Source organism: Gymnoscopelus braueri (genome assembly GCF_963280865.1).
Source record: "Gymnoscopelus braueri genome assembly, contig: SCAFFOLD_60, whole genome shotgun sequence".
Lineage (NCBI taxonomy): Eukaryota > Metazoa > Chordata > Actinopteri > Myctophiformes > Myctophidae > Gymnoscopelus > Gymnoscopelus braueri.
Genome location: NW_027660796.1, coordinates 174,005 through 246,093, shown reverse-complemented (window position 1 = coordinate 246,093; position 72,089 = coordinate 174,005). Strand labels below are relative to the sequence as shown.

The 72,089-nt window shown below is 42.8% G+C and overlaps 2 protein-coding genes across 2 annotated transcripts; both read right to left on the bottom strand.

Moving 5' to 3' along the window:
* Positions 1 to 10,743: 10,743 nt before the first annotated feature.
* On the bottom strand, positions 10,744 to 11,595 carry LOC308081181 (post-GPI attachment to proteins factor 2-like; the record flags this gene model as incomplete). Its single annotated transcript, XM_080457572.1, has 1 exon — positions 10,744 to 11,595. One exon carries the CDS (start codon positions 11,593 to 11,595, stop codon positions 10,744 to 10,746), a length of 852 nt encoding a protein of 283 aa, XP_080313698.1.
* Positions 11,596 to 36,592: 24,997 nt separating this feature from the next.
* LOC308081178 (neoverrucotoxin subunit beta-like) lies at positions 36,593 to 49,117 on the bottom strand. The gene is made up of 3 exons (XM_080457570.1): positions 49,062 to 49,117; positions 46,450 to 46,499; positions 36,593 to 37,234 (listed from the first exon to the last, which is right to left on the bottom strand). Exons 1-3 carry the CDS (start codon positions 49,100 to 49,102, stop codon positions 36,675 to 36,677), a joined length of 651 nt encoding a protein of 216 aa, XP_080313696.1. The 5' UTR covers positions 49,103 to 49,117; the 3' UTR covers positions 36,593 to 36,674.
* Positions 49,118 to 72,089: the final 22,972 nt, after the last annotated feature.

The following is a 72,089-nucleotide window of genomic DNA, read 5'->3' as shown; positions in this document are numbered from 1 at the left end:
GCCTAGGCGTCTACAACAGGGTATCCAAATGCATAGGTAAGAGAGGAATGTATTCCACTCAAGTTTTATTACATTCAACCATAGTTCTTTACAAATGTTTACTTATTTTCCAAATTACTTTGACATTCCCCCGTTTTAACATTTGAAGAACCTTCCACAAAATCACACTCACTGCACACATCGTAGGGATAGGCGAAAAACCCATATTAAATTTTACAGGAAAATTCCCATCCAGCCCACCAAACAGGTACGGCCACCTTTCCGGCCAACGAGATGTAGAAGTCTTAATAACACAAATACAGGTACAAAATACAGTTACAGACCATAAAATAAAATAAAAGGCACTCAATGGCTGCGTCAGATGCATTCATGTGGTTTTCCAAAACAGTAGACAAAGCTTCAATCTCATTCTGGTTGTTATAGGTGCCATAATTGGGTATGATGACACTTAACACCTTTTGCCACCAGGAGAGAGTTCTCTTTTTACAAGTAGCCCTCCCCACGTGTTGAGAATAGGTTGCCCTTACCTCTGTGATGTTCACTCTCCTGATCATTGGAACAACGTGAGCTAGAAAACACATACCCTGGCTACTAGCCGGGAGGCGCGTATAAGCCTTTCCCCCACATACAGCATAGAGCTTTTCAGGGAGAGGAGAAGGATGGCTAAGATTGGTTTGCATTAAAGTTACTTTTTCACAAGAACTTTCACCTATATTAACTTTGTTCCCAGTCTGGTGTCCAGCAAAGCATAAAGGAACATCGGTTGACTGCACAACAGGCATAGTATTACACACGGATGAGGCTCGGAAGGTTACTTTAGGTTGAATGTGTTCTTGACAGTTATAAAGCTTACAAGTCAAACGTCCTATTTTAAACTCAATGGTGACAGGGTAATATACAATTTCCGAATAGCAATTAAGGCTGGCACTAGACTTTATTCGCATACATGTAGCCGGGTCAGGATTATCATTTTGCAGATGAGGCATGGTACAATTAGTTTGAACATGAATCGATTCCACCTTGAACAAAAACTCACCAGTTGTATTGTTCCTCTGTAACAAAGTACTAGGCTGCAAAACCCCCACCCGGTGAACCACAGTTTTATTGAAACCAAGGGGCAATCGCTCATTATTGACCCCTGCTGCAATAAAATCCAAAACCTCTTGGTACCGGCTCCATGGGTTAATTGTGATGAAGTCACCCAAAGCTCTGTACCGGCTACCAGGAGGGTCAAAAGTCAGGTTCCTTATTTCATGACACTCCGAATCCCAGAGCACATTGTCTTCACCCAGTCCTTGCCAATTGTAACTGCGCCATTCTTCTGCTGTCAAAGGAATTGGCAACCACATGGGTGCGGTGGTGCTGCCAGGCAGATGTTGACAGATCCAACAATTTGAATAATTCATTTGGAGCGCAAAACTTGTGATCATTGACTAAGCCAGGTTTGGATGGTGAATGTCACGACGTGCTCTCTCAGCATGTGTCATCGTCGACTCCACACCATAGTTATGGCTTGGTAGCATCAACAGAAGCAGTAGAAGTAGACGGCACAGCAGCCGCACCAGCACAGCTCCCCGGTCCTCCATCATCCCGTGGCATTGGTGCTTTCTTGCAATGGGAAGCGTGAATCCACGTCGTCCTCTCCTTCACTTTCACTGCTGTAGGGGTGGTGAGTAGAATTTCGAATGGACCTCTCCACCTCGGGGAATGCCAATTCCTTCGTCGGAAATCCATCACGAATATCCAGCCTCCAGGCAGGAATGGATGCGTTGTTTCACCTTTACCCAGCGGAGTAGGGAGAGCAGCTTTCACCTGAGAGGAAAAAGAAGAAACAATTCGGTTCAGTTGCTTACAATAAGCTACTATGGCTTCATCAACAGAGATTATATCAGTAGGCTAGCCACTATACAGATTCTGACCAATAGACATAACTCTGCCTGTCAAAACTTCATGTGGGGAAAGACCTATGGTAGAATGTTGTCTACCTCTCATATACATCAATGCTAAAGGCAGACAAGACACCCAATCTAATTCTGTTTCCTCCATCATTTTCTCCAATTTGTTCTTGAGGACGGCATTTGCTCTCTTCACAGATCCAGCGCTTTCCGGATGATAAGCACAATGATATCTTAAATCAATTCCTGTTTTCTCTGCCATGTATGAAATTGTTTTATTTACAAAATGAGAAGCATTATCAGATGATATCTTCTCCGGAATCCCATGTCTAGAAATAACATCTTGTAACAAATGTTTTGCAGTTGTTTTAGCATCCGCATGCCTACACGGAAAGGCCTCTACCCACCGGGAAAAGAGATCCACTACAATAAGACAATATTTGTACCCTCTGGCAGGAGTAAGCTCAATAAAATCCATCATGATATGTTGAAATGGACTATTTGGTATGGGGAATGCAGATTGTGTAGTTTTGTGTGACTTACCCACGTTATGTTGCGCACACACCAGACATCTCTTACAGTAGTTATCTGCCACCGTGGTGAATCCAATCGAATCCCAGGTCTGAGCTATAAAATTTATCATACCTTGCTTAGAAACGTGATCCAATCCATGAGCCAACTTCGCCATGTACGGAAAGAGTCGCCATGTGGCCCTCTCCACACTCCATCCGTACCATACTTACCATGCTTCCTCCAAGTAGCCTTCTCACTTGAAGGTGCCAAGGATTGAATATCCTTCAAAGACATATGTGGATCAAAAGACGCTGCCTGCTCTCCAGCAGTATCTAGGAGCATCTCAAGTACAATTGAACGAGAAGACTCAGTTGCTTTCTTAGCTGCAAAATCTGCAAAATAATTTCCCTTTGACACAGCATCCACAACCTTGACATGGGCTGGGCACCTGCAGACAGACACTTGGGATGGAAGCAGAACAGCTTCAAGTAGGTTGTTAACAAGGAGATGATGCTGAATCTTTGTACCTTGTGAAGTAAGAAATCCCCTGTTTTTCCATAAGGTCCCATAATCATGAATCACCCCAAAGGCATATCTGGAATCTGTAAAAATGTTCACAGACTTCCCACGTGCCAAAATGCAAGCCCTCGTAAGAGCAAAAAGTTCTGCTGCTTGTGCAGAAAGATGAGATGGGAGCCTTGCAGATTCCACAATCTCAAGATCACTGACTACTGCATAACCAACAGCCCCCTCCCCATTCACCCTTTTAGCTGACCATCTACATAATAAATCAGATCCGGGTTAAGAAGGGGGGTGGAAGACAAGTCCGGCCTTGGAGTCACTGACTGCTGAATCTTTGTACATTGGGAAGTAAGAAATCCCCTTTTTTTCCATAAGGTCCCATAATCATGAATCACCCCAAAGGCATATCTGGAATCTGTAAAAATGTTCACAGACTTCCCACGTGCCAAAATGCAAGCCCTCGTAAGAGCAAAAAGTTCTGCTGCTTGTGCAGAAAGATGAGATGGGAGCCTTGCAGATTCCACAATCTCAAGATCACTGACTACTGCATAACCAACAGCCCCCTCCCCATTCACCCTTTTAGCTGACCATCTACATAATAAATCAGATCCGGGTTAAGAAGGGGGGTGGAAGACAAGTCCGGCCTTGGAGTCACTGACTCAGAAATCACTGCTAAACAGTCATGAGGTTCTCCGTCCAGCTCAGTTGGAAGAAAAGTAGCAGGATTTAGCACATTACACCCTTTCAAAATGACATTTGGCAAATTCAAAATGTTATAATAATGCAAAGTAGATGCTGGAGTCAGTGGAGCTGTCTTCGCTTGCAAAATAATTGCAGCCACAGCATGAGGTACCAAAACAGTCAATGGCCTGTAAGCCACTAGGGATGAAGAGGCTGTCACTGCAGCAGCAGTAGCAACCACTGCACGAGCACACAGATTTAGGCCTCTTACCACAGCTGAAAGTTGTTTTGAATAGTATGCCACTGGTTTTAGTCTATCGCCATGTTGTTGGAACAACACGCCACTATAAAACCCATTTTTCACATCAACTGCCAAAGTAAACTCCTGTGTCAAGTCTGGTATCCCTAATGCAGGTGCAGAAGCCAAAGCCTCTTTTAACTTTCCAAAGGAATCAATAGCCTCAGGGCTCCAAGTCAAAAAGTCATTCATAGTCAGTCCTGTCGCATGCGCAATGTCAGACAATGGTTGGGCTAATTTTGCATACTCACAAATCCATTGCCTACAAAATCCAGTCTCTTAGTGACAGGCTGAGGAATTGATAGTACAGCCTGTATTCTATCCATTCCTATTGCTCTGTTATTTTGCGAGATCTCTTGTCCTAGATAGTGCACTTTTTGTTTCACCAGCTAGAGTTTTTTTTAGCGAAACCTTATGTCCCTGTGATGCCAAATATTTCAACAAGGCATTGGTATCTGAGACACAAACCTCCTCAGATGGGGAACACACTAATAGAGAGATTCTGTATAACCCTGGGGACATCTTGTCCACTTATACTTTTTCCCCTTAAAAGTAAAGGTAAACCAAAATTGTGAATCAGGATCAACTGGGACAGAGAAGAAAGCATTTGCGAGATCGACAACACTAAACCACAATGAATCACTTGGAATGGTAGACCAAATTGTGGCCGGGTTAGGTACTACAGGTGCACGAGCAAATAAAGCTTCATTTACTGCTCGCAAATCATGAACAGGTCTCCAAGAAGCGCCATCGGCCTTCTTTACTGGTAGCAACGGAGTATTACATGGAGATGTTGGAGCTAGAACAATGATTCCATCTTTTAGGAGCTGCTTAATTATAGAACACATGCCTTCCTCTGCATCAGGCCTCAGTGGGTACTGCCGCTTGTTGGGCCTATAATCTGACTTAGGAACAACAACAAGGGGAGTAGCATCCTTCATTAAACCAACATCGTACTTATGAGTCGCCCACAATCCATCTGGAACCCCTTTTAAGGCTGGGTGATTCTTGCCATCCAGTGTGTTCAAAACAAAACTGTGTGTCACAGTTGATGGCCAAAAAGGGTCTGAATCTAATTGAACAAATCTGTGGGCATTTAACAAGCAGTGGAAAGGATGTATGACAGCTCCCTCACACCCTCCGGCCTCTGCAACAGCATATCGATATCCTGAATTGAAATTGCCGGTGATTTAGCCAGAACAATGTGAGGGACGCCTAGCCTCCCATACACCCTCCCCTGCTTCTCAGACAACTTAATCAACAAGACCACAAAATCCGGAGTCACCATTATGCCCCTACCATACAGTTCCTCATACCCAGTGTGATCACTCCATTCAGAATCAAAGTGATCATCCATGCTGTCCTGTGCCTCATGAGCCACACACCTATAGGTGTGGGGATCATGTTTCACAAGGCTCTCACTACTGTGATCTTTCACAAAATCATGCAATCTGTGAGACACTGGAAATGAATCAACCTTCCAACAATAGGTATACACAGGGGGACATTGGAGAATGTAACACTATAGAAGCTGACAAGTCACCAACTGGATCAGATTTTTTCAAAACTAACCCTTTCTCAGTACAGACAATGGTTAAGCCAAGAGCGCATAACAAATCTCTTCCCGCCAGATTCACAGGGCACTCAGGAACAAAGACAAATGAATGCTGCAATCCTGAAATACCAAAATCTTCACATTGTACAGGGCGTGGCTTAGTCACTTTGCATGTGATCGGTGTACCTGTGACACCTATACAAGTTTTTGTCCTTTCTGACATCTGAAAATCATCTGATATTGTCCTTAATGACAAATCTGTGGCCCCTGTGTCAGCCAACATGTCATATACAACTCCATGGATTGTAATTTGGAAAATTGGCAAATCATTGGACTTGTATTGCAAATAGCGTGGGGACAAATAAAATGTTTCGCCATCATCAGAACAAGTTGTTCCAATGTTTTTACTCTGTTCCTGATGGCTGATGTCAATGAGTTACCCATGCTTAGTCAATCTGATTGACTAAGCATGGGGCTCTGCCCCCCAAAAGGTTTGTTCACAGACACTTGTGAAGCTGGTGGGCGTGATTGGTTTCTTGTATTGTCCCAAGATTCCTCAGAGGTGTCAACAGTACAATCCCTTGAGAAGTGTCCTGGAAGATTGCAAGTCCAACATAACCTCTCGCTACTAGAATAATTCCTCCCTCTACCACGCCCCCTACCGCGTCCGCGGCCATTGAATTTGGCTCTTCCAGCAGTTCTACCCCTATTGCTCGGTGCACAGTATTCTAATTGGGCCATTTGTAGCCTGTCAGTAGTGTCTTTTGATTTTTTAAGTTGAACAACTTTCTCTTCCTGTACTATTGTATCAGCATGTAGACAGTACTTTTTCACCTCGTCCAACCTGGCACTTTGCCATGCAACACATTGCCTCACAAAAATGTATCGAACCTCAGGGAGAAGGCCATCAACTAGAGTCTGAATGAACTGTCTCTCCCATGAAGAATCAACTGCTATATCAGCAGGTTGTGAGTTACCACTGTAATCATCAAATGTCTCATTTGGCTTTTTACACATGCGTTAACCATAGTCATATTTATAACCGGCTTAAATGTTGTCTCAAACGCAGTAACCAGGGCAGCCAGCTGTGTCTGGTAAGCAGACTGGTGGTCAGCTGACCAAGCTGTGTTTGAATCCCAGTTCGCAGGTTTTACGTCGCTCCACAGTAAGCCCATTTTAGTAACACAAACGTGTTCCAATTCTCCAGCCGTAGGGCTACACTGAACAACCATTTTTTGAAAGGCAGTTGCAAATATTTTTCCATTATTTCTTGGGTCTGGCAATGAGCCGACGATGGCCTGAAGCTCGGTCACCTTCCAAGGCCTATATATTCTCTGCACCCCCCCCCTGTCCATCGGGACACTGTAACATGGGTGTGAACAGCGAAGGGTCAATATCATTGACCCACAAAGCACTGCTCAAAGCATTAGGTGGCTGATATGACAGACCAGACCTGGTCATGCTTTGATCCTGAGAAGTAACAGGACTTGAAAAGACAGGGCCTCTTCTTAGCATACTGGGTTTGCGCTTGGCCTGAGGTGTGGCGTGAAGACCCCCTAGGGCCTGGCCCATTAAATCGCTATATAAAGGCGGCGCCAACAGCTGAGACCCAGCCCCAGAGCTTGCAGCGGCTGCAGGTGTCGGCAGCAGCCTCTCCGGGGACGGGGGTGGAGTGGCGCAGGGACAATGAGTGGCGCCTGCTGTGCGCCTTGAATTTGAGGGGGAGTAACCCTCACTAAACCATCCAGCAGGTCGTCAACTTTGTGCATTGACACCATAGTAGCTTTAGGGCGGGATCTACCGACTCCATATGTATGACCCACTTTACGGCTAATCGCATCCCACACACAAAAACACAAAAACACCCCGGGATGTACGAATAATCCCATTCAGGTAAACCTGACGGATGTGGAGGATTAATCAATTCTCTCAGCAATGCTATATCAGGCCTCTCAAATGATCCATTCTGTGGCAAAATGGAGTGGTGAAGTAACGTGTCCCTGTTATCTCTTCTACAAGAACCTTGGGTGTGACCATGGAGATCTTATCATGTGCCTCGTCCACGGTCAAAGAGACAAAGGGCTTTGATACTAGCATTCATTGTCTCCAGACGCTTCCGAGAGTCTGCCTCTCCCTCCCATAATTTCATTTTTTTTAGATTTTTAGCCCATTTATCATTTATTTTGGCACAAGCCGATATTTTTCCTTTCTCAATTCTGCCCTCAAACTCTTTTGCCATCTGCTTCCGCAGAGTTTGAATCACAGTATGACTGAAGCTTCCATTTTTAGGAAAACCATAATTTGTATGCCATTTTGGCAGAAATGCAACCCCTTTAACTCCAAATTTGTCATGCACAATCCTTGCAGGGCCCTGACATTCCTTCTTATATGCAAGTAAAGCCCCCATGTTAACTTTAAGGCTCTCAATACACAACTAGTATTATTACTACTATTGTTATCTAATATCTAATATTATTATTTAAACTTTAACCTATATAATTATATAAAGTCTTACTCAAGTAATGCTTTTCAATATACTAATAACTCTGCCAAAATATATGTATATATATATATGCCAAGGAAATCTCTAATGCAGACATCAAAGGGACTATCTTCTTGCAGGTTTTTTTCATAAATGGGAGACCATTAAAACATTCCTCCTCTAACAGACATAAACAAAGCTTCAAGAAAAATAAAAAAACACTGTGTTGCTGAAAAGAACTTCCAAAATATCACAACAAAGTATAAAGACAAATGTACTCTTGACTCACAAACAAACAAACTCATTCACTCTTATGCACTTTTCATTGCTTTGTTAGCCAAAGGGACCCTATAAGGCAAGGATATATTCCTCCCTTTTCTTTTCAGTAGCTACTTGTAGGCAAGACTTTATAGTCTCCCTTTTAGACCATTCAACACTTAAAGATTCAGCTAAATCAATAAATAATTCACTAACCAATAAGTTGACCTGTAGCAGGCACAAAACCTCACTGTCAATATGAAGCAATTCTTTACAATATCCTCCAGTACGTGAATGTCTATTTACAGACAACACTTAAACAACACAAACAAAGACACCATCAATAGGGCTGGCAAAGTTCGCTTGGGTGGGGGATTGATTTGGGGGGCGTGGCCAAGATTCACCATGTTGGTTGGGTCACTACCAGTCTACAGACCCATCCAACAGGGTACACTACTATATAGCTAGTACACACAGCGGCACATACAAAGAATTACATCAACAATGTTAAAAGCCAATTGCAAAAACAAACTTTCAAATGTATAAAATGTATAATAATTTGAAAATAGCAGATTTACAAGCTCACAATGCTTATAGATCGGCTATTTTCAAATGGCCGAAATGTATGGGCTGAAGTGGTTACTGTATGTTTTGTAATAATAATCAAAATCTACAAAGTAACCACTGTAAGTCAACGTCACATGAAGGTGTCTTTTATTTGAAAACAAGGTACATTTACAGGTTACTATGTGTATAAAAAAGGAACCTGATTCAGACTCAAAGAGGAGTAAAATGGTCTCTGCCCATCCATATTATAATGTGATCATTAACAGGTGAGGCAACTGGTGACCTGAGCCATCATCATCAGGATTCGGTTATATTTGCATTGAATGAAAGCACTGCATAATGATATAATGGCCTATGCATTTTAGCCATGTGAAAGAATGCGGTTCTATTTGCATATAATCATTTTATGTAGAAAGACTATGTATTTTATTTGAAAATATGTACAGGTTACTATGTACATAAAAAGGGAACAGATAATGTATCTACAGAGCATAACCTCATGTCTGCTTTTACCATGCAGAAGGGTACTATTAAAAATAGTTTCAGAACCACACTGGTGCACAAGTTAGTCAGATCACAGCACGATCAGGCAACTTTGTCAAGGATTGTCATGTCCTGCCCACTCCTGGTTTATGCTAGCCTGAATATCAGCCTGTTTGGAACCAGGCTAGGTGTATGCATCAGAGTGATGGGTACCCTACCATTTAATATATGGTACTTGTTGCGTATAGTGCCTTTAACTCTCTCTACAAGGATCCTCAAGGTGTACTATCTTGCATGTTTCTTCCACGTCTTTATCTGTCATCTGGGCTGTCAGACAACCAAGCCATGCATCGTCTCTTTGTTACGTAGGGAGACCTGGCTGGCTTCCATTTGGGAATGCGGTGAAAAGTTAGTCCGTTGTCCATTTTAGCCCCTTTATTCTCAACTCGTCGATGGTGAGAAGCCGTGGAACAGTTTATATACAACAATTCATTCCCATTTTGGCGAAACACTGCTGAAAGAGCACCAACTAGCAGGATACTATTAGCGAACCTCCGAGTGAAGGGAGATGTCGACCCAACCGACCGGGGGCGGGGCTAGCCGCAGCCGCGGGGTGACACCAGCCTTGCCAGCCCTATTCTTAAAAAACTACTGAATCGTATTTGCCACATACAACGTACCCAAAACAGATTTCACCATGAAATACTCACTCTGTGGTTGGCTGAAACAGCTAAGAGGCTGCCAGGTTCCCCAAAACTAAGGAGATTATCCTCGATTTAATTCAAAATCGCCTGGCTAAGGGGCACCCTCCTCCGATATCAGCCAAGCACAGCAGAACCTGTCCAACAGTCTCGAGGCGGGACTTCCAAATGTTGTGGAGAAATCTGGATGGGGACTGAGTCAAAAGTTCGAGACAAATAAGGCAGAGACAATTCAAAGTTTTAAGAAGAATGAGTGTTATAATTTGATATCAAATGGAGTTACAAACTTACAATCACAGCATTACAGCACAGATCTCGGAATGACCAGTCAGCTTAGAACTCAGAGAACACACTGACTGCCTTTGACTTAAATACCTCCACTCATCAAAGGAAACCCCCCTGTTACAGACAAACCTAGCCACCACCTTTTCTCCTGCAACCCAACCATAAACAAGCATAGTAACAAAATAAATGTAAATGGTCAGGAGCCTAGGCGTCTACAACAGGGTATCCAAATGCATAGGTAAGAGAGGAATGTATTCCACTCAAGTTTGATTACATTCAACCATAGTTCTTTACAAATGTTTACTTATTTTCCAAATTACTTTGACACTTCTCCAACACGTTACAATACTTAAGTCCCATGGAGACGACAACAGTTCAAACTATAAACAAACCCAGAATGCAACAGTTTTATAAATATACCCAGAATGCAACAGTTCAAAGTTATAAACATACTCATTACCAAGGTGTTCAAATGTCTTTTACCAATTAAGGCCAGGTTTACTTTAGGTTCCTTCAGGGGGCGTGGCCACCAGTATGTCTTCAGGGGGCGTGGCCACCAGTACGTATTCAGGGGGCGTGGCCACCATTACGTATTCAGGGGGCGTGGCCACCAGTATGTCATGATCTCTGAAGTCCCAGAAGGCCGTCATGTGGAAGGCCATGTTTGAGCCGACCAGCAGGAACTGGAACAGAGCAAACAGGGTGTAGATTCTTGCTTCACAGAACCTCTTGTGTCGCAGGAATAAATATACCGTCGCTACGCAACACGCCACGTTGAACAGGAAGACAGCCAGCTTCCAGCGGTATGACGTCACTTCCTGGTTGAGTCGGGAGTGTTTACTGATGGAGTACCACAGGGTACATGTCAAGGACATGTGGAGCACAGAGCAGACCATAAACAGGATGACGCTGTTCTCATGGACGCTGTAGGTCTCCAAGGAGGAGACGTACGTTAACAGTAACAACGCTGTGTTCTCAGTCAGGCTGCAGACGAGGTTCAGTCCGGCCAGCATTCTACCGGTTAAACTGGGGAAACGGTGAAGGTATAACGAGCAGTAAGCGGCGCTGGTGAGGTAACGAGGAGCAGAATGGAGGCCAATGCACGTCCTCCATATGTAGCGCTCCGGCACCAAGCTGACGGACGCGCTGATGGACGGAAGGTAGTTGGACACCTTTTTGTTGTGCGTTGTGCATTGTGTGCCTGTGCATTGTGTGTATGTGCATAGTGTGTCTGTAGACTGGTCGTAGTGTAACAGCAGAGACAGCAGCAGACAGGACAGGAGTCCACCGAGCGGCAGCACAACGGATCCTACAGTCAGCTGAGTAAAGGGCAGCCTGATCAGAGGACCCTCCATCCTACTCTGTTCTCTCTAGCTGATAGAGCTCAGTGTGTTGCTTCTATCTCTCTGTTCTCTCTATCTGATAGAGCTCTGTGTGTTGATAGAGCTGATAGAGCTCTCTCTAGCTGATAGAGCTCTCTGTGTTGCTTCTATCTCTCTGTTTTCTCTAGCTGATAGAGCTTTGTGTGTTGATAGAGCTGATAGAGCTCTCTCTAGCTGATAGAGCTCAGTGTGTTGCTTATATCTCTGTTCTCTCTCTAGCTGATAGAGCTCTGTGTGTTGCTTATATCTCTGTTCTCTCTCTCTAGCTGATAGAGCTCTGTGTGCTGCTTCTCTCTCTTTTCTCTCTAGCTGATAGAGCTCTGTGTGCTGCTTCTCTATCTCTCTTTTCTCTCTAGCTGATAGAGCTCTGTGTGTTGCGTCTATCTCTCTTTTCTCTCTAGCCGATAGAGCTCTGTGTGCTGCTTCTTTTCTCTCTAGCTGATAGAGCTTTCTGTGTTGCTTCTAACTCTGTTCTCTCTCTTTGGCCGATAGAACTCTCTGTGCTGCTTCTATCTCTCTTCTTCATATTTGATAGAGCTCTGGTTTGTCCGTATTGAGGTGTTCTGCATCGTCTGTATCTCTTTTTCTCTCTGGCTGATCAAGCTCTGTGTTCTCTGTAATGAGGTGTGCTGCATCTATTTCTCTTTTCTCTCTGGCTGATCGAGCTCTGTGTTCTCTGTAATGAGGTGTGCTGCATCTATTTCTCTTTTCTCTCTGGCTGATCAAGCTTTGTGTTCTGGTGAGGTGTGCTGCATCTATTTCTCTTTTCTCTCTGGCTGATCGAGCTGACGTCACGCAAACCTGCTCTCCATATATGGGCATGTGAGGTGAAGATTTGCAGAGACATTGGGCATGACCATATTTGGGCTGATGACATTCACGTCCTATTAGTATATATACATATATATATATATTATTGGTATATTGGTATTAGTATAATAATAAAGTAATCCCTCCGTCCTTGACCAAATCCTGGAGGACCAAATGGACCATTACAGGTCTGTAACTCTTTATTGTACAAATGGAACCAAATGGACCCGTTATGGTGGTCCTTGAAATGTAAAAGTTTGAGGACCACTGGACTTGTAATGGTTTATCAGACGTGAAGTAACCTAACCCTAACCCTAACCCACACACCAGCTCTGACAGTGTGATGGATACGGTTCCAAATGCTAACGCAGCTACAAACACCCTGCAGCTCTTAGCCTGTCTCAAAGTGGGGTCCGGGGGGGTCCTTGGGGGGATTTCAGGGGGTCCCCGGCTAAAGTAGTTAATGTAGCATCATAAACATTTTAACCACTTTATCCATTTATATGTTTGCTATTCAAAAATAGCAGATCTACAAGCTCACAGCGTGCAAACTTGGGCTATTTTTTAACATTTTTGAAGGCCCGCTCTTGTCCCCCGACGGCCTGGACGTGCTCGCCTCTTTCACCGTTTCCACGCTATGATCCCTGCCGAGACAAAGGGAAGATCTCCCACCAACCAGCTGGGTGGAGGGTTTTCTGCGGAAAAGTCCGGAATTCTGTGTGCGATCGCTTTGCTGATGTCCAGAAGTGCTTGTCTCTCATAACTCCTTAGACACCCGACGGTGTAGGAAGAACATTGCGATGCTGAGGAGCGTGTACGGAAGCAGCCTTCCCCCTCCATTGGCGCTCCCATATAATGGGAATTCAATACCCATAATTCTAGCTTCACATGTGTACTTTTTATAGAATGTCATATCAGAAGACAGAGCCTCCCAGCGTAAAGAATAGTTAAACCCTTCCAGTCAGAGCTCCTATGTCTTGAAGGACCCTATGTCTGTCCCGGATAGCGTGAGCACAGAAATGCCTCCCCTGACCGAAAGGAGCCTTGCCTTTAGGGAAGTGTGTTGTTAGGATTCTGTTCTAACATTAATCAAGTATTGATTCCAAGTCCTTGGATTCTATAATCAAATAATAGTTGCCCCTCCCTACCGGCGTCTATAAGGCGTCTATAAATATGTTGCATTCTGACTTTGACTCTTGCCTTGAAGACGACTGTGTCCGCCGGGATATGACTCTTGTCTGGAAGGGTATAACTATTCTCTATGCTGCACGAATCTGTCTTCTGATATGACATTCTATAAAAAGTGCAAATGTGAAGCTAGACTTCTGGTCATTAAATTTGTGCAATAATAATGCTGAAGTCGTAAAGATGGCTAATTTGGGGAGTGGCGATCAAGCTCAGCGTAGCCATTTAGCACAAATACATATTTTGAGTTGATATAACAAATATATTTAATTAATCATGAATAAAAAGTACATGTACTAACTACAATTATTTGAGTAAACGATAATAAATCATAGTTATCGATTTATAGAAGTACAAGTAACTAAAAAGTTCCAGTTCTGAATACATCTGACTTTTCAGTTTGGTAATCTATATATAGAAGTACAATTAACACATTGGGTGCCAGAGGTTTTTTTTACAGGAGTCTATTGCTGGTGCCAGCATTTCTAAGCTTTCTGACTAATCTTTCAAGGACCACAGTATAAGCTGTGCTATCACTATGTAAACACCAAATATCTCAAAAGAAAGATCAAAATCTCTGCTTTAACCAGGAAAAAAAGTGAGTTGATAGCATGTTCCGTTTTTGAGATATTGGCTGTTGAATACAGCTTGATTTCACCAAAAACAGCACTATTTATTTAGAATCAGAGTTATGGCCATTTTAGTACAACTTTTTTTTTTCTTCAAATATTATTTGAAAAATGATTTGACATTTATCTTTGCCTTCAGTGACAGTATTCATCTCAATAGTAGTTGCTTTAGAGAAAAGAAAAAAATGCTTTTCGTTTTCACTCCTATGGGTAATAACAGTAGAATAATGATAGAAAACATAAAGGCTTGTTGTCACTCCAATCTCTTTGAAATGCATCTTTAGTTGAGCTTATTTCAAAGTTATCAAATGATAAATCAAAGTTAGTTCACAGTGTGTGTGTGTGTGTGTGTGTGTGTGTGTGTGTGTGTGTGTGTGTGTGTGTGTGTGTGTGTGTGTGTGTGTGTGTGTGTGTGTGTGTGTGTGTGTGTGTGTGTGTGTGTGTCTCTCTCTCTCTCTCTCTCTCTCTCTCTCTATACATTACACATTACTCCAATGTAGTTGGAGGTTCAAAGTTGTACTTCACAGTATATTCTATACAAGAGGAAAACTTTGGTCTCCTACAGACACAGGCAGCATAGGTAATAACAGTAGTATAATGATAAAAAACATTTCAAAGGTTCAAGGTTGTACTTTATTGTTACATCTTGTGTACAGGTTGGATTCCAACCACACACAACAGCAGCGTAACAACAATAGGCTTGTTTTCACTCCAAGTGCAAAAGTCCAAAATAGAAAAATAGAGGTTCACGGTTGTAATTCACAGTATAAAATAAATACAAACAATAACAGGGTCTTTAACCACATGAACGCTAGCATCCCTATTCTGGGGGCGAAAAGTACAATACAACAATTAGACATAGTTCTCTTTGAGTGGTACACTGTTGTACAGTGACCTACACACAGGGGACCGGACAGGATTTGCAGATGTGCCTAGTCTACTTTCTCATTGTAGTGAGCTTCATATGATTAGTAAAACAAAAATGGCATTAGGCCCAAAACAATAAGATTCATATGAAAACTAAACAAGTAGGCATTAGGCTAAAAAAAACAAAACAGGGTCTGTAACCACATGAACGCTAGCATCCCTATTCTGGGGGGGAACAGGTACAATACAACAATTCAAATTACAAAACAATAAGGAGGGGGGGACCAAACAGGAGTTTCACTCCAATGTCTTTCAAATAATCACCTTTTAGTTATGTAGTCCTTCTTCGAGTGGTACAGTGTTGCCCCGCCCGGTGGCTCAGTTTTATTTCTATGTTCCAGGCCGCTGCGTACTACTGATCCCTAACCCTGCCCAGGAAGGACTCTATTCCTGGGCAAAAATATCTACCTAAACACTCAGCAACATTTCCAAAGCTCCATCTATACATAGTCGTTCTGGGAAAAGTTGCCGAGACTCCCGAGAGAAAATTTCAAAGGAGGGGGCCACGGAGAAGCCCAGATCCTACTGGGCCCGGAGAGGACCTCCAGGGCGCCCGGCCGACCGGCCGTGCCCGACCAGAGGCCTCTCTCTTTACATAGGCCCGATGGGAAGAGGCCTCCGATTGCATGGTTCTCTCCCCCCTATCGGGGAGGGGGGAAAAGGTACCCATGATCTCGGAGGGGACAGGGAGGTACGACGCGGAGATCCAGGACAAGGGACCCCTCGCGGCGCCGACACTGCCCCAGGACCGTGCCCCGGTTCCGGGCATGGTCCATAGCTACCCGCTGACACCAGTGGCCACTTCCCCCCCACGCGACATTTCACGCAGGGGAGAGGCCTTGAGCCCAGAGCTTCTTGGGAGCTCCGGACTTAGAAATATTTTCGTTTTTTTTTTGAGAACCAGGATTTTGGGCGGTCCGTGGCCCATCGCTGCTCCAGGAGGAGGCCTCTTCCTGGGCATGGTCCCTACCTACGAGATGGCACCAGTCGGTCCTTCTCCCTGGCTCAGCCATATAACTTCTTCCTCACTGTGTACCTGCTTTTTTAAATCCATTATTTTAGTTTGTGTGTTTATTAGTCATTCAGCCCCCAGTCGAAGGCTCCAGTTTGGGACATTTAATTCATTTGTGAACACTAGTCCTGGCCTGGTTTATTATTAATTGGAGCATGCTTTTATATGCTGTTAAACTTAATACTTTGTAGCTCTTATTTGTGTGTGCATTGAGTGTTGTAGACAGTAGGCCGTTGTGGGACAGTGTAACTGATGTGAATCATTGTATTGACCCTCAAAGGAGACCCCCTGGGAGAAGAGGAGAAGGACTGATAAACTTTATGGACTATATGGACTGTGCTCTACACCTTAAACAAGGACCATACGGACATTGCTACTAGTAGGACTGTGATCACCTGATACTTAAGTTTTAATCATTTTGTACATTTGGCAATACATCTGTTTCTTGCACCCTTGGTTTGTTGTGGTTCAATTCTGCTCAACCCCTGGTGAATGAACCTGTTTGATGTCTTTGGTTTCTGTGTATTTTACACTGATTTTGGTGGAGTCCTGGGCTCCATAATCCCAGGTGGCGTAGTCGGCTACTATTAGCAAAATATTGTTATTTCAACCTCGCCACATTTGAACGTGTATACTATGCTGTGTGGAATATGGTGTAGTGCAGGTGTGCATGGTGCATGGTGTAGTGCAGGTGTGTGGATGGAAAGCCGAGCCTATAAGAAATAGAACATGGAGCACTGAGGGAAGAGTGCTGGCAGGTCTGTCGTCTCTGTGAGTCTCTCTGAAGAGAGAATGACATGAGCTGAACTTGAAGGCTCTGGAGTGCCCTCCATGAGCCATCAAGCCTGGTTACAGGCCTGCTCACCTAGGAATAAGAAGAGTTAGGAGGCAACCCAACTGACACACACCCACTGTAGCCTAGAGTGGGACATCACACCATAGATATAGAAACCTAGACACCTCATTGGTCTCTGCAGTTCATTGGAGCGACCTGTATCCAATACAAGGCTCTACCGCAGGGGAAGCTGCCACTCAAAGTGACTACTGGCCAATCACAGTGCATTGACTACTGGCCAATCACAGCGCGTCTTTTCCCGGACTTGTCAGAATCTAGTCGTCCCGCCCCCACCTGCCTCTGATTGGCCTACCGAACGCCCCCTTCTGTGATGCATGCGGAAGTTTCCCGCTAGCTGTGCGGAAGCGCGCCCGAGATACAGACGCTTCAGCGCTGGAGGAGGCGTCTACCTTTATATGTCTATGCATCACACCAGCTAAATTAGTGCAGATGCACCGTTAATATAGTGTCACTATCATTTTAACCACTTTATATATATATATATATGTCTCAGGTCATCCCTGTAAATAACCTTTTCATTCACAGCACCCCTGAATAACATCGTTACTGAAACACTTATAATCGGCTGATTGTTTAGAACCGGACTCAAGAGCCACTGTGAAGGCCTAGCTGGGTTGTAAGGCCAGCTAGTCGTCCTGAATATGCCATCCGTGATTAACTGGGTTGTAAGGCCAGCTAATCTCCTGCTACTCTGGAGAGAGTTAAGATGATATTCGAGCGTCGCCGAGGACACTGGATTGTCTGATGAGCTATTCCTGATTGGGTCTATGTTGTTCACTCTGGAAGGGTTAAGACTGGGTCTAATGCCGATGATGAGATTAGTTCAACCCTGACATACGGCTTGTTTTATACCACTGAGGGTGGCTCCTGACATCACGGCGGTGATGTCAGGTGGTGTCAGGCATTCCCACATATGGAGCTGGCTATTTCTGTCATGCCCAAACCGGGGACTACGATGTCAGTCCTGGATGGTTCCGGTTATCTCCGTATATGGGGTTTCTAGAAGGAGTGTTCTGATGTCAGAGCTAGGTATGTTTTAGGAATCTCCTTTTCTAGCTATTCTATACTGTCAGACTTTGTCTCCATTTATGGGGATAGGCGAGTATGGGTGAGTATGCCCTGAATGTTCGTAACAGTTACGTTATAGCACCTTACATTTATGTCAAATTACGCTACGCAAATATGTCAATCTTTCCCCCTAAGATACAGCGTGTCACAGAGAAAACTTGAGAGAATATCAGTTATCTTTAGGATTTAGGACAGATTGACGTTATAGGCCTACTATACGTTTAACCACTTGAACCCCAGTATCCCTATTCTAGGAGGAACATTAGCCAAACATAGCCGATCTACAAGCTCACAAACAGGTCGCAAGGGCGACACGTTGTGAGCTTGTAGATCTGTCATTTTTGGCAACGATTTTTGCTGTGGATCAAAAAAGAACGTAGTGAGGTCCGGTTTACTAAGTCTAAGTGGTTAAACTGAAGTGATATTGATGAATTCCAAATATTATCAAAGCATCCTGCTGTGGCACCCCTGGATTTGTGTCACGGCACCCTAGGGTGCCACGGCCCGTGGTGGAAAAAGTAATCAAATGTTTTTTTGTAAAAGTATCAATACTGCAATGCAGAAGTACTCCGTTACAAGTAAAAGTCCGGAATTCAAAATGTACTTGAGTAAAAGTACAAAAGTATTGGTATCAAAAGGTACTTATAAAGTACCAAAAGTAAAAGTACTAAAATGTTTGAAAATAGCCTATATATAAAATAGGGCTAAAGTGGCTAATGTATGTTTTATAATGTAATAATCTAAAGTGCAAAGTAACTAGTAACTAAAGTTTTCAAATAATTGTAAAAGTACACTATTTTCCTCTGAGATGTAGTGGATTAGAAGTAAAAGTATTGAAATTTGGAAATACTCCAGTAAAGTGAGAATACGTAAGTACAGTACTTGAGTAAATGTACTTAGTTACTTCACACCACTGGCCACGGGGGACCCACTTTGAGAAACCCTGCCCTGGGAGGTAGTTAGTTATTGCTCCACACTCCCTAGGAAGCAGGGAGGGAGGGGCGGGCTTTATAAGTCCTCCAATTGTCAGCCTCGCCCCCCCCCTTACACACACACACACACACGCACACGCACAGACAGACAGACAGACAGACGGACAGACAGAGTTTGTTACAAGCTCTGCTAAATTTGGAAGTAAAAGAGCAAAATAAACAACTCATAATACAACTTTACTCCACATGAACGTTGTGTAGAGTTGTCAGTGTTTGAAAGCTGCTAAAACACGTTTGTGACAAGACATTTTCTCCATCTGACCAAACTGAGGTGAGTTTCTGCAGGTGGCTTAGCTAATTAGCGGCTTAGCATTAAAGGAATTGATGGAATTTGTGTGTTTAATTTCACTTTTATTTTACTTGGTAAAGCAACAACTAGTCAGGATGAAGCATTGTTGTGTGATGTGAAGTGAATATGTTGTATGGTTGAGCTGTGTTTGCAGGCCTAGTCAGTGGTGTAAAGTAACTAAGTACATGTACTCAAGTAGGCTACTGTACAATTTTGAGGCGCTTTTACTTTACTGGAGTATTTTAAATTTTCAATACTTTTACTTCTACTCCACTCCATCCAAGAGACAAATATTTTACTCCACTACAATTATTTGAAAACTTTGGTTACAATTTTTTTTGTAGATTTGGATTATTAATACAAAACATACCACTTCAGCCCTATAGCCTAGTTAGGCTATTTGAAAATAGACGATCTACAAACTCACAACGTGACACATCGTAACGCTTTGTGCATAATGAGTACTTTTACTTTTGGTACTTTATGTATATTTTGATGCCAATACTTTTGTTCTTTTACTGAAGTAAAGTTTGAATACTAGACTTTTACTTCTAATAGAGTATTTGAAAATGGCTGTATTGGTAATTTTACTCAAGTAAAGATTTTGAGTGCTTTTTGCACCACTGGGCACATTCATCAGGATCCTGGATGGCTTGGTTCCAGGCTTAACATCATTTATAAAAAATATTTTCGGAAATATCCATGGGAAACATTAATGGGTTTTCTATCAGTGACAAAATGGCCGCCACTGCTATGCCCTATAAGTGTATACAGGGTATTTGCACATTTATAAAGTTACAATTATGACTTTTAATACTAAATTGGCCAAATGTTACGTGAGAAAAAGAGGCAAACATTGTGAAAATAGCCGATCTACAAGCTCTACGTATACTAGGCTGTGTATGCTGTGACAGGATACAGTATACGTATACTAGGCTGCATGTTGTGACAGGATAAAGTATACGTATACGTGGCTATCGGTTACTTGAATACATTTTTCTTTCTTTCTTTCTTTCTTTCTTTCTTTCATTCAGATACTCAAGGCTGGCAGAGGTGTTGCAGGGGACACCCCCCTCCCCCCTCCTCTTCATTATAAGCCTGAAGACAGGCCATCAGTGGAGGAGGGGAGCAAGAACTGGGCTTCGCTACTACAACTAGGAGGTCTAGATGACTCTCTAATGTAGTCTTTTTTTTAATTATTTTATAAACACACACACAAACACACCCCACACACACACACACACACACACACACACACACACACACACACACACACACACACACACACACACACACACGTACCCACCCATACACCCCCACACACATACGTAAATGCCCAGAAGACTGGGGTTCTCACCTACAGTTTAACCAACCCAGACCATCCACCTCTGATAAAGTACTGGTGAAGCTAACCAGAGAGATGTAAAGTACTGGTGAAGCTAACCAGAGAGATGTAAAGTACTGGTGAAGCTAACCAGAGAGATGTAAAGTACTGGTGAAGCTAACCAGAGAGATGTAAAGTACTGGTGAAGCTAACCAGAGAGATGTAAAGTACTGGTGAAGCTAACCAGAGAGATGTAAAGTACTGGTGAAGCTAACCAGAGAGATGTAAAGTACTGGTGAAGCTAACCAGAGATATGTAAAGTACTGGTAAAGCTAACCAGAGAGATGTAAAGTACTGGTGAAGCTAACCAGAGAGATGTAAAGTACTGGTGAAGCTAACCAGAGAGATGTAAAGTACTGGTGAAGCTAACCAGAGATATGTAAAGTACTGGTGAAGCTAACCAGAGAGATGTAAAGTACTGGTAAAGCTAACCAGAGAGATGTAAAGTACTGGTGAAGCTAACCAGAGAGATGTAAAGTACTGGTAAAGCTAACCAGAGAGATGTAAAGTACTGGTGAAGCTAACCAGAGAGATGTAAAGTACTGGTGAAGCTAACCAGAGAGATGTAAAGTACTGGTGAAGCTAACCAGAGAGATGTAAAGTACTGGTGAAGCTAACCAGAGAGATGTAAAGTACTGGTGAAGCTAACCAGAGAGATGTAAAGTACTGGTGAAGCTAACCAGAGAGATGTAAAGTACTGGTGAAGCTAACCAGTATGGAGGATGGAGATGATGGGAGACGCCCGCTGGAAGGCTCATCCGAGGATGCCCTGCCCTAGAGATGGAGATCTGGAGATCTCCCTCTATCCATGGGTTTGTCTGCATGGGGGATTCCTCCGAAGACTTGGTCCGCACGGTCGAACGGCCGAAGACCTCGTCCTTCTCGGGGTTTCCCCTGAAGACGGCTGATGAAGACGACTCAAAGTAAGAACCTCTTTAGGACTGTAACGATTATGACATTTTACTTGACGATTAATTGTCGCTCAAATAATTGGGATGAATTAGTCCGAATTAATTAATTATTGCATCGTACACTGAACATTGTAACATTATTAATAAAAATGTGTCTGTCTTCGTAAACAAAAGGTGCGCGGGTCAGATATGACAAATAACTTGCATAACTCAATAACTTTATACTTGAAAAAACATGAATAGTAGAAATACCAGTCTGCTATTTCCACTATTTTTGAAAATGTTTGAAAACATATAAACATTTTTCAACATGGAAATGATTATGTCGATTATCCGAAAAAGTATTGCGATTATCTGAAATACTTGCGCTCAGGTGATTATGTAATAATTGTGACAGACCTAATTTTTCCTTTTCCTTTGCTGGATGATGCTGCTGCTGCTGCTGCTGCTGCTGCTGCTGCTGCTGCTGCTGTTTGTGTTGTATGATGTTTGTGTTTGATGCTGTTCGTGTCATGTGCTGATGTGGTTCAAGATGTACAGTAGCTCTGTTGTTGTCATGTTGGGGCCCGGTGTGGCAGTGAAACATGTTGCTGTCATGTTGGGGGTGTGGCAGTGAAACATGTTGCTGTCATGTTGGGGGTGTGGCAGTGAAACATGTTGCTGTCATGTTGGGGGTGTGGTAGTGAAACATGTTGCTGTCATGTTGGGGGGGTGGTAGTGAAACATGTTGCTGTCATGTTGGGGGTGTGGTAGTGAAACATGTTGCTGTCATGTTGGGGGTGTGGTAGTGAAACATGTTGCTGTCATGTTGGGGGTGTGGTAGTGAAACATGTTGCTGTCATGTTGGGGGTGTGGTAGTGAAACATGTTGCTGTCATGTTGGGGGTGTGGCAGTGAAACATGTTGCTGTCATGTTGGGGGTGTGGTAGTGAAACATGTTGCTGTCATGTTGGGGGTGTGGTAGTGAAACATGTTGCTGTCATGTTGGGGGTGTGGCAGTGAAACATGTTGCTGTCATGTTGGGGGTGTGGTAGTGAAACATGTTGCTGTCATGATGGGGGTGTGGTAGTGAAACATGTTGCTGTCATGTTGGGGGTGTGGTAGTGAAACATGTTGCTGTCATGTTGGGGGTGTGGTAGTGAAACATGTTGCTGTCATGTTGGGGGTGTGGTAGTGAAACATGTTGCTGTCATGTTGGGGGTGTGGCAGTGAAACATGTTGCTGTCATGTTGGGGGTGTGGCAGTGAAACATGTTGCTGTCATGTTGGGGGTGTGGTAGTGAAACATGTTGCTGTCATGTTGGGGGTGTGGCAGTGAAACATGTTGCTGTCATGTTGGGGGTGTGGCAGTGAAACATGTTGCTGTCATGTTGGGGGTGTGGTAGTGAAACATGTTGCTGTCATGTTGGGGGTGTGGCAGTGAAACATGTTGCTGTCATGTTGGGTCCCGGTGTGGCAGTGAAACATGTTGCTGTCATGTTGGGGGTGTGGCAGTGAAACATGTTGCTGTCATGTTGGGGGTGTGGCAGTGAAACATGTTGCTGTCATGTTGGGGGTGTGGTAGTGAAACATGTTGCTGTCATGTTGGGGGTGTGGCAGTGAAACATGTTGCTGTCATGTTGGGTCCCGGTGTGGCAGTGAAACATGTTGCTGTCATTTTGGGGGTGTGGCAGTGAAACATGTTGCTGTCATGTTGGGGGTGTGGCAGTGAAACATGTTGCTGTCATGTTGGGGGTGTGGTAGTGAAACATGTTGCTGTCATGTTGGGGCCCGGTGTGGCAGTGAAACATGTTGCTGTCATGTTGGGTCCCGGTGTGGCAGTGAAACATGTTGCTGTCATTTTGGGGGTGTGGCAGTGAAACATGTTGCTGTCATGTTGGGGGTGTGGCAGTGAAACATGTTGCTGTCATGTTGGGGGTGTGGCAGTGAAACATGTTGCTGTCATGTTGGGGGTGTGGCAGTGAAACATGTTGCTGTCATTTTGGGGGTGTGGCAGTGAAACATGTTGCTGTCATGTTGGGGGTGTGGCAGTGAAACATGTTGCTGTCATGTTGGGTCCCGGTGTGGCAGTGAAACATGTTGCTGTCATGTTGGGTCCCGGTGTGGCAGTGAAACATGTTGCTGTCATGTTGGGGCCCGGTGTGGCAGTGAAACATGTTGCTGTCATGTTGGGTCCCGGTGTGGCAGTGAAACATGTTGCTGTCATGTTGGGGCCCGGTGTGGCAGTGAAACATGTTGCTGTCATGTTGGGGCCCGGTGTGGCAGTGAAACATGTTGCTGTCATGTTGGGGCCCGGTATTTACACACTCACTCCAGAGGAACACTATATTTACACACTCACTCCAGAGGAACACTATATTTACACACTCACTCCAGAGGAACACTATATTTACACACTCACTCCAGAGGAACACTATATTTACACACTCACTCCAGAGGAACACTATATTTACACACTCACTCCAGAGGAACACTATATTTACACATTCACTCCAGAGGAAGACTATATTAACACACTCTCCAGAGGAACACTATATTTACACACTCACTCCAGAGGAACACTATATTAACACACTCACTCCAGAGGAACACTATATTTACACACTCACTACAGAGGAACACTATATGTACACACTCACTCCAGAGGAACACTATATTTACACACTCACTCCAGAGGAACACTATATTTACACACTCACTCCAGAGGAACACTATATTAACACACTCTCCAGAGGAACACTATATTAACACACTCACTCCAGAGGAACACTATATTTACACACTCACTCCAGAGGAACACTATATTTACACACTCACTCCAGAGGAACACTATATTTACACACTCACTCCAGAGGAACACTATATTAACACACTCACTCCAGAGGAACACTATATTTACACACTCACTCCAGAGGAACACTATATTTACACACTCACTCCAGAGGAACACTATATATACACACTCACTCCAGAGGAACACTATATTTACACACTCACTCCAGAGGAACACTATATTTACACATTCACTCCAGAGGAACACTATATTAACACACTCTCCAGAGGAACACTATATTTACACACTCACTCCAGAGGAACACTATATTTACACACTCACTCCAGAGGAACACTATATTTACACACTCACTCCAGAGGAACACTATATTAACACACTCACTCCAGAGGAACACTATATTTACACACTCACTACAGAGGAACACTATATGTACACACTCACTCCAGAGGAACACTATATTTACACACTCACTCCAGAGGAACACTATATTTACATACTCACTCCAGAGGAACACTATATTAACACACTCTCCAGAGGAACACTATATTAACACACTCACTCCAGAGGAACACTATATTTACACACTCACTCCAGAGGAACACTATATTTACACACTCACTCCAGAGGAACACTATATTTACACACTCACTCCAGAGGAACACTATATTAACACACTCTCCAGAGGAACACTATATTTACACACTCACTCCAGAGGAACACTATATTTACACACTCACTCCAGAGGAACACTATATTAACACACTCTCCAGAGGAACACTATATTTACACACTCACTCCAGAGGAACACTATATTAACACACTCACTCCAGAGGAACACTATATTTACACACTCACTCCAGAGGAACACTATATTTACACACTCACTCCAGAGGAACACTATATTTACACACTCACTCCAGAGGAACACTATATTTACACACTCACTCCAGAGGAACACTATATTTACACACTCACTCCAGAGGAACACTATATTTACACATTCACTCCAGAGGAAGACTATATTAACACACTCTCCAGAGGAACACTATATTTACACACTCACTCCAGAGGAACACTATATTAACACACTCACTCCAGAGGAACACTATATTTACACACTCACTACAGAGGAACACTATATGTACACACTCACTCCAGAGGAACACTATATTTACACACTCACTCCAGAGGAACACTATATTTACACACTCACTCCAGAGGAACACTATATTAACACACTCTCCAGAGGAACACTATATTTACACACTCACTCCAGAGGAACACTATATTTACACACTCACTCCAGAGGAACACTATATTTACACACTCACTCCAGAGGAACACTATATTTACACACTCACTCCAGAGGAACACTATATTTACACACTCACTCCAGAGGAACACTATATTTACACACTCACTCCAGAGGAACACTATATTTACACATTCACTCCAGAGGAACACTATATTAACACACTCTCCAGAGGAACACTATATTTACACACTCACTCCAGAGGAACACTATATTTACACACTCACTCCAGAGGAACACTATATTTACACACTCACTCCAGAGGAACACTATATTAACACACTCACTCCAGAGGAACACTATATTTACACACTCACTACAGAGGAACACTATATGTACACACTCACTCCAGAGGAACACTATATTTACACACTCACTCCAGAGGAACACTATATTTACATACTCACTCCAGAGGAACACTATATTAACACACTCTCCAGAGGAACACTATATTAACACACTCACTCCAGAGGAACACTATATTTACACACTCACTCCAGAGGAACACTATATTTACACACTCACTCCAGAGGAACACTATATTTACACACTCACTCCAGAGGAACACTATATTAACACACTCTCCAGAGGAACACTATATTTACACACTCACTCCAGAGGAACACTATATTTACACACTCACTCCAGAGGAACACTATATTAACACACTCTCCAGAGGAACACTATATTTACACACTCACTCCAGAGGAACACTATATTAACACACTCACTCCAGAGGAACACTATATTTACACACTCACTCCAGAGGAACACTATATTAACACACTCTCCATAGGAACACTATATTTACACACTCACTCCAGAGGAACACTATATTAACACACTCTCCATAGGAACACTATATTTACACACTCACTCCAGAGGAACACTATATTTACACACTCACTCCAGAGGAACACTATATTTACACACTCACTCCAGAGGAACACTATATTAACACACTCTCCAGAGGAACACTATATTTACACACTCACTACAGAGGAACACTATATTAACACACTCTCCAGAGGAACACTATATTTACACACTCACTCCAGAGGAACACTATATTTACACATTCACTCCAGAGGAACACTATATTAACACACTCTCCAGAGGAACACTATATTTACACACTCACTCCAGAGGAACACTATATTAACACACTCACTCCAGAGGAACACTATATTTACACACTCTCCAGAGGAACACTATATTTACACACTCACTCCAGAGGAACACTATATTTACACACTCACTACAGAGGAACACTATATTAACACACTCACTCCAGAGGAACACTATATGTACACACTCACTCCAGAGGAACACTATATTTACACACTCACTCCAGAGGAACACTATATTTACACACTCACTCCAGAGGAACACTATATTTACACATTCACTCCAGAGGAACACTATATTAACACACTCTCCAGAGGAACACTATATTAACACACTCACTCCAGAGGAACACTATATGTACACACTCACTCCAGAGGAACACTATATTTACACACTCACTCCAGAGGAACACTATATTTACACACTCACTCCAGAGGAACACTATATTAACACACTCTCCAGAGGAACACTATATTTACACACTCACTCCAGAGGAACACTATATTTACACACTCACTCCAGAGGAACACTATATTTACACACTCACTCCAGAGGAACACTATATTTACACACTCACTACAGAGGAACACTATATTTACACATTCACTCCAGAGGAACACTATATTAACACACTCTCCAGAGGAACACTATATTTACACACTCCCTCCTGAGGAACACTATATTTACACACTCACTCCAGAGGAACACTATATTTACACACTCACTCCAGAGGAACACTATATTAACACACTCACTCCAGAGGAACACTATATTTACACACTCACTACAGAGGAACAGTATATGTACACACTCACTCCAGAGGAACACTATATTTACACACTCACTCCAGAGGAACACTATATTTACACACTCACTCCAGAGGAACACTATATGTACACACTCACTCCAGAGGAACACTATATTTACACACTCACTCCAGAGGAACACTATATTTACACACTCACTCCAGAGGAACACTATATTAACACACTCTCCAGAGGAACACTATATTTACACACTCACTCCAGAGGAACACTATATTTACACACTCACTCCAGAGGAACACTATATTAACACACTCTCCAGAGGAACACTATATTTACACACTCACTCCAGAGGAACACTATATTTACACACTCACTCCAGAGGAACACTATATTAACACACTCTCCAGAGGAACACTATATTTACACACTCACTCCAGAGGAACACTATATTTACACACTCACTCCAGAGGAACACTATATTTACACACTCACTACAGAGGAACACTATATTTACACACTCACTCCAGAGGAACACTATATTTACACATTCACTCCAGAGGAACACTATATTAACACACTCTCCAGAGGAACACTATATTAACACACTCACTCCAGAGGAACACTATATGTACACACTCACTCCAGAGGAACACTATATTTACACACTCACTCCAGAGGAACACTATATTTACACACTCACTCCAGAGGAACACTATATTTACACACTCACTCCAGAGGAACACTATATTTACACACTCACTCCAGAGGAACACTATATTTACACACTCACTCCAGAGGAACACTATATTTACACATTCACTCCAGAGGAACACTATATTAACACACTCTCCAGAGGAACACTATATTAACACACTCACTCCAGAGGAACACTATATGTACACACTCACTCCAGAGGAACACTATATTTACACACTCACTCCAGAGGAACACTATATTTACACACTCACTCCAGAGGAACACTATATTTACACATTCACTCCAGAGGAACACTATATTAACACACTCTCCAGAGGAACACTATATTAACACACTCACTCCAGAGGAACACTATATGTACACACTCACTCCAGAGGAACACTATATTTACACACTCACTCCAGAGGAACACTATATTTACACACTCACTCCAGAGGAACACTATATTTACACACTCACTCCAGAGGAACACTATATTTACACACTCACTCCAGAGGAACACTATATTTACACACTCACTCCAGAGGAACACTATATTTACACACTCACTCCAGAGGAACACTATATTTACACATTCACTCCAGAGGAACACTATATTAACACACTCTCCAGAGGAACACTATATTAACACACTCACTCCAGAGGAACACTATATTTACACACTCACTCCAGAGGAACACTATATTTACACATTCACTCCAGAGGAACACTATATTAACACACTCTCCAGAGGAACACTATATTAACACACTCACTCCAGAGGAACACTATATTAACACACTCTCCAGAGGAACACTATATTAACACACTCACTCCAGAGGAACACTATATTTACACACTCACTCCAGAGGAACACTATATTTACACACTGTCCAGAGGAACACTATATTAACACACTCACTCCAGAGGAACACTATATTTACACACTGACACCTCTAGGGGGTCCTCTAGGGGGTCTTCAGAGTTACTACAGGGGGTCCGGGACCTCTATGGGGTCCTCAGAGTTACTACAGGGGGTCCTCTAGGGGGTCCTCAGAGTTACTACAGGGGGTCCTCTAGGGGGTCCTCAGAGTTACTAAAGGGGGGGGTCCGTAGTTTTTCTACATGAACCACTTGAACCCTAGCATCCATATTCCATATAGTTGAACATTTGCATAAAATAGCAGATCTACAAGCTCACAATGCGTCACAGTGTGTTGTGAGCTGGTCGATCAGAAATTTTTGGCAACGGTTTAGAAGTTAAAAAAAGAGCAGACCAAGCCAGAGGGTTTAAGGACACGTGCACCGTTCCAATGACCAAAACTCCACTTCGGGATTGTGTGTGTGTGTGTGTGTGTGTGTGTGTGTGTGTGTGTGTGTGTGTGTGTGTGTGTGTGTGTGTGTGTGTGTGTGTGTGTGTGTGTGTGTGTGTGTGTGTGTGTGTGTGTGTGTGTGCCGGATCCTAGGCTTCAGGAGGAAACCTAGTGGAAAGCTAGACAGTCGCTCTCCCGGCTTCGGTGTGTGGTCAGACTGGCCGGACTTAAACGATCTGTGCTGTTGGGCTGATGTTACCGTAGGGTCTAACTCTGAGGCGATGGCTGTCTCGGAGGACTTTATATCTGACCCCAGTATCTCTGTCAGAGCATCTATGACTGTGTGTGGAACAGAACACCAACTCCCACTGACTAATGCCCGAGGCCGCCTCTTATGGGCACAACAGCAAAGGCAGCGGCAGCATTGGACTGAACTAAGGTTGCAAGGGAAGCCTGCATGTCTCCCTGCTGCGGACCATTCTGTCTCGCACTCTCTGCAAGAACATTTTGCTTTAGACAAATGCATTGTTGTCTTTACTCTGAAAGCGAGGTTGCAGGTTTTACCATCTAAACTTAACCTCTCCATCTGGTTTCCAGGCAACCATGCTCCTCACTGTATACATCATGGTCATGAACAAATAGCTGAAACCATGTCCCACATCTTAAATGGGTGCCATGTATACAGGGGACTCTACATAAGTAGGCATGACAGAATAGTGGATTTGATATCTAAAGATGTCACTTCTATTTTCAGGTCCTCCATCATGCTGTATAAGCATTCTACTGTGAAGCCGAGCATGTTTAACCTGTGTAACGATGATTCTGTGTTCTCTAACATTTCAGCTAACACCCCTGATGTCATTGTTGTTAATGAAAACCATAGGGAGGTGTTCATTCTCGAGGTCGGCTGTACTTTTGATTACAGCTTAGAGGAAGCCTTCCTAACCAAAGTGCTAAAATATCATCAGCTAGAGCAGACCATCTCTCAGCTAGGCTACAGATGTAAACCTTTGTTTTTTATATTTGGTAGTCTAGGACACAAGTTGGTTGTGAGGGGCCTGCAAATGGCCGGCCTCTCCAAAAGGAGGGCTAAAAAATTAGCAAGGTACTGCTCAATATCAGCTATTATAGGAAGCCGCTCAATTTGGAGGAGGCGTTGTTTCCTTTACCCATGATTGTTGTCCGCTGTGTTCAACAAGTATGCCATCTTTTGTTTTGTATGTAACGTTGCTTTGCTTTACATGCGCTTTGTAACTAACTGTTTTCCCTTCATCTGACTGCACTGGCAGTGTTTATGTCCTTTGTACATCCTGTACTTCTTAATATGTGGACATAAATAAATATTTTGTGTGTGTGTGTGTGTGTGTGTGTGTGTGTGTGTGTGTGTGTGTGTGTGTGTGTGTGTGTGTGTGTGTGTGTGTGTGTGTGTGTGTGTGTGTGTGTGTGTGTGTGTGTGTGTGTGTGTGTGTGTGAAGATGCGCAGTTTGTGACAAACTTTAGACAAACTTACAAACAAACAAATGACTCAAATTACTCGCGCATGCGCCTGCATCCCAATTGTATATATAGATGTATAAAAAATAATAAAAATCCTTTGAAAATAGCAGATCTACAAGCTCACAACGCGTCACAAAGCGACGCGTTGTGAGCTTTTAGATCAGCTACTTTCAAATTGTGGAAGTGTATATATAGGTCTGAAGTGTTTTTGTTATAATACAAAAAATCTACAAAGTAACTAAAGTGTTCAAATAATTGTAGTGGAGTAAAAATATCTGCCTTTGAGATGTAGTAGAGTAGAAGTAAAATTGTAAAAAATAAATTGGAAATACTCCAGTAAAGTAAAAGAAAATACAATATTTGAGTAAATGTACTTAGTTACTTTCCACCACTGCAAGCAACAGAAATAATGTCCTAATAATATTAATACAGAGGAACAACGACAGACTTTCAAAACATTTATTAAACAATTACAGTTTACTTCTACAAATGACCTTACAATAATCTCTCTCTCTCTGAGAAGATGATGTCATCTTTAATGATCGTACAATAACACATGAAATGAAACATTATGAAGAATGAGAATAATATGGAATGAAAACATAATGAAACAATGATCTAATAATGAATCAATAGATAAACAATGAATGATTTGACTTCATTGATGAATGAATGCATTTAGTGGATGTTTGAATCCAGAGTCAAACACACACTGTTCCTCACTCTGTTGTGTCAAATAGACATCAAATACATGAGTGTGTTTCTACATGAGAGACACACGAGTATGACACTGATATTTACATCATCATCATCATCATCATCAGTATTATGATATATGATACATATTTATACATCTGTGGAGTGGAGGTTTGTGCAGCGCTGTCTAATCTAATCTAATGTAATGTAATCTGATCTATTGTAATGTAATCTGATGTAATCTGATCTCCCTGTGGTGATGACTGAATCAAAGAAAAGGAGACTAATAGTGAACTGGTGTTAGAGAGGATTTCCGTGGACCCCTCCTCTGAAAACATGTTGTACCAGGGACCCCCATACAAGATCTGTGATATTAAAATGTTTCAAAACATATTCCAAAATGTGTTCCAAGATGTATTTGAAAATGGCAGATCTACAAGTTCACACGTTGTGAGCTTGTAGATCTCCATCCATCCATCCATCCATCTTCAACCGCTTATCCGGAGTCGGGTCGCGGGGGCAACAGTTCCAGCAGAGAGCTCCAGACCTTCCTCTCCTGAGCAACATTAGCAACTTCCTCCTGGGGGATCCCGAGGCGTTCCCAGGCCAGTGTGGAGATGTAATCCGCCCATCTGGTCCTTGGTCTGCCCCGGGGTCTCCTCCCAGTGGGACGTGCAGCGAGGACCTCCCTAGGGAGACGCTCGGGAGGCATCCGTACTAGATGCCCGAACCACCTAAGCTGGCTCCTTTCCAAGCGAAGGAGCAGCGACTCTACTCCGAGTCTCTCCCGGGTGACCGAACTTCTCACCCTATCTCTAAGGGAGATGCCAGCCACCCGTCTGAGAAAACTCATTTCGGCCGCTTGTACCCGCGACCTTATTCTTTCGGTCATGACCCACACTTCATGACCATAGGTGAGAGTAGGAACGAAGATTGCTCGGAAGACCGAGAGCTTTGCCTTCTGGCTCAGCTCTCTTTTCGTCACCACAGTGCGGTACAGCGACTGCAATACCGCTCCTGCTGCTCCGATTCTCCGGCTGATCTCCTGCTCCGTCCTCCCCTCACTCGTGAACAAGACCCCGAGATACTTAAACTCCTTCACCTGGGGCAAAGCCTCATTCCCTACCCGGACTGCACAATCCACCGGTTTCCTGCTGAGAACCATGGCCTCAGATTTGGAGATGCTGATTTTCATCCCAGCCGACGCACACTCGACTGCGAACCGATCCAGTGAGAGCTGAAGGTCCCGGACCGATGGTGCCATCAGGACCACATCATCCGCAAAAAGCAGTGACGCAACCCTTAGCTCACCGAGCCGTATACCCTCTCCGCCACGACTTCGCCTCGAGATCCTGTCCATGAAAATCACAAACAGGATAGGTGACAAGGCGCAGCCCTGTCTGAGACCAACCCCCACTGGAAAATAATCCGACTTACTGCCGAGCACACGGACACAGCTCTCGCTTTGGGCGTACAGAGATTGGATGGCCCTCAACAAGGTCCCCCTCACCCCATATTCCCGCAGCACCTCCCACAGAAACTCCCGGGGGACCCGGTCATATGCCTTCTCCAAATCCACAAAACACATGTAGACCGGATATGCATACTCCCAGGCCCTCTCCAGGATCCCTGCCAGAGTAAAGAGTTGGTCAGTTGTTCCACGACCAGGACGGAAACCACATTGCTCCTCTTGAATCTGAGGTTCGACTATCGGCCGGACCCTCCTTTCCAGTACCTTGGCATAAACTTTCCCAGGGAGGCTGAGTAATGTGATACCTCTGTAATTGGCACACAACCTCTGGTCCCCCTTTTTGAAAAGTGGGACCACCACCCCAGTCTGCCACTCCCTCGGTACTGTCCCAGACTTCCACGCGATGTTGCAAAGACGTATCAACCAAGACAGCCCCTCAACACCCAGAGCCTTCAGCATTTCTGGACGAATCTCATCAACCCCCGGAGCTTTGCCACTGTGGAGTTGTTTAACTACCTCAGTGACTTCCTTCCGGGAGATTGACGCCGATCCCCCATCATCCTCAGGCTCTGCTCCTGTCAGGGAGGGTGGGTCTGATGTCATTGGGTTTAGGAGTTCCTCAAAGTGTTCCTTCCACCTCCCTACGACTTCCTCACTTGAAGTCAGCAGAGCCCCATCCTTGCTGTATACAGCTTGGATGGTTCCCCGCTTTCCCCTCCTGAGGTGCCGTATGGTCGTCCAGAACAACTTTGGTGCCGCCCGAAAGTCCTTCTCCATGGATTCCCCGAACTCCTCCCACACCCGCTGCTTAGCCTCCGTCACAGCTGTGGCTGCCGCCCTTCGGGCCTGTCGGTACCTTGCAACTGCCTCTGGAGTCCCCTGGGATATCATACCCCGATAGGCCTCCTTCTTCAGTCGGACGGCTTCCCTGACCACCGCTGTCCACCAGGGTGTTCGAGGGTTACCGCCCCTTGAGGCACCTAAGACCTTCTGACCACAGCTCACAGCCGCAGCTTTAGCAATAGAGGCTTTGAACATTGCCCATTCCTGTTCAATGCCCCCAACCTCCACAGGGATGCCAGAGAAGTCCCGCCGGAGGTGGGAGTTAAATTCCTTCCGAACAGAGGTCTCCTCCAAACGTTCCCAGTTCACCCGCACTACACGCTTGGGTTTGCCAGGTCTGTCCAGAGGCTTCCCCCGCCATCTGAACCAACTCACCACCAGATGGTGATCAGTTGACAGTTCCGCCCCTCTCTTCACCCGAGTGTCCAGAACATGCGGCCTCAGATCAGCTGATACGATTACAAAATCGATCATTGATCTTTGGCCTAGGGTACTCTGGTACCAAGTACACTTATGAGCATCCTTATGTTTGAACATGGTGTTTGTTATTGTCAGTCCATGACTAGCACAGAAATCCAATAACAAGCCACCACTCAGGTTCAGATCAGGGAGACCGTTCCTCCCAATCACGCCAGTCCAAGTATCCCCGTCATTGCCCACGTGTGCGTTGAAGTCCCCCAGCAAGACTATGGAATCCCCCACCGGAGCCCCATGCAGGACCCCATGCAGGGTATCCAAAAAGGCCGAATACTCTGAACTCTTGTTTGGCGCGTACGCACAGACAACAGTCAGAGTTTTCCCCCCATCAACCCTTAGGCGGAGGGAGGCGACTCTCTTGTCCACCGGGGTGAACCCCAACGTGATGGCACTCAACCGGGGGCTTGTGAGTATCCCCACACCCGCCTGAGACCTCACACCCTGAGCAACTCCAGAATAAAACAAGGTCCACCCCTTGTCCAGGAGTTTGGTTCCAGAGTCCTTGCTATGTGTGGAGGCAAGCCCCACCAGGTCTAACCGGTAGCGCTCTGCCTCACGCACCAGCTCAGGCTCCTTCCCCACCAGCGTAGTTACGTTCCACGTCCCAAAAGTCAGCCTCTGCTGCCCCTGATTGGTCCGTCTGGAACCTCTGCTGTCACTGCCACCCATCTGACAGTGCACCCGACCCCACTGGTTCCGATCGCGGGTGGTGGGCCCACGTGGCGGCGAAGATCTGCCCACGTTCCTTCTTCGGGCTGTGCCCGGCCGGGCTCCGTGGTTAGCCCGGCCACCAGGCGCTCGCTGACGAGCCCTTCCTCCGGGCCTGGCTCCAGAGGGGGGCCCCGGGCTTCCTCCGGGCCGGGTCGCATCACTTCGTCTTGAATTGTCCATGAAGTGTTTGGTGAACCATTCTTAGTCTGGCCCCTCCCCCGAGACCACTTTGCCATGGGAGACCCTACCAGGAGCACTAGGCTCCCGACAACACAGCTCCCAGGTTCATTGGGGCACACAAACCTCTCCACCACGGTAAGGTGATGCTTGTAGATCTGCCATTTTGAAAATGTCAATTTATATATGTTTAACTTTAAACCCTCCCTGGAACCCCCTCAAGGACCCCTGGGGGTCCCCGGACCACACTTTGAGAACCGCTGGTCTAGACCACCGCTTTTCAATGTCAGGTCTGGGGACCCCCAAGGGGTCCAAATGGACCCTTACAGGTCTGTAACTCTGAGAGTGTTTAAATGGAACCAAATGGACCCTTACAAGTCTGTAACTCTGAGTTAAATGAACTCTTATAATTTTATAGTGTAGTTTAGAGTCCCAAAGATAATAAATGGTTCCATGTGTTAACCACTTTATAATGTTATGCATTGGCTACACAAAAACAGCAGATCTACAAGCTCACAGCGCGGCACCTTGTGCCGCGCTGTGAGCTTGTAGATCTGTTGTGTTTGAAAAGAGAAAAATATTGAAAATGTTTGGAGCATTTTGAATAATTTAGATTTTTCTGGTAAACATAAATCTTCTCCTCTGGGGGTCCCTGGCACAACACGTTTTCAGATGGGGGTCCCTGACACAACACATTTTCAGATGGGGGTCCCTGACACAACACATTTTCAGATGGGGGGGTCCCTGGCACAACACATTTTCAGATGGGGGGGTCCCTGGTACAACACATTTTCAGATGGGGGTCCCTGGCACAACACGTTTTCAGATGGGGGGTCCCTGGTACAACACATTTTCAGATGGGGGTCCCTGACACAACACATTTTCAGATGGGGGTCCCTGGTACAACACATTTTCAGATGGGGGTCCCTGGTACAACACATTTTCAGATGGGGGGTCCCTGGTACAACACATTTTCAGATGGGGGTCCTTGACATGAACATGTTTGAGAAACACTGATCTACAGATTGAAGTACTTGTGGTAACCATGACAACCTGGACTCACTCAGACATGTTGAGTAACCATGACGACCTGAGGTCACATAGAGACTCTATCTCTGCTCACACAGAAACACTGAGGAGGAGTAGAAGGAGGAGTAGTACTGTAACCTGAACCCAGCATAGAGAGGTTCAGTGAATGTGTCCCTGAAGGTGAACAGGTGTATCAGAATGTCCTCTGATATTTGATAGAATGACAGAGTTCCAGCAGAACAGTCTAGATACACTGCTACTCTGTTAGAGCCTTCAGAGGCACTGACAGGGAGGTAAGTCTCCTTACTATTGTGTATGACACTGTACCTGTGACCTCCTACACAGTACAGACACCAGGACATGTCATTGTATCCTAGCTTACAGTCATCACCTCTTCCTTTCCTGCTGATTCCTCTGTCAGTCACTGCTATAGAAACCCCTCTCCCCTCCCACTCTACCTCCCAGTAACAGCGTCCAGTCAGACCCTCTGAACACAGAACCTGTCTCTGTCCATCAAACCTGTCAGGATGAGGAGGATACTGATGAACCTGTCCCCACACACATGTCACCTTCCTGTTGTCTTCAGACAGAGAGAGTCTGCTGTGTGTTGTGTTTGTGTCCAGTGTGAGAGGATGATAATCTGATGAGAAAAACAACACAGTAAACATTAAACACATCATTCACAGACACACAGACAGACACACAGACACACAGACACAGACACACACACACACACACACACACACACACACACACACACACACACACACACACACACACACACACACACACAGACAGACAGACAGACAGACACACAGACAGACACACAGACACAGACACAGACACAGACACAGACACAGACACACACACACACACACACACACACACACACACACACAGACAGACACACAGACAGACACACAGACACACACACAGACACACACACACACACACACACACACACACACACACACACACACACAGACAGACACACAGACACACAGACACACAGACACACAGACACACAGACACACAGACACAGACACACAGACACAGACACACAGACACAGACACACAGACACAGACACAGACACAGACACACACACACAGACACACACACACAGACACACACACACAGACACACAGACACACACAGACAGACACACACAGACAGACACACAGACACACAGACACACACACACACACACAGACACACACACACACAGACACACACACACACAGACACACACAGACACAGACACACACACACACACACACACACACACACACACACACACACACACACACACACGGTTGTTGAGGCCGTAGAAGAAACGTTCTTTAAAGAATCATTATTTAACTATTTAAATGCTTCTATAAAGCAGTAATTCTAGCTTTTAGTGTCAAGGACCCCCACATTTATATGTATCTGTCTGTGGACCCCCATCTGAAAATGTGTTGTTCCAGGGACCCCCAGAAGAGAAGATTTATGTTAAAAACGATCACAATTATTCAACTTGTTTCCAAACATTTTCAATATTTTTCAAAACATATCTAAAATAGCAGATCTATAAGCTCGCAGCGCGGCACAAAGTGATGCGCTGTGAGCTTATAGATCTGCTATATTTAAACAGCCAACATATAAAATATGAATAAAGTGGTTCCATTTTGCTGGGGACCCCCTGGAACCCCCCAAGGACCCCTGGGGGTCCCCGGACCCCACTTTGAGAACCAATGCTATAAAGAACCATTAACCACTTTAACCCTTCATCAACCGGTGTCTCCCAGGGCTCTGTACTTGATCTGCTCAGTTTTTCCCTCTACACCAAATCTCTGTCGAAAATAGCCAGTGGTGGAAAAAGTACTCAAGTTTTTTACTTAAGGGCGCGCTCCCATCAAGAGTTGGCTGGCCGCTGTTAAACGCAGGTTGTGCGCGGCCGCAGTTTTTTGCAGCCAGCGGATTCTAAAAAACGGGAGTGTCGCGCCTGTCACTCACTTTCAGGACCCTCCCCGTTGCCCGCACCGCCTGTGCCTGCTGCCTTGAGCACCATGTTACTTCCTGAGTCTTGAGACGGTCCGCCTTCGACTCACCCGATTGGACAGAGGGAGAAAATCAGCGCCTGCCTCCAGCAGTTTTATGCTTAGTCGCGGAGAGCAGATAAACGCAAGGTCTGCGCGACTAGCGGAAAAATCTGCTCTTGCGTGAATCAACGCATTTGCATTGACAATGCATTGGCAGATTCTGCAAACAGCGGCCAGCCAACTCTTGGTGTGAGCGCGCCCTAAAGGAGGAGTTCACCCAAAATTTTACTTATTTTCTATCAATTACACACCCCATGAAGCCTTGATTTCATCGATTATTTTTTGTTTTTGTGGCATTCCTAAGACAATAATTTGATGACCGTGTGTATTTCCGGTAGGAGACACAAATAATCTACTTTGTGTCTCCTACCGGATACATTAGCCGGTAGGAGACCGAAATCAAATTATTAGCTTAGGAATGCCACAAAAACAAAAAAGAATCCATGGATTCAAGGCTTCATAGGGTGTGCAATTGATAGAAAATAAATCATTTTGTGGGTGAACTCCTCCTTTAAGTAAAAGTATTAATAATGCAATATAAAAATACTCTGTTATAAGTAAAAGTCCGGAATTCGAAATGTACTTGATTAAAATTACAAAAGTATTGGTATCAAAATGTACTTAAAGTACCAAAAGTAAAAGTACTCATTATGCAGAATGTCCCATTTCACAAGTTTTCAAATGTATGTTTTGAAAACAGCAGATCTATAAGCTCACAATGTGTCGCATCACGACACCTTGTGAGCTTGTAGATCTGCTATTTTTTATATGGGCTGAAGTAGTTAATGTATGTTTTGTAATAATAAAAATCTACAAAGTAGTAGTATTAAACTAAAGTTTTTAAATAATTGTAGTGGAGTAAAAGTACAATATTTGCCTTTGAGATGTAGTGGAGTAGAAGTAAAAGTACAGAAAACTGGAAATACTATAAAAATACCTTTAAATTGTACTTGAGTAAATGTACTCAGTTAATTTATACCACTGAAAACAGCAGATCTACTAGCTCACAGCCGTGTCGCAACGCAATGTGTTGTGAGCTTGTAGATCTGCTATTTTTGATGAATCCTCACGTATTAAGACATTTCAACATTGGGATGCAGGGGTTTAACCCTTTAAGACCTGAGAAGATTCTAGAAAGGTCTTCTAAATCCAAAAAAAAAATTGAAAGAAAAACCCAATTTTTTTTTCCTTGATTTTTCAAAAATAGCAGATCTACAAGTTCATAGCGCGGCACTCGGTGCCGCGCTATGAGCTTGTATATCTGCTATTTTTGAATAGCCTAAAGAAATCTAAAGTGACACAGATGCGTTCCAGGTATCAATGGGTTAAGTGGTTAATGGTTCAAAGAAGGTTCTTTGAGGAATTATTTGTGGTTGTGAGCTTGTAGATCTGATATATTCAGGGAACATGCTTGGTGTTAAGTGTTTAACAAACAAAATAAAAAATAAATAAAAAAGTTTTATGAATTAAAATCAGTTCCAGATGACAGCTTTAATTAACCACTTGAACCCTAGTGACCTATTCTGTAATAATAATACTAAAATAGCAGATCTTCAAGCTCACAACATGTTGCAATGCAACACATTGTGAGCTTGTAGATCGGCTATTTTCGGCTAACATATTTGGTGTAGAGGGAAAAGGAGCCCTGAGGGACCCGGTCAGACAGACAGAGTATAGTAATCAAAAACTGTAACTTTAAATAATGACTCAAGCAGAAGTAAAAGTACCTACATATTAACTAATGAAAATACTATGAAGTTATTTCATAAGATCTGATTTATTGTCTAAATTAATAAATAATTAAAGAGGCCTCCATGCCCTCCATACCCTCTTACCTGACTAACTACCTTCCCAAAGTGAGTGACACCCTAACCCTAACACTAGACAACAATCTGGTGCCACCCACTTATAGAACATACTCATTCTACTACTCTGACACCCACTTATAGAACATAATCATTCTACTACTCTGACACCCACTTATAGAACATAATCATTCTACTACTCTGACACCCACTTATAGAACATACTCATTCTACTACTCTGACACCCACTTATAGAACATAATCATTCTACTACTCTGACACCACTTATAGAACATAATCATTCTACTACTCTGACACCACTTATAGAACATAATCATTCTACTACTCTGTAAAACCCACTTATAGAACATAATCATTCTACTACTCTGACACCACTTATAGAACATAATCATTCTACTACTCTGTAAAACCCACTTATAGAACATAATCATTCTACTACTCTGACACCACTTATAGAACATAATCATTCTACTACTCTGTAAAACCCACTTATAGAACATAATCATTCTACTACTCTGACACCCACTTATAGAACATACTCATTCTACTACTCTGACACCCACTTATAGAACATAATCATTCTACTACTCTGACACCCACTTATAACATACTCATTCTACTACTCTGACACCCACTTATAGAACATAATCATTCTACTACTCTGACACCCACTTATAACATACTCATTCTACTACTCTGACACCCACTTATAGAACATAATCATTCTACTACTCTGTAAAACCCACTTATAGAACATAATCATTCTACTACTCTGTAAAACCCACTTATAGAACATAATCATTCTACTACTCTGACACCCACTTATAGAACATAATCATTCTACTACTCTGACACCCACTTATAGAACATAATCATTCTACTACTCTGTAAAACCCACTTATAGAACATAATCATTCTACTACTCTGTAAAACCCACTTATAGAACATAATCATTCTACTACTCTGACACCACTTATAGAACATAATCATTCTACTACTCTGTAAAACCCACTTATAGAACATACTCATTCTACTACTCTGACACCACTTATAGAACATAATCATTCTACTACTCTGACACCACTTATAGAACATAATCATTCTACTACTCTGACACCCACTTATAGAACATAATCATTCTACTACTCTGTAAAACCCACTTATAGAACATAATCATTCTACTACTCTGACACCCACTTATAGAACATAATCATTCTACTACTCTGACACCCACTTATAGAACATAATCATTCTACTACTCTGTAAAACCCACTTATAGAACATAATCATTCTACTACTCTGTAAAACCCACTTATAGAACATAATCATTCTACTACTCTGTAAAACCCACTTATAGAACATAATCATTCTACTACTCTGACACCACTTATAGAACATAATCATTCTACTACTCTGACACCCACTTATAGAACATAATCATTCTACTACTCTGACACCCACTTATAGAACATAATCATTCTACTACTCTGACACCCACTTATAGAACATTATCATTCTACTACTCTGACACCCACTTATAGAACATTATCATTCTACTACTCTGACCCACTTATAGAACATAATCTTTCTACTACTCTGACACCCACTTATAGAACATAATCATTCTACTACTCTGACACCCACTTATAGAACATTATCATTCTACTACTCTGACACCCACTTATAGAACATTATCATTCTACTACTCTGACACCCACTTATAGAACATTATCATTCTACTACTCTGACCCACTTATAGAACATAATCATTCTACTACTCTGACACCCACTTATAGAACATAATCATTCTACTACTCTGACACCCACTTATAGAACATAATCATTCTACTACTCTGACACCCACTTATAGAACATAATCATTCTACTACTCTGACACCCACTTATAGAACATAATCATTCTACTACTCTGACACCCACTTATAGAACATAATCATTCTACTACTCTAACACCCACTTATAGAACATTATCATTCTACTACTCTGACACCCACTTATAGAACATAATCATTCTACTACTCTGACACCCACTTATAGAACATTATCATTCTACTACTCTGACACCAAAGTGTGGAATGCTCTAACCATCTCACCATCTCTTTAAAAAAAAATGATCAGTTAAATATTTTTTTAATACAGCCAATCTACAAGCTTACAATGTGTCACAATGTGAGACGTCATGAGCTTGTATATCTACTATTTTAGCATTTTGTTTAAAGTTTAGACAATCTACGAGCCCTTCCCTTGTGGCTTCCTGTAGCTATAGAAAACATTATATGGAAATTAACAATGTTATTTTTTCACATTTAAAATTGTATTTATCGTTGCTGTAATATGAGACATAGATTTGTACGTGCTCCAATACTGTAAAGATGTGTAGAATAAATAAATATAAAAGTATAAATAAAAGTTTCAACATTTCTGTCAAATTTGCGTCAAAGCCTGCAACACATTTATTGGCGCGGCACCGCATTAGTGGGCTAAAATAGGTTTTGCGGCTCCAGACAGATTTCAGCGCCGTTTGAGTTATGTACCGATAGGCACAGAATCGTACATTTTGTTGTGGGGACTGCTCTGCTTCCGTCCGTTTCTCTGCTGCGGCTGTTCATCTTTAAAGCAATACAAGGCAGGTCCACAAATAACGATTTTTAGCAACCCGGGCGACTACCGGGTGGCTTACTAGATTCCTCCTACGTAATAATTTTACCCGCAGGAGGAGAACAACTGTTGCTCAGAAAGAAGCTCCCATTTGAGAATATTGTAAACTTCATCATCTTCTCCGGTCGCCAGATAGAGAGCAAGAAGATCAACACGCCCGCAGATGCACTGGCATGCACATGGGTGCCCGTGAGACTGCGTGCCCCCCCCCGCCTGCTACATCAAATGAAGCGGTGTGACTGTGAAAGCATAGCGTGTCACTTCAATACAACAGACAACACACTGAGTTAGGCCTTATTGTTTGAGTTTGATTAATGAAAATTTTGAATTGTATCTTATGTTTCACAATTTCCTGTAGCCTAATAACCAATAATGAAAGTCAATAATTACATTCTTCTTAATAATAAACACAATTTGTAAAGTTATAGCAGTGACTGAGACAACAGGCTAAAAAACTAAGCCAGGGGGAGCTGCATGCGTTCTAATCCTGATCTTGACATAGTTTTTTAAGTGCCTAGAGTACAGACAGTGTTCATTTAACACGTTTGTTCATTCTACGTTGAATTGATTAAATGTTTTGAAATAGCTTGCGCCGGAATGCAGATGTTGTATATCAGGTAGCATCCAAAACCAATCTTATTCCTCTCAATACAGTTTACAATAAATTATGCAGATTTGTTCTTGGATGTTCTTTCACAACTCATCATTGTTTAATGTATGAAAGTCTGAATCTGCCCTCTCCCTCTGTAAGAAGACAGCGCCACTGGTTACAATTTATCTTCAAATGTATTCATTTCAAATACCCACAATATCTAAAACAATACATGGATCAATTTTCCTCCAATTATCACTTGAGGCATTCCAGCCAACTCTACTTGACTGTTCCCACTTTTTCAAAATCAACAGCCAAGAAAGCCTTTATGTTTAAAGCGTCTTCAGATTGGAATAACCTACCGGCAAATATTCGTTCCATTTCATCTCATTATCTGTTCAAAAATACGCTGTCTTCTTACTTTGAGAATGTATGTACATGTCTATAACTATTTCATAACTATAACACTGTCATATAACCTCTATTTTTCTGTTGTTTCATGTGTTTGTCCTGTCTGTCTGTCTGTCCTGTTCTGTTGTGGCTCCTGTCATCTGTCTTGTTGTTTACTTGTTTTGTCATATCTGATATTGTTTGTTGAATTGGTTGTTGTAATTGCTTGTTGTTTAATGTTTTGTTTTCCCCTCTGCTTTGTTTTTGTTTTGTTTTGTTTTTGTTTTGTTTTAGTTTTAGTTTTTGGAAAATGTCTATACAGTGTATCATGTACCTAGGATCCCCTCTAAAACGAGATGCTACATCTCAAGGGGCTATTCCTAATAAAGAATTTCAATAATAATAAATCACCAGTGTAATTTCATTCTCCTATATATATATATATATATCCCGGCGTGCGATAGTGTCTCGCATCACGTGCCTATTTCCGTCAGTTTCAACTAGGCTACCTGGCTACTTCTATTTCCGGTAGTACGATTTCAAAATAAAACGTGTTGAATCATCACATAACAATTATAGATGAAAATAAACTCTTATTTTGAAATTCGTTTTGAAGGAAAAAGATTTCCATGGAGGCCCCTTGACGGTTTGTCAAGCCTGCATTCCTCTGTGCATTAAAAACAACACAGAAATTATGGAATATAAAGACTTAGGGGCAAAAATTCATATTTACCACCATGCTCTCTGAAACCAAGACAATGTGGGCCTATGGAACAAAAGTGTGTTCTCTTTCCTCATCTTTTGCAGAAGGTGAGTAATTCATCTTATGCTGGCAGTGGTGGAACGTAACTAAGTACATGGTACTTTTACTTTAAAGGAGTATTTCCAATTTGCAATACTTTTACTCCATTACATCTCATAGGCAAATATTATACTTTTACTCCACTACAATTATTTGAAAACATTAGTTACTTTGTAGATTTTGATTATTATTTCAAAACATACATTAATCACTTCAGCCCTATATACATTTCAGCCATTTGAAAATAGTAGATCTACAAGCTCACAATGTGTCGCGATGTGACGCATTGTGAGCTTTTTTCAAAACATTTTTATACATTTGAAAACTTGAAATGGGACATTCTGCACAATGAGTACTTTTACTTTTGATACTTTAATTACATTTTGATGCCAATACTTTTGTACTTTTACTCAAGTACATTTTGAATTCCAGACTTTTACTTGTAACAGAGTATTTCAATATTGCGCAGTATTGCAGATACATTGCAGATACTTTCACTTAAGTAAACAAATTGAGTACTTTTTCCACCACCAGTGTTTTTATAAAAACGGCTGTGTTTTTTTTTTTTTTGCACACGCCTGCACAGTATTCAGTAAATACCACCGTACCGGCGGTAAGCTGGGATTAATTACAGCGGAAAATACAAATCCATACTGCCCCAGCTCTAGTCAGTAGACGGTAGTATGTGTTGATCTGATGCATGCAGCATGTTACCATGGTGATGTACCCGGTAAGAAGTGAACGACTAACTTGTAACACTGAAACAGGGCTTCACCTGAAGTTACCTCATTAACCCCTAAATCCTAGCCTGGGATCCAGCCTGCTTCGCTACGTTCGGCGGATTTTTTTTCTCTCTTCGCTTCTCAGTCTGGAAAGCCTCCTATCTCCAAGGGAGGCGGGACATGCCAAATGGCTTGAGTCCTGCCCTGGCTTCTGATTGGTCTGTGGTGTGGGGCGGGACAAAGCACCAGTGAGACGTCATTCCAATGCGCAGAAAAATAACAGTGTGAAAAGCATGGAGGGTGGCGCTGGCTGATGACGTAGGTTGCCTAACGCTACTCTCATTCGTTGGAACGACATCCAATCATCATAATTATGTAGTTCTAGTGTAGTTCTGCAAAACCTCCCAATGGGAGGCTTTCCAGACTGAGAAGCGTAGAGAGAAAAACAATCCGCCGAACGTAGCGAAGCAGGCTGGATCCCAACCTGGATCCCAGGCTACCTAAATCCAACATGCAACAGTCCAATGGAAGACAAGAACATGACGATGAGTTTCTTGATGTCCAATCAACAAGCGCCCGTCAACTATGTGACATTTGTTAGCAATGTTTGGTGTGCTTGACAAAGTACAATGTGAAAGCAAACCAAACCAAATGCAACAATGTTGCAACTGCACCCCTGAACCCCTGAGTCTACCAAGCTATACAGTAGGTGTGAATCTGCCCTGAAAAACTATGTATAAAATGTCAATATTGACAGATACTCACATCCTTTAATGAGATGAGGATTGAACCGATCTTCTCCACCATGTTTCACTCTGTAGGAAGTAGAACAACAACAATGCATCAATGTCTGTCTAACACAACGTCTCCACTACCTGACACTACAGTGTTTCTCCTTTCTTGTTGATCTGCTATTTTCAAATGGCCGAAATGTATGGGCTGAAGTGGTTAATGTATGTTTTGTAATAATAATCAAAATCTACAAAGTAATTAGTAGCTTTCAAATAAATGTACAGTGATGTTGCTAGGTTTTCAATGTAATGGGTCCTGGGACCCAAGGGTGGTCTTTTAGATGGGTCCCAGGGACATTTTATGAGTCCCACAAAAATTCACACCCTACGTGGTGCAGTGCTTGGACCCAGTTCGGTGCCCCCCCGGGACGGTTTTGTCAACGGGGGGCAATAGAATACATTTAATCACATAACCTTTTTATCATTATTATTTTATTTTGTATCATTTATGAATGTAGAATGTATTTTTACTATTTATTGTGTAGCAATAAAAGACTGAAAACACTGGCTTACAGTGGAATTATTGGCAACTAAAGAAATAGGAATTCAAGAAATAATGAAGACAAATACTGACAATGCCTATTAACATTGGCTTGCAGTTATTGCACATAGCCAAAATGCAATAATAATTATTAGGCTTGTCATTGAGAAAGGAAAATAAAGTTGTCTTTTTGAGGAGAAGTGGAACCTTTTAAGTCACTTTAAGTTTAGCTTGAGGGAGAGGGTCTCCCTCTTCAGGGAATTTCTTGATATCTCTACTAGGCTACAGAAAACATTCAGTTGGCTATTAAACATACAAGACACAGATAATAGACAACCGGTTACTTACAGCTGCCATTAATTAGTGCTTTTGATTGCCTTTGTGGTCAAATCAGGGTCAAATGCATAGGCTCAACGAGCCATCGTTAACCTGCTAATGTTACACAGCTGATTGGCAACATGCCCCCATCACATCACTCTGATCTCCATTCTCCAAGCAAGTTGGAGAACACTCTAAAATCGTGGATTTTACTTTGGCTGGTCAATTTAAGATGACAATAGCAACAAAGGTTATAGTAGTAGACCTGTATGTATGATGACTTTTTTACACGTTTGAGACCAGGTCTCAACCAGCTCCTCATGCCGTCTCACTCTCTCTCTCTCTCTGTGTGTAACCTGGCGTCGCCAGTCTTTCCACCTCTGTGTGTAGCGTAGCCTAACAGTGTGTGTGTGTGTGTGTGTGTGTGTGTGTGTGTGTGGGGGGGGGGGGCTGGGCTGGGCTGTGCTGCTGCTGCTGCTGCAACGTGTGTAACCTCGCATCACCAGTCTTTCCACCTCGGAGGAAAACAACGTGTGCGAGAGTCTCCACACAACGGTGTCTAACCGAGTTATACTTCTCCAGTACAAAGGTGTCTAACCGAGAGTTATACTTCTCCAAACAACGGTGTCTAACCGAGAGAGTCCATGCAGATCACAGCAACTAATTTTACCGCAAATAATTTTTTTATTTGTCTCTGTTGTTGGTGACAACTCTAGTGCGTCCCATGGACGCCACGACGGTGTCATGAATGCGTCCTTTCGCAATATTGTGCGTCAGCGACGCAGGACGCAGGCCTATGAGCATCTCTGAATGTAGTGGAGTAAAAGTAGGCTACAATATTCAGATACGAGATGTAGTGGAGTAGAAGTAAAAGTATTGGAAATTAGATACTCAAGTAAAGTGCAAATACCTCAAAATTTTACTTAAGTAAATGTACTTAGTTACTTTCCACCACTGTTCCAGAGAGCGGGGCTCGAGTCCCAAAGCGAGTGTGGTTCATTCAACCAAAATCTGTCATTTGCGTTTCAAATTGTTTTCTGTGATCGGCTGGTGATATAACTTGACTGACACAAGGTATTTATAAACATACTAGTATGTTTACTACCTTGTAGTAAACATACTACAAGGTATTTATAAACACACTATTGTTTAATTTATAAACAATAGTGTGGATTACAGAGATATTTGAATTAAATCTTGATTTGGGACGTGTGCTGTGCACTTCTTTGTGTCAGTCCATGCGATTAAGCATTTAAATGTGACATTATTCACCACCGACAGTGGCTGGTCATCCAGCACTATAAACTGGGAAATGTGCTCTGTTATTTATTTTGCCTTCTTGCTCTCTCTTGGGAGTTTTTCACTCTTTTTGGAGTGCTTTGATCGGTCATTTTCGCTGCAGTCTGATGCGATTACATTTTTTGGGTTGATATGGAGCCGATATCCGATCTGTTAATCGGATTGCAGCAATCTCTAGTCTTCATAAGACATGAAGTGTGTGCGGCCACCTTTATGTCTCTTGAAGACTATAGTTGATAGTTGATTCTTCTGCCGTGGCCGGCACCACTACAAGGACTTTGGTGTGCGCAGCATTTCTGTGCATAGTGGTTGATTAATGTAACGCCCAAACCACTCCTGTGAATAATATAGCGTGTAGCGCATGCATTTAGGGGCAGCGTTGCGTGTTGCACATGACAGAAAATTATAGAATAGCGATGGGTGATGTCCCCACCCACAAATAGCGGGTTGCGGGTTCTCCCTGAAAGTAGGGCCCCATGTCTACTCACGTGAAATCCTTCAGCCCAGAGAGAGAGAGCAGCGTCTTCATTCCTGACTCAGTCACCATGTTTAGACTCAGGTCCAATTCTCTCAGATGGATGGAGGGATTAGAAGTTAGAGCTGAAGCCAGAACTTCACAGCATCTCTCTGACAACGCGCAGTTCTTCAGTCTGAGAGAGAGAGAGAGAGAGAGAGAGAGAGAGAGAGAGAGAGAGAGAGAGAGAGAGAGAGAGAGAGAGAGAGAGAGAGAGAGAGAGAGAGAGAGAGAGAGAGAGAGAGAGAGAGAGAGAGAGAGAGAGAGAGAGAGAGAGAGAGAGAGAGAGAGAGAGAACAAATATATTCCTGGATAGAGAACGTGCTTGCAGCCATCTTTTAGAGGAGCTGGTCTAGAAAATGTGCTCCTCGGAGCACAAGTCTCCGCCAGCAGACCCTTGCTATTTTAATAGCACGGGTCGTCTTGGTAGAATGCGCGTGGTTTTTGGTGTTCTGCAGGGGCGTCTGAATATGTAGTGTCTGCATCTAAAAAATGTTCTTCTTGAAGCAATGTGTCATATGGGAGTCGTCGTAATTGACTGGTTTGTTCAAATGCTTGTCTGTCTTCTTCATCTTCATTGTCTTGAACAGTTTCAGCAGTTGATTGGTGTGTTTGATCTATGTCAGTTTTCTCTAGTGCTACATAATGTATTTGATCAAGGTGGCCAATCGTTACAGTATTAAGACTTTGGCCTCGTTGTGGGATCAATTCAACTCTATAGTCCTCTTCTGTGTTACTGTTGTAGATGAGTATGCTTTCTTAGCTTTGGCCTTCTGCACCTTTGCTTGACCAATGTTAGGTGTTCTCAGAGGAACACACACACGCACGGACGGGTGATTTGGACTGGAAGGTACTGTTCCAATCAAGACTGATTGATCCTGTCTTACCTCACTTCAAAAAGCGTAAACAGCTTTTTGAAGTGACACACCTATTTATAGGGTTTTATTTCGTCATACGTCCCTCTAGCCAATCAAAGGCATTGGTGTCAACATATGTTTCACCTTAAAACCTGCTAACTCCTGACGTGGGAAGAACCTAAGTTTGTTTATGCATGATATGCATGCACCCCCTCTCTGAACATTGTTAATTTTTCCTTTAATAAATTGAGCTTTAGGCCTGAACTGCTTCTGTATTATGTGCTTAAAACAAAAATCATTCTAATGAAATCCCTAATTGAATGAGTCACAATCTGCAACACTCTCACTGAGCATGCACACACACACACACACACACGCACACACACACACACACACACACACACACACACTGTAACTTTTTCAATTGAATAAAATATATGTACTATTTAATATTTCACTGCTATATCTTTCAAAATTAACCACTTCACAGAAATGTGATTGACAACTTCGCTAAACATTATCAAATACTATTTTAATCGCGGGTCTCTGCCTCCGACACTTGTTCCTTGCGTTCCAACATATCCTTGGGCACTAGGACCCTGCAACCATTTCTTCCCTATAGGCACACGCTGTAAGGACGCAGAGCTACCAGTTAGTGTTGCCAAAATAAGACTTAATCTCAGTATTTAACGCTTTTTCCAAATACAAAGCTTGCTGTACCACAGATTGTGCATTATAGACAGACTACACACATTTTGACAAATTATGAAACTTTAACATGTGAGTTATTTTACTTTGGTACTTGAAGTATATTTTGATGCCAATACTTTTATACTTTAACTATATACTGCCAATACTTTTGTACTTTAACTATATGCTGCCAATACTTTTGTACTTTAGGGCGGCAGTGGTTCAGGGGTAGAGCGGCGCTTGGCAACTGGAAGGTTCCCAGTTCGATCCCGGGCTCCCCCAGAGTCAGTGTCGAAGTGTCCTTGAGCAACATACTGAACCCCTAATTTCTCCCGATGAGCAGGTTGGTGCCTTGCATGGTTTCCTTCACCATCAGTGTATGAATGAATGGGTGAATGTAATGCACAATCATTGTAAAGTGCCTTGGATAAAGACGCTATATAAATGCACCATTTAACTAAAACATTTTGAATACAGGCCTTTTACGTCTTTTTATATGGTGGTATTGCTACTTTCACTTAATAATAATAATGATAATAATAATAACAACATGAGTACTTCTTCCACCACTGATTCAGAGCTACAGAGTTCAGAAAGATAGTTCATGTAGGAAGAAGATAAACACACTCATAATGGACACACTAGGGAGGAAAACTTACTACTTACTTACTTTCTACCTTAACAACCTTTCAAGGATGGCCATCTATGTGAAAACTGTATTACTGCAATGAATACTCACTCCAATTAAGAATTAATATAAATACCATTCAAAACTAGGGGATGACAGTCTGACAAAACACATTCAACCACTCATAGTGTAACCAGAGGTGGTTTAAATGTGGTATCTCAGCATAAAGACTACATATATTAGTCACTGTATCTTATCAATATTATGGTCAGTGTGGATTACCATGATTTCAACCTTAACCACACTCTTCCAATAAAGTACCACCATCATCAACTACATTATAATCACTTACTATAACAGAACTGATACAAATCAAAATACAAATTGTAAATTTGTCTGACCTGAGAATGTCCAGACAACAATGTGGACTCCTCAGTCCAGCACAGATGAGTTCCAGTCCGGAAACCTCCAAGGCGTTTCCGCTCAGGTCCAGTTCTCTCAAATGGGAAGGATTAGACCTGAGAGCTGAAGCCACAACCTCAATGTGTTTCTCTTTGAGGTCACAGTCACCAAGTCTGTAATTACAGATTAAATGTAAAATCAGAGATGAACCAAACAGATCAGGCGTGTTCACTGTCGAGGAGGTTACCTGTGGTGCTGCCTGAAATGTACAGATGTTTGGCTACTTTTCTGGCCAAGTAAATAAGTGGCCGTGATTAACACATATTTAATTGAAATGTGCTCATAACTTTCCTCTTTTCTCATTTGATAAGGATACAACCATTACATAATAAAAACAATCACAACACGCTGCTTTTGCTCCAGCAATGAAGTGAATAAATGTTCTGTCAATAGATGAACAGCCTGTACGACCGCATGTCATTTGTTTACTTACTTTCGTTCTCTTAAAGTTCTGTGTGAACGCTAACCAGACCAAATGCAAAATGCAACAATGTAAACATTTGGTCCTTGATCGGAACCTTTAAAGCAAACCTTAGGTGTGAAAGGCACCTAAACAATCTTCTATCTGGTTCTTCAGACATTAACACAATGTCAGTAAGAACAGATGGAAAGTTGTCTCTAAACTACAGCATGGAACTTGTATTGATGTATTAAGTAACTTGTAAACCTAAGTAATGACCAAGCTCATTGTTTAAAAGACAATCCTCTGTACACCCCTTCACCCCTTCTTATTTGGTATAGTTTGTTTTCATTGTAGAATAGCTGATGAGGACATGACTTCTTGTTCTGTTCACGCACGCACGCACGCACGCACGCACGCACGCACGCACGCACGCACGCACGCACGCACACACAAATGGGGTCCCCAGCAAAATGAGTTAATATGGCATCACAGTTTAACCCTATATTCTGTACATTGGTTATTTGGAATAGTCGATCTACAAGCTCACAACGCTTCACAATATGATGCGTTGTAATATGTAGATCTGTTATTTTAAGGAAAACTTATATATTATAAAATATTTTGAAATATTTAAAATATGTTTTAAACTATTTTAACAAGACAATGAATGGGGGTCCCTGGCACAACATATTTTCAGAAGGGGGTCCGTAGCCAAATACATGTTGATTTTGGGGGTCTTTTACAGGAAGAAGTTTCAGAACCACTGCTATAGAGTATATATATCAATCAATGTATTAGTAATAGTTACAGTGAGCATGAAAATCCTTGCAGTAGATGTGTTTTCCTCCAATCACAAAGCAAAAGCAACATGAGATACATATTCCACCAATCACACAGTACAATCCTCAATGTTAATGTAACTCTGAGAGTGTGCAAATGGAACCAAATGGACCCTTACAGGTCTGTAACTCTGAGAGTGTACAAATGGAACCAAATGGACCCTTACAGGTCTGTAACTCTGAGAGTGTACAAATGGAACCAAATGGACCCTTACAGGTCTGTAACTCTGAGAGTGTACACATGGAACCAAATGGACCCTTACAGGTCTGTAACTCTGAGAGTGTACACATGGAACCAAATGGACCCTTACAGGTCTGTAACTCTGAGAGTGTACAAATGGAACCAAATGGACCCTTACAGGTCTGTAACTCTGAGAGTGTACACATGGAACCAAATGGACCCTTACAGGTCTGTAACTCTGAGAGTATACACATGGAACCAAATGGACCCTTACAGGTCTGTAACTCTGAGAGTGTACAAATGGAACCAAATGGACCCTTACGGGTCTGTAACTCTGAGAGTGTACACATGGAACCAAATGGTAGCCTGGCGTAGACAGACTATATCACTGCGTGGATATGAGTCTGGTGCTTCTATGAGGAAGTTTTTTTTCCAAGGGGGCGGGATCAAAACAATGACTCTCAACGCAATTGGTTAGACCTACAAACCAACTACCAATTACAGTCTCCCATATTCGAATACTGGGCCCTGATTGGTTACCCACGTCTTCTGGAGCAGGAAATGGATTCTCTATGGAGCGGTGCCAAATCCCAGAGTGCAATTTTTTTTTTGCAATCGCAGATTCGTCTGGTCCCAGGCTAACCAAATGGACCCTTACACTCCATCCAAACTGCCAGTGAGAGATCTGACGACGATATCACATTAGAAACTGTCCTAATATGCATATACATATATATATATATATATATATATATACACACACACACATATATACACCTATACATATATATATGTCACAGGGAAATTAGCATTCCAGGGAAATTGAAAAAGGAGCGCTCGTTTTTAGGCGCGGGACTTCGGCACGAGGCGGGGCTTTTCGAGACAGGTTTTTTTACGCGAGGAGGAGGAAGCTACGCTAGGGGAACGCTGAACACGCGTTCACACGCACACGTATAATAGTTATTGTCCATGACGGAGGCGCGCCGACTCAGCAGAGCTTGAGGCCGAGGAGGCACGCCCGAGCACCTCCAGGCGCGCCCGAGCGCCTCCAGGCGTGAGTGCCCGCGCCGACAGGCCGATGGTCTGCTAGTCGAATCAGCGCCGTCCGAGTTGTAAACCGATAGAGAGAGAATAGATCTTTTCATGGGTTATTGTCCACGCGTGCGTGTGTGTCGTGGATAAACTAAAACAAATGTTAAAAGCCAGAATACAATAAAAGTATCTTAACAGTCATGCTTTCAATAAACCAAATTGAAAACATGGCGAGTGCGTGTGTGTGGTGTGGGCATAGAGTTAAAAGGGGGGCTATAGTCTAGTGTGGCTTGCATTGCCTTCTAGTGTTGGTTCTACAGAATTGCCTGGGGGGGTTAAAACGAGCGCTCCTTTTTCAATTTCCCTGGAATGCCAATTTTTCTGTAACATATATATATATATATATATATATATATATATATATATATATATATATATATATATATATATATATATATATGTATATATATATATATATATATATATATATATATATATATATATATATATTTTGCAGAAAGTAATGAGAGAAGCTACAGTGTGGTACAGAGCACACACAAAGAAAACACTGCGCACACACGCACGCGCACACACACAAATATAGCCGATCTACAAGAACATTGTGAGCTTGTAGATTGAAAATAGCCGATCAACAATCTCACAATGTCTCTCTCTCTCTCTCTCTCTCTCTCTCTCTCTCTCTCTCTCTCTCTCTCTCTCTCTCTCTCTGAGTTTGTATGTTGCACATGCGTGTGTTAATTTTTTAAATGTATTTAGTAGTATATGAGTGAATGGAGCTCTAACATGTTGATATTCACATGACTAACCTGGCTGTTTTGCAGTTGCTCACAGCCGGGACCAGGTTCCATCGCCCCTGCTCTGAAGTTTTGCATTTCTGCAGGTCCAACACCTCCAGAACCTCCTCTGACATCTGCAGCATTCTGACCAGAGCTGAACACTGGATCTCATCGAGTTCCTTTCCTGACTCCAGGTACTGTTGGATCCCCTGACTTACTGAGTGGGCCTTCATCTCCATCAAACATTGGAAGATGTTGATACATCGGTCAGGAGAGCCACTGCAAGGATCCATCTTCTTCAGGTTGTTGATGGCTTTCTGGATCTCCTCTGGACTGTTCTCTGTTTGACCCAGCAGGCCTCCTAACAGTCTCTGGTTGGACTTCAGTGAGAGACCATGAAGGAAACGGACAAAGAGGTCCAGGTGGCCACTTTTGCTCTCCAGGGTTTTTTCCATTGCAGCTTTCAGGAAGTCAGACAGGGAACTGTTGCTTTTGTAATCGTCGTTGTTCAGGAATGCCTTCAGTACCTCCATGTTCTTCTGTGTGAAACAGTCAAACAGGTAAACTGCAGCTAGAAACTCCTGGATGCTCAGATGAACAAAACAGTAGACTGATTCATGGAAGAAATAGTCGTCTGGTTTGAAGATCTCTGTGCACAGTCCTGAGTCCTGTGCACCCTCTTTGATATCAAGATCACATTTCTCCAGGTCTTCTTCATAGAAAATGAGGCGGCCTTTCAGCAGATGTTCAAACGCCAGCCTGCCCAGCTTCAGAAGCACTGCTTTATCAGCCTCTGCGAGTTTCTTTTTACTCTCACCATGCTTTAACCACTTCCTCTTTGTCTGGACAAAGATGAAGTGGCTGTAAATCTCAGCCAGGGTCTTGGGAAGCTCTCCTTTCTCATCTGTCTTCAACTTGTCCTGCAGAACGGTGGCAATGATTGAACAGAAGACTGGGGTGTCACACATGACGTGGAGGTTCTTTGATGCTTTGACATGTGAGATGATTCTGCTGGCCAGCTTCTCATCTCCGATTCTCTTCCTGATGTACTTCTCCTTCATTACATCAGTGAATCCTTTCACCTCTGTTACCATGTCAACGAAGTGATCAGGGATCTGTTTGGCTGCTGCAGGGCGTGTGGTTATCCAGATGCGAGCACAGCAAAGCAGTCTCCTTTCGATGAGGTTTACAAGCAGAACTTCCAGTGATGTGGCCTCGGACAAGTCCTCAGAGCATTCATGCTGGGTTGTGAAGTCTAAGTTAATGTGGCTTTCATCTAGACCATCCAGGACAAACTGAACTTTGCAGGGACTCTCGTCGTAATTTGTTTCTTCTGACGTCTGCATTTTGGTGAAGATTTCATTAAGAGCCTCTTCTGAGATGCATTTATATGTCGAGTTGCATTCACGAATTAGCTGAGCCAAACTAAACTTTCGCCCCTTGAGCAAATTGAGCTGGCGGAATTGGAGCACGAATGTGAGATGGGGATCTTGATCTTTTTTCTTTGCCCAGTCGTCGACAAACTTGTGTACGAGAAAGGTTTTGCCAACTCCTGCTTCGCCAATGGACATCACTGTTCTCATGCATTTGTTTTGTCCAGAGGGGTGTGTAAAGATTTCACTGAGTTGGATCTCCTGCCCTGCTTTTTTCCTCTCCTGTGTGACCTCATGGTCACTGCTGATCTCTGTGTCATCCACACGTACGATTGTGAGACGCGTGTAACACTCAAAATCCTTCTTATCCGTCCTTTGGATTGGACATTTGTTAACGTTTGTTTTAAGCTTGTCTTGGTAGTGAATAATTCCTTTAGATATTGAGGGAAATGATAAGATCGGCATGATGTGTTAACATAATGAATAACATGTTTTCGCTTGACATTATTATTGCTATATTTTTGTCCACATCTTTTATACTTTACTTTGCTTACTTTACTTTACATTACTTTACTCCAGGTGTTTTGTACAAACCTGAGGACCCATGTTATCCCAGCATGATCTGACATGCTACATGCTACCATTATCAGAAACATGTTAACTGTTATACAATGCAATGTAATGTAATTGAGTGTAAGTGTAATGTAAGTTTAATGTCCAATGAAAACAAAATCAAACAAAACTAAAATGTTATTATTTTTTGAAGAAAGTTACTAGGCTGAGATGGCACCGAATAGTAGGAATGACCCATCATTATTAGAAAAATAAATGACTTTAAACAGCACTGACCTGAGACAGAAGCAGCTGTTCCTTTGGGTTGTGTTGCACTGGGCTGAGCGTTCCTGTTGTGAAATTCATTTTTTTTAACTAACTATACTGTATATACAGTAAATCTACCATCCTATACAAATCCTATATTACACTATAGAACCAAACATTGTCAGTAACTTAATTATACTATTCATAGATTATAACTAAGACATATTTTGTCTCTTGAAGATCACCTAATGCAAAGTTAACACCACAGTGACAAACATAAGATATATTAACATATTGGGTAAACAATTCTAATTAATATTGTAAGACTTATGAATATACTGGCATTAAAGTGTGAATCTCTTGGAAATAGAAAGAGGATAAATGAGAATGACACATGATAGTGAAAGCATCATGGCCTGAAAAGGTACATTGTCTTGTATTAATATAATGTTTGGTCTAAAGATGAACATAAATGAGTATTACTTACAGCTCATCAAGAAGACCCTTCTCATTTGTTTCAAGACCTTTGTAGAAAATGTCTTTGGCTTTACTGCAGTTCAGGAATGTGTAGAGTTCCCTCATCTGATCCTGATGGGTGGGCTTGACCATCACATTATCGTAGCCCTCCTGGATGATAACACGCTCCTGAAGGAGCAGATCCAGGATGGGTTTGACCATGGTCACACTCTGAACCAGGCCAAGCCGGTGTTCATCGACAAAGTGATTATCTGAAGATAAGTGGAATGAAAATGTAGTTCTTGGTGATACGCTGTGCCAAACCCATTTAAACACGTTTCTGAACATTCATAAAATAAAGAAAATGCAAAGACTTTCCATCCCCCTGTTAATGGAATATTAGCAAATGTTTGTATTCACCTATGTCTGTTTTGGGGGGGAATTTAAATGGCTCATCAATCATTGGAATAGCCAACAAGCCTTCCAGTATAAAAATATATGGATGGAAAGTGATCATGTGAATGGAATGTTAGATCTGTTTCATTATGATGTATGTGACCCTGTTTTAACTCAGCTCATAGCACATCTATTCATAGTATCAGCTTACCTTTAGCTTTAGAGACTCCTGTACTTGTTGACGTTGGAGTTGACATTGGTCGGTCAGTGTCTGTAGCTTCATGCTGGTCTGATGTTACAACTATTGTTGAGTTAGAAAAGACAACAGACTTGAATAAGAAACCTGGTATTACCTGACGGTAACTGATATTAAATTAATTGCATTTGTGTGTCTCAAATAAAGTGCACAAGGTTTTCCTGTACTGTTTTCTGGAACCTGCCTGCTGCACTCAGTGAAATCTAGGTGTTCCGTCACCTCAGATGCAGATATAACACAATACATTTTTATTTAGCTTTCACGTTTCCCCTCCATTTCCCTTCCAGTTATTGAAAAGGACCATGGATGAAAAGAAACTGATTTAGGTTTGTAAATCGCCTCAATAACCATTATTATTTGCTGTTGGTTGCCCGTGAATCGGGTGATCTGACTCCTACACTCTGCATTAGTTGCAGAGGGCTCCGCAAATAACGCAGAGGCTGCAGTAAAAAAACAGTCTTCAAATGAAATATACACATATACACAGTATACACTGGGGCGGTAGTGGCTCAGGGGTAGAGTGGCCGGGTAGAGTGAACTGGAAACCGCAAGCTTAAAAGTCCTTAAATTGTCACTTCACTGTCATCTGGGGACCCCCCCAAAATCGGGACCCGACCCACAGGTTGAGAACCACTGATCTAAGCAGTAGCAGTGACACTCTGGGCAAGACCTGGGCTGTTGGTTGTCTAGTAGGAAGTGGTTGAATTTGGTGGAAGTACCGCCCAAGGAAATGACGTTGATGCTTTACAAATCTGTTCATATTCTCTGTGAATGAAACGAGTGTTGTGATTGGTCAAAAAATATCGTTTCCGGGGGAAACGCGTACGACGGAAATCCTGTCCACTCAGGACTTCCTAGACACTCACTGCTTTAGGTCGTGACCAGCCTCTTTTCTTCGCAGATGAGTGAGGCTGGGACCGAGGCTATAGCAGTGATGTTAGGTTTTCAATGTAGTTAGTGGGTGCTAGGACCTAGGAGTGGTCATTTGAATGGGTCCCAGCCCAGGGACATTTTGTGATTCTATGAGTCCTAATAAAATAAAAAACGTTTCCCCATTCAAGGCACACGCATTGTTTTCAAGGCGAAAAAACAACCATGTCACTTGTGTCGCTTTGCCTTTCAAGAAAATTGAAGGCCTGTAGCCTGAACTGACACAAACTGAGTGGAGCTGGAGCACATGTGGATGTTTATTTCTGTGCGCGACAGATTTCAGCGTTTTTTTTCATCGTTCGGGCCGTGTGCGCATCAACGTTCGGCCGTGTGTGCGTGGGCACACACTACAGGGAACATTGGATAGGGTTCCTTCTTTGACAAATACGTGTCGCCAATTGCATTTTAGGGGAAAAAAACAACAACCGGCCAACCTAAAAGTACTCAGTACTTTTCAGCCTTCCTAGAAATGTACTCGAGTAAAAGTAAAATATTTGTCTTGGAAATGTACTTGAGTAATTAGTAATTAGTATCAAAGAAATCTAATACTCAAGTAAAGTACAGATCCTCAGAATATGTACTTAAGTACAGTATTCAAGTAAATGTACTCCGTTACTGTCCACATCTGTCCATGAGCAAGGAGTGTGTGTGAATGTGTGTATGAATGTGTGTATGAATGTGTGTGTGAATGGGTGAATGTAATGCACAATCTATGTAAAGCGATTTGGATAAAAGCGCTATATAAATGCACCATTTACCATTTTTACCATTTAAATATAGGCTTGTAGCTCACATGTAATGTATGGTGAATATTATAGCCAGCCTTTCTTAAAGGAGTTCCCGGTAGGAGATTTGCGTTGTCTCCTACCGGTCATCAAATGAATGGCTCAGGAATGCGATAAAAACTAAAAAATCTCCATGAATTCAAGGCTTCATTGGGTGAGTAATTGATATATAATAAGTATTTTTTTGGGCTGAACTACTCCTTTAATGAACTAAGCACCTATTGTCTACAATATTAAATCCCTAGCTTTATATTTCACATGCATAATCAATCCAAAGTACCTAGGGCCTACACAAAGTCAGTCAGGTTAAACACGTACTCACATTGGCCCCGATTCGCTAAGTAATTTACGACTATATTTTGATCGTACCGGCATTTAAGACAATTCCTACACTAGCAGTCAGATTCATTAATGTTTTTTTGTCTGTGTTTTGAGCGTGAGGTCCGCCCGTTCTCAAGTCAGCCCCGAGGCTGTCTTACCAGGGAGCTAAGCTGTGTGCTAGAATGCTTTATTCTTCATGCAAAATCAATTACAACAGTGTTCAAACCTCTAATAAAATAGTATGTACCCAACATTTGTCAACACATATATATAAAAAATGATCACACCCAGTGTGAAGTGGGCGGTGTGGTCACAGTGGTCATCACAGTGATGGAAGAAGTGATGGAAGAAATGTAATATTGTGGACCAACCATTGTACACCCCTAACTTAAAAAAAAACATAAATGTGTTTTTTTAAAGTGTATAGTCCTATTTATAGGGCTATGCACATGTTTCACTAGCCAATCACAGTCCTGAATAGACTGTGATTGGCCAATCACGGTGCAGGGTTAGGGGGGTACACTGGTGGCCAATCACAGCGCAGGATTGGGGGGTGCAAATATCCAAACCTCACATATAGGGGCGGTTTCACCACCCAAAAATATGTCAAGCGATGTATTGCTTGTAGCCGATGCATAATAGACCATAGGTATAGACATGATGCAGATTCCACCACTGTTTTCCCCCCCTAGGCTATCAGTTGCATTTAGAGCTGAATTATTAGGTCCCTCAGAGTATTTGCCAGTGTCGCCTAGGCTGCCCTAGCGCGTCTGATATCTGGTCTAGAGGGGCGGGTTCAAAATCTCTGGAGAAAAATTCTGCGGGATCCCATTGGCAGGGCCAGGTTAACTTAAGAATGGGCCCTAGGCTAAGCGCGATTTTCTCGCTACATTTAAGGTAAAATATAAGGTGCTTATCCGCTTGGCCCAAATGTTAACTAGGTGTCCGGAGTATTTGTACAATTTATTAGTCCATATTGTTCAATGAAGAAGTGTTTTAATCCCGCCTGTGACCGAACGCCCTTTCCCCCCCTCGTTTACTTCCTGTTTACATTGAGTGTAATTCCGGCTTTCACCGGATGCGCTCCCTCACTACCGCCCATTGGGAAATTCCGACAGAATCGGCCATAGACTGGATTAAAACACTTCTTTATTGAAAAATATGGATTAATACATTACACAAACACACCGGACACCTAGCTAACATTTGGGGCAAGCAGGTAAATACCTTATATTTAGCATTTGTACATGTTCGGAGAAATACAGGCTTTACTGGTGACATTCCAGGGCAAAATGGGGGGTGGTCGCTGTTATGTTTGTCTACTTACATAAACAGCATAATAACGACTCAAACAAGGTTAGAGAGTTTATCCATTGTTTACTTATTCAGCTCGCTTGTACTACAGACATGGTCCGCCAATGATGACGTAACAACCTCTCTTAAAGGAACAGTGAGCTGCCAATATAACAGTAGTGCCAAGACTCAAATACATAACAATTCCTCCCTTCAAATTTGTATGTACTCTAAGTCAATCTCAACCAAACAGAAATTAAGGCACCATAACAAACAGTTATCAATGTGATACAGAATACAGAAACTTGACTTTGTTTAAGGCACCAGAACAAACAATTATGAATGTGATACAGAATACAGAAACTTGACTTTGATTTTCTTTCTTTTCTTTGACAATTGGCCCTATAGTCATTGGTTCAGGGTCTTGTTGTCCATATCAGTGTTAACTATAACTCAAAACTCTGAGGGGGTCTACGGTCTCTTTCAGGGTGTCATCTGCGTCCTGAGGAGTATCTGAACCCCCTGGCTCCCTGGTGACTTTTCTGGTGGATGCATCTAGAAGTTGGTCGACGTGTCGGCGCCGGATCAAGTTGGGCTCCAGACAGACAAGGGTCCTGTCTGTGACAGTATCTCACCAGACTTCCATTTCTGGGTGGGACTACGATAGTCTCTGGCCAGGACTTTCTGTCCGACGTCAAAGGTTCTCATCTTCCTTTGCAGCTGACTGGGAGAACACTGTTTTTCTTGAACATGTCTGGTTTTAGCAAATCTAAGCGTGACCTCAAGGGTCTTCCTAGGAACAGCATTGCAGGTGTCTGTCCTGTGGTGGCATGTGCAGTGCTCCTGTCGGCCAGAAGAAAGTTGCCTACCTTCTGTTGCAGCACTTCCTCCTTCCTACTTGCTTTCATGGACTGTTTGAAAGTTTGAATAAAACGTTCTGCCAACCCATTTGTGGCTGGGTGGTGAAGGGCCGACGTGATATGTTTAATGCCATTGCTCTTGAGGAAACATTGTAGTGAGGATGGGTAAGACCCGATTTTTGAAAAATGTGGACACGGCTCACAAAAGCGCCAATTTTTTTCTACATGCTCTCCATCACCATAGGTTTCATTTTGGAAGGGTAGCCACGTCATCAAGATGGCAGAAGGCGGCCATCTTGGATTGCAAAGATGGCCACCATGTAATATCTATAAGTGCCAATATCTCGGCTTCCAAGCCACTTAGAATGTCAATCTTGGTGTCTAAATATACATTTTCTGGGACAAGGAATGCAATAAAACTATAGGGAATATCAATAAGTGACTAATTCTGCCAATATTTGGTTGATTCTGGCCATATATGTATTACACAATTGTATTAAAATGTATGTGTTGGCTAGATTATGCACAACATATTGGTATGAGTTTTTATCAAACTTTGACAGATCTGACTGTTGTTATCAATGGTGGAAAGTAACTAAGTACATTTACTTAAGTACAGTACTGGAATTTGAAAACTGAGGAATTTGTACTTCCTGTACAAGTATTTCCAATTTTCAATACTTTTACTTCTACTGCACTACAATTATTTGAAAACTTCAGTTACTAGTTACTTTTCAGATATAAATTATGATATTATGAAACATACATTAACCATTTAGCCCTATTTTATACATAGGCTACACAAAAGACGTTCAAAGAGCAAACACTAGCACTTGTGCACGCCATCAGTGGGATGGGCAATCCGTTCCTAGATGATAGCCACGAGCTTCTAATGTTGGACACACGAAATGTGATTGACGAGTTAGTGGTTAACACAGTCCGCACTGTGGAATCAGTGGGCAGAGAACAGTACGACAAGTACCATAAGACAGTGATCATGGACCACACACACTCCATTCATGAGCCCATCAAAAAGAACCCAACACTCAAGATCAAGACCAAGCAGGGAAGATCTCAATGTTGAAGGATGATGTGGCACCCTTCTCCCGGTTAAATATAGCCATGCAACACAGAGAGGGGAACATGAGCACCTTCTTTAAACATGAAAACCATCCATACCCTCCCTCTCTATCTGACAGAGGGAAACTACGGCTGGGAAAGAAGTCAGATCTGCTAAATATTCTGACAGAAGACACAAGAAGAACCTCCAGCTACGTTTGATGTCAAAGTACTCGATGAAGCTGCTGTGGTGCACTTCCTGTCCACTACCAACATTACCACATTTGACAAATATGCCAGTTATGTCTTTGTTCCCCACATCATGAAACACCTTGAGATCTCGAAAAGAGTTGATGTGGTCTGGGATACTTACATCACCAGCAGCATTAAAGAGTCAACAAGGGAGAAGCAAGGCAAAGGGATACAACGGAAGGTGGCTGGTCAGAACAAGCTGCCGGGGAATTGGTCAGATTTCCTGCGTGATCCTATAAACAAGCAGGAACTCTTTGCCTTTCTCTCTGGGAAGATTGCATCCACTGCCTGGCCAGAGGGCAAGCTGGTCTTCATCACACCTGGCATCACAGTGGTTGGCACAGACACCAGCCACTCGATGCTGCCATGTAACCATGAAGAGGCCAACACCAGGATAGTGATTCACCTGCTTGATGCCCTGGAACATGGCTGTTCTACCTGCTTGATACGCACTGTGGATACAGATGTTGTCGTTATTCTCATCGGCAAGTTCCATGCCCTGCTCGCCAAGTATCCAGCTGCAGACATCTGGGTTGCTTTTGGCCCTGGCAAGAACTACACCTATATGTTCATATAAACACGATCTGCCATGCTCTGGGCAAAGACAAGTCCACAGCACTTCCCGTCTTCCACTGTTACACAGGCTGTGACACAACATCAGCATTCTGCGGGAAAGGGAAGAAGTCAGCATGGGTGGCTTGGAATTCCTACCCTGAGGTCACCCAGGCCTTCAACTACATGGCAGAAAATACATACACTTCTGTGACCATAGATGCCCAACACTTTCAGCTTCCTGAGCGTTTCACAGTCATCATGTATGATAAGACAAGTGATTTGGAATCTGTCAATGAAGCACGGCGAGAGTTGTTCTGCCAGAAGAACAAAACGATGGAACACATTCCACCAACGCAAGATTCACTGCTGCAGCACGTGAAGCAAGTTGCCTACCAGTCTGGGATCTGGGCCACATCTGAACTGGCCCAGCAGCCAACACCCAGTCCAAAAGGATGGGGATGGACATTGGATGACAACAACCAGGTCTGGCTTCCTGTGTGGAGCATTCTACCGATAGTGTCAAAAGCCTGCAATGAACTGGTCAAGTGCGGTTGTAAAAGAGGTTGTGGTGCAAGGTGCTCATGCAAGAGGACACACTGGAATTCCACAGATCTTTGCAGTTGTCAATGTGACAAATAATTTGAACGTTGTTATCCTTGAAAGTGAAGCTAATAATCTTCAATTCTCTTCATGCTCCATTTTTCAATGTGTCTGAAAATGATGTACATACATTGGCAGAATCAACCAAATTATCTAATCTTGGCAGAATTAGTCACTTATTGATATTCCCTATAGTTTTATTGCATTCCTTGTCCCAGAAAATGTATATTTTGACACCAAGATTGACCTTCTAAGTGGCTTGGAAGCCGAGATATTGGCAATTATAGATAGTACATGGTGGCCATCTTTGCAATCCAAGATGGCCGCCTTCTGCCATCTTGATGACGTGGCTACCCTTCCAAAATGAAACCTATGGTGATGGAGAGCATGTAGAAAAAATTTGGCGCTTTTGTGAGCCGTGTCCACATTTTTTTGTTAACAGCCCTCACTATTGGAACTCCTGCCCCATGAACAAGCTGGCATTGTTACTCACCAGTTGCAGGGGCAAGCCTGCACGAGAAAAAAGGAGGTTTACTGTCTTAGCAGCAGTAGCTTTCTTAACTACTGTATAAAGATTTCAGGCCACTTTGAATGGGCATCGACAACAATAAAAAATATGTGATCCAAAAACGGCCCAGCATAATCAACAATGTATGCATTGCCAGGGGGTGGAAGGCCATTCCCATGTGTGGACAGGTGCTGGCTGGGGTTGTCGCTGGGTCTGTTGACAACCTGTACATGACTTGGCAAGGTCTTCAATTTGGCTAGCCATGCCAGGCCACCATACATAACTTCTGGCAAGGCTTTTCATTTTAACTACACCAAGGTGTCCTTCATGCAATGATGCAAGCACTCTCGAACGTAGCTTTGGAGGTACAACAACGCGGGACCCCCACATAATGCAACCTTGGCACACAGAGAATTGATGTTGTTGTTTGGCGTACTCCAGAAGCTGGGAATCCCTGTGTGCTGGCCATCCATTCACTGTCAAATCATAGACCTTAGCTAGGACAGGGTCATTTCTTGTCTCTCTTTGTACCTGTGCGCTAGTAACAGGCAGAGGTTCTATATGTGACATGTGTAGCATGACAGCAGGATCAGTAGCTTTTTCAGACTTCACTTGTGGAAGCCGGGACAGTCCATCTAGCCTGGTAAACCCCCTCCCTCCGGAAATCTCATTTGCATTTGATTTCAGGGAGGTCTGGGATTGCGCAGGGAGTAAGCATGCCCGAACACTGCGTGTCCGAACCAATCAGCGGCTGCTAGGGGCGGGATCATCCAATCAGCTGCCTAGTAGCTTGAAAAAAAGAAAAACCGTCTGTCATCGATTCTGCGACCGAAGTCTCAGATGGGAAGTAGGCTGTGAAACAAATGTGTGTCGCAAGCTTCTTCCATTTGACGGTGTCAGGTTACAGTCCATCAGCATTTCCATGGAGCTTAGTACTTTTATATTCAATTGTGTACATGTGTGCTCCTAAGAATAAAGCCCATCTCTGTATGCGTGCCACTGCCATGGCGGGAACACCTTTTTGGGGACTAAAGATGGATACAGGGGCGGCAGTGGCTCAGTGGGTAGAGTGGCCGGGTAGAGGGAACTGGAAACCACAAGGTTCCCAGTTCGATCCCGGGCTGGGGGGCTCCCCGAGAGTTAGTGTCGAAGTGTCCTTGAGCAAGACGCTGAACCCCTAATTGCTCCCGATGAGCAGGTTGGTGCCCTGCATGGTTTCCTCTCCCATCGGTGTATGAATGTGTGTGTGAATGTAATGCACAATCTATGTAAAGCTCCTCCCGGGGAAGGGCTGTCCGCACCAAGACATGGCCATCACCATTGATAATGCTGTGGTGACGTCAACTCAGACTGCGAAGAATCTGGGTGTGACCCTGGACGATCAAAGGACAAAGATGCGAAAATATCATCTATACGTGGGAGTGGGTACTGCTCTGCATGTATTACAGGATTCAATGTCACTTTAAAATCCCCACAAATCCTTACTTTGTCAGTTGTCTTTTTGCCCACAGGTACTATAGGCGTTGCCCACTCAGCCCAATCCACTTTGGATAATATTCCTTGGTCCACTAGTTGTTGGAGCTCGGCTTCCACTTTAGGGCGTAAGGCATATGGGACAGGACGAGCTTTGTGAAATGTTGGCGTTGCATTGTTCTCAAGCTCAATCCGTGCCTTGATGTGTCTTAGGGTACCGATGCCCTCTCTAAACACTTGCGCATGTTTATCCTTTATCCGTGTCAGTTCCACGTCTGCACACAGATTTTTGTCCTTGGTGGCGATTTGCATGGCCTTTATATCATGCCAGTTCAGATGGATGTGCCTCAACCACTGTCCTCCGAATAATGGCACGCCTCCATACTTAAGTACATACAACTCAAGGTTGCCACTTTGGCCCTCATATGTCACTTTAACCTTCAGTTTTCCCAGTGGAGTGATCCGCTCACCTGTGTATGTTTTCAGTCTCACACTGGTGTTTCAGTTTCAGCTTAGGGAAATGCTCCTTGTAGTCTTGTAAGGATATGATAGACAGTGCAGATCCAGTATCCAGTTCCATTTTGAATGGCACTCCATTAACTTTAGGTGTCAGCCATATGACTTCATTGTCATCATCTTCTGTCGAGTATAAATCAAGACAGGACAAATTCTCTTCATTTGAATCCTCCAAGTCTGTCTCTGCTACTTCATGCACTTTTTGGCTGCCCTTTCCTGTTCTCTTCCCTTGTCTATCACTGTACGTTGATTTACACATTTTCTGTATGTGTCCTCTTTTGTTGCACTGCCTGCATCTTTATCCTTGAACCAACAATCAGCAGGGTCATGTGACTTTTTTCCACATCTGAAGCAGGGCTGTGTTCTCTCATACTCAGCGTTGGTTTGTTTGGAACTTGTGCACTGATCTTGCTTCATTGTGTTTGCCTTGTAACTCACTTGCAACCTTTGTTGCCGTTTCCATTGATATGGCTATTTCCAATGCACGAGCTAGTGTTAGTTTGTCTTCAGTCAGGAGACATTTCTGGATGCCTTCGTTGTGCATCCCACACACAAATCTGTCTCTTAGAGCGTCCGACAGCCCCTCCCCAAACTGACAATGCTCTGTTAAACTACGGAGCTCTGCAATGTACTCCGATATGGTCTCAGACTGTGATTGATTCCTTTTCTGAAATGGAAAACGTTCTGCTATCAGCAATGGCGTCGGATTCAAATGCTTCTTTAGAATGTCTGTAATTTCAGCAAAGGTTTTGGCAGCTGGTTTGATGGGTGCAATGAGACTGCGGAGCAAGTTGTATGTTTTAGCTCCCATAACACTTAGTAGCCTAGCAACTTGTCTGTCCTCTGATATTTCGTTAGCCACACAATACTGTTCAACTCTTTCCATGTAAGATATCCAATCTTCAGATGTACTATCAAAACTGTCCATATGTCCCATAAGTCCAGCCATTTTCGCTGAGTTTTTAAGCCACTTATTTTACCTGGATCTGTTTATCAACAGCGCCGTTCGTCGCGCAGCACCCACAGTTTTTTATTTATTTTATTTTTATTGTCCGTTTGTTGCACGTTAAAAGTCTGTATAACTCCGTCGCCAGTTCTATTATGTTTGTCCACTTACATAAACAGCATAATAACGACTCAACAAGGTTAGAGAGTTTATCCATTGTTAACTTATTCAGCGCGCTTGTACTACAGACATGGTCCATCAATGATGACGTAGCAACCTCTCTTAAAGGAACAGTGAGCTGCCAGTATAACAGTAGTGCCAAGACTCAAATACATAACAGTCGCTAAGACTCTCGTAGATACAAAAGTAAAGGTCAGACTTGATAAAATACATCTACGATAGTCTTGATCAAAGGCTAGCATTGTACATACACTAACATGTCCGCAATGTAATGGCTTATTTAGTGTTTGCAGTACACTACGACATTTTCAAGTGTAATGTCGACAGCAGCAGGGGTGGAAAAAGTACTCAAATATTTTACTGAAGTAAAAGTACCAATACTGCAATGTAGAAGTACTCGTTAAGGTAAAAGTCCGGAATTCAAAATGTACTTGAGTAAAAACTAGAAAAAGTACTCCTCGGAGCACAGGTCTCCGCCAGGTCAGGTACGTTATTGTGGCCTCCTAGTGGCGCTATAATAGGCCAATGTGAAAAGGGTGCCATTTCTTCTTAGGCCTTTCACGGCAATCGGACACTGCATTCATGATCTGAGGCATTTTGTTCCAAAAATGTGTTTTGCTAAAATAGACCTGCTGGTGGCGCTATAACAGGCCAATGTGAAATGGGTGGCACTTCTTCCTCGGCCTAATGGGAATATGCGTGTGAAAATTTCACGGAATTGCAAGCTGCATTCATGATTTGAGGCATTTTGTTCAAAACAGACCAATCCTGCAAACTTTAGAAGCCAACCTTAGCCAATCAGGATGGAATATGGGAAATCGGACAGATCCGGGTTGATTACATGACTATAGAGATACGGTGTACCGATTTGCATGACGTTTGGATAAAAGTTGTAGGTGTAATGTCAAAAAATGGGTTTTGCACAAATCGGCCTCCTGGTGGCAATATAACAGGCCCATGTGAAAAATTTGGGGCAGAGGTTCTGAATTGGCATCCAGGGAGTGTGTGTGCACAGTTTCACAGCGAGCGGGCCAACGGTGCCGGAGAATAGCTGCTAACACACAGACAGGACGGACGGACGGACGGACGGACGGACAGGGGGTAAAATATACTCTCTCGCCATGCCTTTCGGCCTGGCGGAGACAATAATGGTATCAAAATGTACTTAAAGTACCAGAAGTGTACTCATTATGCAGATTGCAGAATGTCCCATTTCACACGTTTTCGAATGTATAAAAATCTTTTGAAAATAGCAGATCTACAAGCTCACAACACCTCGCATGATCTCGCATCGCAACACGTTGTGAGCTTGTAGATCTGCTATTTTCAAATGGCCAAATTGTATATAGGGCTGAAGTGGTTAATGTATGTTTTGTAATAATCTAAATCTACAAAGTAACTAGTAACTAAAGTTTAAAAATAATTGTAGTGGAGTAAAAGTACAATATTTGGATCTGAGATGTAGTGGAGTAGAATTAAAAGTATTGGAAATACTCAAGTAAAGAACAAATACCTCAACATCTCTATAGTCATTAAACGAAACGGGTCATTCAGATTTTTCATATTCCATCCTGATTGGCTAAAAATGGCTTCCAAAGTTTGTAGGAGTGCTCCGTTTTGAACAAAATGCCTCAAATCATGAACAAAGCATGCAATTTCCTTGAAATTTTCCACGCATATTTCCACTATGCCCAGGAAGAAATGCCACTTGAACATTTTCAAATCAGCCTCATGGTGGCGCTATAACAGGCCGATTTGTGTTTTTACCTATAACTGCACCGATCTGTGTAAAACTTTGTAAGCGCACTCTCTAGAGGTCAAGGAAAAAACTTTTGCCCTGCATTTTTCACATCTGCCTTTTATAGCGCCACCAGGACGCCGACTTATGTAAAACCCATTTTTTTATATTACTCCTTCCTATTTTATCCAAATTTCACGCACATCGGTACACACAATCTCTATAGTCATGTGATCAAGACGGATGTGTTTGATTTTTCATATTCCATCCTGATTGGCTAAAATTGACATCTAAAGTTTGCAGTAGTGGCTTGTTTTGAACAAAATTCCGCAAATCATGAACGCAGCGTCCGATTGCGGTCAAACTTTGCACGCACATTCTCACTATGTTGAGGAGCAAATGTCACCCTTTTAACATTGGCCTGTTATAGCGCCACCAGCAGGTCTAATTTCACGCAAATCGGTACACATGATCTCTATAGTCATGTGATCAAGATGGATCTGTTTGATTTTTCATATTCCATCCTGATTGGCTAACATTGACATCTAAGGTTTGCAGGAGTGGCCCGTTTTGAACAAAATGCCGCAAATCGATTGCGGTGGAACTTTGCACGTACATTCGCACTACGTTGAAGAACAAACACCACCCTTTTAACATTGCCCTATTATAGCGCCACCATGGAGGCAATTTTTTTTTTACATTACAAATTTTGTCCAAACATCATGCAAATCAGTACACATTATCTCTATAGTCAAGTGATCAAGATGATTCTGTCCGATTTTTCATATTCCATCCTGATGGCAAATTCTGAACATTGCTGGCCCACAATAACCTACCTAACCTGGCGGAGACCTGTGCTCCGAGGAGCACTTTTTCTAGTTCAATATAAAACCTTTCATGGCTGGTTTTACTCTACCTTCATTCAGAGTTTAGTTCAATATAAAACCATCAAGGCTGGTTTTACTCTAACTTCATTCATTCAATATAAAACCTTCATGGCTGGTTTTACTCTACCTTCATTCAGAGTTTAGTTCAATATAAAACCTTTCATGGCTGGTTATACTCTACCTTCATTCATTCAATATAAAACCTTCATGGCTGGTTATACTCTACCTTCATTCAATCAATATAAAACCTTCATGTCTGGTTTTACTCTACCTTCATTCATTCAATATAAAACCTTTCATGTCTGGTTTTACTCTACCTTCATTCATTCAATATAAAACCTTTCATGGCTGGTTTTACTCTAACTTCATTCATTGTGTCCGCCAGGCCGAAAGGCATGGTGAGAGACTATGTTTTACCCCTTGTCCGTCCGTCCGTCCGTGTGTCCGTGTATCCATCTGTCTGTGAACAGCTAATCTCCGGCACTGTTGGCCCGCTTGCTGCGAAACTGTGCACACGCACTCCCTGGATGCGAATTCAGAACCTCTGCCATGCACTTTTCACATGGGCCTGTTATAGCGCCACCAGGAGGCCGATTTGTGCAAAACATGTTTTTAATATTCACGCAAATCGGTACACAGTATCTCTATAGTTATGTGATCAACATAGATCTGTCCGATTTTCCTTATTCCATCCAGATTGACTAAAAATGGCTTCCAAAGTTTGCAGGACTGCTCTATGCACACAGCATGCAATTTCCATGAAACTTTGTACGCACATTCCCACTAGGCAGAGGAAGAAATGCCACTTGAAAATGTTCTAATCAGCCTCATGGTGGCGCTATAACAGGCCAATTCGTGTTTTTACCTAAACTGCACCGATCTGTGTAAAACTTTGTATATGCACTCCCTA

Excerpts from the sequence above, each read along its gene's own strand:
- LOC308081178 (XM_080457570.1), bottom strand. The coding sequence starts at position 49,102 with ATGAAGACGCTGCTCTCTCTCTCTGGGCTGAAGGATTTCAC. Across the intron at positions 46,500-49,061 it reads TCTGGGCTGAAGGATTTCAC|AGTGAAACATGGTGGAGAAG; the intron begins GTGAGTAGACAT and ends TACTTCCTACAG. Across the intron at positions 37,235-46,449 it reads TCCTCATCTCATTAAAGGAT|ATTATCATCCTCTCACACTG; the intron begins GTGAGTATCTGT and ends TTTTCTCATCAG.